This window comes from Triticum aestivum, chromosome 3D (assembly GCF_018294505.1).
Source record: "Triticum aestivum cultivar Chinese Spring chromosome 3D, IWGSC CS RefSeq v2.1, whole genome shotgun sequence".
NCBI classification, from domain to species: Eukaryota; Viridiplantae; Streptophyta; class Magnoliopsida; order Poales; family Poaceae; genus Triticum; species Triticum aestivum.
In genome coordinates, this window is record NC_057802.1 from 461984072 (window position 1) to 462056160 (window position 72089).

A 72089-nucleotide genomic window follows, 5' to 3' on the forward strand; every position below is an offset into this window, starting at 1 on the left:
AAGATCTATCTCGGAGATGCATACCAACGAGAGGGGGAGAGTGTGTCCACGTACCCTCGTAGACCGAAAGCGGAAGCATTAGTTTAACGCGATTGATGTAGTCGAACGTCTTCGCGATCCAACCGATCAAGTACCGAACGTACGGCACCTCTGAGTTCAGCGCACGTTCAGCTCGATGACGTCCCTCGAACTCTTGATCCAGCAGAGGGTCGAGGGAGAGTTTCGTCAGCACGACGGCGTGGTGACGGTGATGGTGATATGATCCGCGCAGGGCTTTGCCTAAGCACTACGATGCTATGACCGGAGGAGTAAACTGTGGAGGGGGGCACCGCAAACGGCTAAGAGAACAACTGATGTGCTATGGGATGCCCCCTGCCCCCATATATAAAGGAGGAGGGGAGGAGGCCGCCGGCCTAGGGGGCACGCCATGGGGGGAAACCGACTAGGACTCCTACTCCTAATCGGCCCCCCTTCCTTTCTTTCGAAGGGGGAAAAGGGAAGGAGAGGGAGAAGGAAAGGGGGGGCCGCGCCCCTTCCCCTTGTCCAATTCGGACATCCCATGGCCCCGGGTCTATTTTCCATTATACACTACTGGAATTAGCTTATTTGTCGTCTGCCATTTCTTTGTCGTCTGCTGGCTGACGGCAAAGAAGGTCTTTGTCGTCCGCTTACAGAAAACGGACGGCAAAGAACTGATGGCAAAGAAGGTCTTTGCCATCAGCCATTTCTCTGCCGTCTGCTAGCGGACGGCAAAGAATCTTTGCCGTCAGCTGGTGGACGGCAAAGAGAGAGGTGGGCCCCACTAACAAGCTGCTTAGAAAAAACCTAACGGCCCCCCTCTTTGCCGTCTGCTAGCAGACGGCAAAGAGCAGAAAAGCAGACGACAAAGGGGGCGGACGGCAAAGAGATAACCTAACTAACGGCCGGGTCCCCACCCCGCTCCCTCCCTCTCTCTCTCTCTCTTTCTGTCCTCCCCACCCCGACAAGACCACCGCCACCCGCCGCCGCCCCCGCCACCAGCCACCCGCCGCCACCCCCACCACCCGTCGCCGCCACCCGCCCACCCACCGCCTCTCACCCCGTTGCCCCGACCACCCGCCGCCCCTTGCCCCGTCGGCCCACCACCCGCCGCCGCCCCCTCGCCCCGTCGCCCCGCACCCCTCCCCTGCGGCACCCCTTCCACGCCGGCCCGCCACGCCGCGGCCGGCCAGCCGCCCCCTCCCCTCCCCTGCGTGGCCGTCCCCGCCCCGTCCCGCCGCGGCCTCCCCCTCCACCGAGCCGCCGCCGCCCCACCCACCGCGGCCTCCCCCTCCACCAGGCCGCCGCTGCCCCCACCCGCCGCGGACTCCCCTCCACCGGGCCGCCGCCGCCCCCACCCGCCGCGGCCTCCCCCTCCATCGGTCCGCCGCCTCCCCCTTCACCGGCGATCCCCTGCAGGTGAGTGATCTCCCCTCTTTTTTAGTTTAGTTTGTTTTAGTTTCTTTTAGTTAATTTAGTTTCTGTTTTAGTTATAGTTTTAGTTTAAGTTTAGTTTTAGTTTTATTTTTAGTTTAGTTTATTTTAGATTAGTTTTAGTTTTAGTTTAGAAGAATAAGAAGAGTAGAAGGAGGAGGAGGAGGAGGGAGGAAGAGGTGGAGGGAGAAGAAGAAAGAAAAGTAGAAGAAGAAAGAAGAAGAAGAAGAAGAAGAAGAAGAAGATGAAGAAGAAGAAGAAGAGGAAGAAAGAAGAGGAAGAGGAAGAGGAGGAGGGAGGAAGAGGAGGAGAAGAAGAAGAAGAAGAGGAAAAAGGAGAAGAGGAATGTTGGCACGCGAAATCGCCGCGCAACACCAGGATAACCGTCGTGCTTTCGTGACGATGAACGATTGCTTTACGAGCAAAGCAACAAAGATTTCCTCGCTTTTGTGGAGGAGAACCGGCCGCTTTCCAGCGCAAAACGGCAAAGATTGCCAAACCCTAGGGCTGCTAGGGCTCGGCAGGAAGTAGCGACAGAAAATAGACGTATGTGAAAAAGTAGTTTTTATTGATAGATCGATTGTTGGGGCTTTTTCCAATCGGCCGTGGCCTTATAAATAAGGTACGCTGGACTTTGCGTATACAAGGCAAGACCTGGTTATGTAGCATGCCTTGCCGTACAGGAATACAACTCCAAAACTAAAACCGAACAGGACTCGATTCGGTTACCATGTAATACATGCGTACAAAATCTGCATGCTATCTGTAGTACGTATCTAGGCCATATTCACGTACAAAGACTCTTGGATATATGAATAAAATATTCCGGCAAGGTCGCTATCACACTATATAATAAGGACTAATGACCCACCATCTGTGCTTGCTTTTGTTTAGGTGACTTCATTGCCCATGCTAAAATTCCTTCATCTTAGCAACCACGGTTTAGCCCAGCACATGAGAATTTGTCCATGTAGCCGCTAGTCCATACAGAATTCTATATACTTGTCTTGGGTAAAATAACTTCCTACGCCTGACAAGCCTGCATTTCAAAATAAACAGCAAGTCCAAAAACATATATGTCAACCACACATTTAAATTAATTTGGCCCATAGAATACCTAGCAGCCAAATTATACATTCAACACATGCCTCCCTATTTTTGTTACAATTGGATTTATCAAAAACACCATAACAATACCTTAGGGCGATGTTGATCAATCCACCGGCCATATTATTTCTTAGGGCGATGTTCAAAGAATACATCGGCCAAAATTTCTTAGGGCGATATCTCAAATAATATATCGGCCAAATTTGCTCAAGCCTCCTGCCACATGCTAGGATAGTACTTCTTCAAATATTTCCCATTGAGAGCTTTGGGCAACTTCTCTCCCTGCAAAGATTGTACAAAATATGAATTTCCAGGAACGATCTCTACAACCTTATACGGGCCTTCCCAACTCGGCGACCATTTGCCGAATTTCCTATCTTTAGTTCCAATAGGTAAAATCGTTTTCCACACTAAATCTCCTATTTGAAACGATTTTTCTCTCACCTTTTTATTATAAGCCTTGGCTACTCTTAACTTCTCCTTCTCAATTTCTCGCAAAGCTCTTAATCTATCTTCTGAAATGTCATCTATCTTATCCATCATCAGGTCATTATAATCTACAGCCGACAAATCATTTTGTCTGGCCACTCTAAGAGCTTGTAAATTAACCTCTACGGGTAACACCGCCTCCTGGCCATATACTAGATCATACGGTGCTACTTGAGTCGCTCCGTGCTTAGATATCCGATGAGCCCATAAAGCTTCCGAAAGTACCTCATGCCACCTTTTCGGATGTTCCTCAATTTTCTTCTTTATAAGTTTAATTAAAGTTTTATTGCTAGATTCGGCCTGTCCATTAGCTTGAGCATAATAAGGCGACGAATTTAACAACTTAATTCCTAAAGATTCGGCAAATTCACGAAATTGATGAGACATAAAAGAAGCACCTTGATCAGTAGTTAAAGTTTGAGGAATACCGAATCTGTGAATAATATGCTCTAAAACAAAACTAATAACCTCTTTATGAGTCATATTTTTCAAAGGAACTGCTTCAGTCCATTTAGTAAAATAATCTGTAGCAACTAGGACGAAGCGATGTCTTTTAGAAGACGAAGGATGTATCTCACCAATAAAATCTAAACCCCATCCTCTAAATGGCCATGGCCTAATTATGGGATTTAACATAGACGCGGGAGCTAACTATACATTACCAAATTTTTGACATGCCTCACAACCTTTATAATACCGAAAACAATCCTCTAACAAAGTCGGCCAATAAAACCCTGCTCGTTTTAATAACCATCGCATTTTGTGAGCCGACTGATGTGTTCCACATATTCCTTCGTGCACTTCACCCATAGCTATTCTAGACTGATCAGAATCCAAGCATTTTAAAAATAACCCATCTATTGTTCGGCGATACAACTCGTCATTAAACAAAGTATATTTTAAAGCTTGTCGCCGAATTTTCCTATCTCTTGTTTGACTTGGATCCTTTAAATGATTAACTAGAGGAACTCTCCAATCACTTAATTCTAATTTATTTGCTAATTCGGTCGTTTGTGACCCATGCACCGAATCTGTAGTACATTGTACAGCTAGTTGTTCAACTGTGTTAGGCCCAAGTGCACCCCGTGGCAAAGTATCCATCATTATAGACTCAGCATGCATCGGCTTGTCTATTATAAAAAACATTCCTTTACTAATGTGATAACCGGATGCTTGCTGTGCTAAACAATTAGCTCTAGAATTCTCTTCTCTAGGTATATGATGGATGGTGAACGTATCTAGAGACTTAATTATGTCTAAACATTGGTCCAAATAACTATTTAATAATCCATCAAAACATTAAAATTCGCCTTTAATTTGTTGTACTACCAGAAGCGAATCCCCAAAAGCATCTACATCCTTTACGCCCATATCAACTAAAGTTTGTAAACCAAACAGTAAAGCTTCATACTCAGCTTGGTTATTAGTGCAAGGATATTCCAAACGGACCGATGTATCATAAAAAACATTATTAGGTGAAACTAAAACATTACCGACGCCTTGCCCTTCCCTACAAACCGATCCATCAAAATAAAGCTTCCATGGGCATATACTAACATAATTAATATTTTCATCATCTTTAATCCTATGATCAACAATGAAATCGACCATAACTTGACCCTTCATAGCACGCAACGATTCATATGTTAAATCATATTCTATTAGTGCGTAAGCCCACTTTCCAATCCTACCACTAAGAATCGGTCGTTGCAACATATATTTAATGATGTCGGCCTGGCAAGCTACTACACACGTACTAGAAAGAAGATAAGGCCGAAACTTGGTACATGCATAGTATAAAGATAAGCATAACTTTTCAATAAACACGTACCGACTTTCAACGTCGAGCAAACGACGGCGTAAGTATGCAATGATGTATTCTTTCCCGCTGACCTCTTGCGCCAACACCGCACCGATCACCCTATCTTCTGCAGCAATGTACAGCCTGAACGGTGCACCGGACTTGGGCGCCCGCAATATTGGAGGATTCGACAAGCATCATTTTATATAATTAAAAGCATCTCGTTGCTCTGCCCCCAAAGTAAATTCGGCTTCATTCTTTAGCCGAAGTAAAGGAACAAACGATTCAATTTTCCTGCAAGGTTAGATATGGATCGTCTCAAGTAATTAATTTTTCCTAACAACTTTTGCACATCCTTTTTACACGTGGGTTCATCCAAATTTCTAATTGCCTCCACTTTCTTAGGGTCAATCTCTATGCCATTTTTCATGAATTATGAATCCTAAAAACTTACCAGCCGACACGCCAAAAGCACATTTGAGTGGGTTCATTTTTAATCCATACCGGCGCATCCTTTCAAAAGCTAATCTTAAATAGGCTAAATGATGATCAAACCCATCCGATTTAACAACTATGTCATCAATATATATTTCTAGTACAATGCCTAGAAGATCATGAAAAATTAAATTCATAGCTCGTTGGTATGTAGGGCCGGCATTTTTCAACCCAAATGTCATAACGACCCACTCAAATAAACCAACAAAACCCGGGCAACGAAAAGCAGTCTTAGACATATCTTGTTCGGCCATAAATATTTGATTATAACCTGCATTAGCATCTAAAAAGCTAATTACTTTATGTCACGAGGTATCATTAATAAGCATGTCGGCTATAGGCATAGGATATTCATCTTTTGGAGTAGCCTTATTCAAATCTCTAAAATCAACACAGATTCTAATATTACCAGTATTTTTCTTTTCCACGGGCACAATATTAGAAACCCAATCTGCATATCTACACGGCCGAATAAACTTAGCTTTTAACAACCGATCAACTTCTTCTTTGATGCGGTCATACAAATTAGGATTGAAACTTCTACGAGGTTGTTTATACGGCCTAAAACCAGATTTAATAGGTAATCTATGTTCTACCAAATCTCTACTCAAACCGGGCATCTCAGTATAATTCCAAGCAAAGCAATCAACGAATTCTTTAAGTAATGAACATACCTTACTTTTCTGATCGGCTTTCAAGCTAGCTTTGATAAATGTAGGCCTCGGAATACTTCCATCACCAATATCAATTTCTTCAAGTGGATCAGCCGATGAGAATCCCTGTCCAAGCTTTTCCATGTTATCAAAATCTTCAATAGTTTCATGCATATCGTTCTTTCCCGAACGATACTCCTCCGTGCGTCTCTGCAGCCACATAATACTGTCGTCTTTATTCATCATTTATATAGATAAATCATTAAGCCGAGCTACGTTAGCCGGCTGTGCATTTATAGGTACAAAACCATCTCTACCAATACTAATGTAATCATAGTCCGATAAATCCCTACCGGTCAAACAACGCATCTCACCGTGTTGCCAATCAACCGGCGCCTCCATCAAAGCAATACAAGAAGAATTGTCCGCCTCTATCACCTCAACATCATCATTAACCCACTGAATTAAGCATTGATGAAGAGTAGAAGGAATGCAGCAATTTGCATGAATCCAGTCGTGTCCCAAAAGAATGTTATACCGTCCTTTGACATCGACAACAAAAAACGCAGTCGGCAACGTTTTGCTTCCGACTCTGAGCTCCATAGAAATAACACCCTTAGCCTCGGACAATTCTCCTGAGAACCCACTAAGTCCCATGTTGGTCTTCATTAACTCGCTCTCTTTTCGGTTCAGTTTAGAAAATACCGAAAAGGGCATAATATTAACACCTGCATCGCCATCAACAAGCATGCGACCAATAGGCTTACCATCAATGTGACCTCTGATAAATAATGGCTTTAGGTGCTGTCCATGCTTCTCTGGTTTCTCAAATGTAACATTCTTTGGGCCAAGAACAAGTTCATCAATTTCAGCCTCGGGCGCGCAAAATTCAGCAGGCAATGCGAACACCATACTAACATCCATATCAGTTGGTACATCTTTATCATTCTCTGAATTTTCTGCCATAATAGTGTCATCCGTACTTTTATTTTCCTCAGCTGCGATGCGCTTCTCCTTCCAAGTTTTTGTGGTTATCATTGGTTTATCTTGATTGAACCATTTATCACGCTTCTTCTCAGCTATCTCTTCCTTTATTTCCAATGTCCGCAGTCGCTGTACACGCCGTTTCTGAGTGTGAGTAAGTCCCTTTGGGCACCACTGAGGTGCTGGTTTAGTCCCTGGCGCGACTGACTTAATTTTGCTGCCCCCCGGGTCCTTTGGCATGTACCGACATACTGTTCCTCCTGGGATGAATAGTCTGTCTTTAGCCGACAAACCTCGTTGCTGATTAGAATTATGTCCGCGTACATTGATGGAATCCCAACGTGTGCATGTGTTTCTGTTATACTTCAAACCCATTGGAGGCAAACTCTTGGACGTTCCTGGGCCACAATTTCTCATAACTAAATCAGCATACGAACTTGCCGATTTATACTGTTGACTAGTACGTGAGGATACAACATATTCCTTGTCTGACCGTGCATGCGCGTCATGCCCAGAATTAGTTTTCTCTTCAAATTGATTAGATTGGCCGGCTTGCCGCAACTTCACGTCATTACTTTTCTCCTCTGTACCAACAACTTTTGTTGAGACACTGCTTGTTTCTGTACAATTGACAACACCTTCATCTTACCGGTGTTCTGCTATTTTCAGACCATGAGCAGCATCTAAATCATCTACACTTTTTCCGGGTTTAGGATCGGCACGTTTCACCGGCATCCATACGTGCTTGTAGTCGCCCTTATAGTTGTTGCGCTCTGCACTGCGTACCGGTGATCGACCTCCTCGAATCTCGATGGCGTTATGTGATCTAGCCTCCTCATTGAAACGAGCCCTTTTTCTCATATACGTTTGGTCTGAACATAGGCATCGGCGGGATCCATCCCGGCTGAAAATAACCTGCTGGCCCTGTAGGATATGGCGCCCAAGGATTTAACCCCCATGGAGGAAACTGCGGATACATAGGAGGTGCACAACCCCAATATGTCGGCTCCATTGCAAAATACGGTTGTTGGTTATATGCACTTCCTTGCCATTGCTCATGACCGCGAGGTCCAGAAGGAGATCTTGGATGCTTATTACCTCCGAGCCGATTAAACACATTGCTGGTCTTGCGGGAGGTATATTTTTCCAACAACATGCTAACTGTTGGCTTTGGCCTTGGAGCTTGTCTCCTCCCTCCGTTGACTTTCCACACTCCTATTTCTGGATTTTTTGGTTTGATCATCCTTGGAGGAGCACTGTTATCAACAACGTTTTTCTCTCTTGCGGATTCGGTCTGATCCGACCGAATAAGCATTTTTTTACTCTCAAGCTCGACCACATTGATAGGAAAAGGGTCGCTGTCGAGCTTCATCTTAGAACCTTCTGTAAACGTCAATCGTCCTTCATTGATGGCCGATTGCACCTGTCGACGAAACACGTTACAATCATTAGTAGCATGAGAAAAAGAATTGTGCCACTTACAATAAGCTCTTCTACCCAATTCTTCTGGAGGTGGAATTACATGACCCTCTCTCACTCTAATTAATTTATTCTGCGGTAACATATCAAAAATTCTATCACACTTGCTAACATCAAAAGTGTGTTTAATTTCATCTCTTCTAGCAGGTGTAGGTTTCAAAGCAGAACATGCAAATGGTTTTGACTTTGGTGCTTGAACCCATTCGGCTACACATATGTTAACATCATCCTCACTAGCCGAATCACTATCATAATTTAAGGCATTAACCACATGGTTATCCTTCTCTTTATTTCTATTTTCTTTAAACCGATTGTATTGTTTAATTTCCTTAGCCCGGTTTTCCTGCGCCAAAGCCTTCTGCAAAACTTGATTAACATCTAAAAATGCTTGTACTTCTAGTTTATCCTTAATATGAGCGAGTAGACCCGAAAAGGCAAGATCGGCTAAATCCTTTTCGGCTATGGTCAAGCTGAAACATCGGTTTTTGACATCCCTAAACCTCCTAATATAATCATGAACATGCTCATTATATTTCTGCCTAACCATAGTTAAATCTGAAAGCCGAAGTTCTGTTTCACCGCTATAAAAATACTCATGTAATTTTTGCTCCAATTGTGCCCATGTTGAAATAGAACTAGGAGCAAGTGATGTAAACCAAGTAAATGCAGTACCAGACAAAGATAAAGGAAATAATTTTAATCTAAAAACATCCGATGTGCCGACCTCGCTGCATTGTGCTAAAAATTGTCCTACATGCTCAAAAGTAGATCTACCATCTTCCCCCGTAAATTTAACAAAATCTGGAATTCTAAAACCACGAGGATATGGTGTCGAGTCAAAGTAATCAGGGTATGGTTTTTGATATGCATGTGCTCTACCCTTAGGTTCTAAACCAAATTCTCTAAGTATACTAGCAAGCTGGTCCTTAAAATTATCATTGGGCTGTAGAGAACTTGTTTGTGGATCAGATGGAACACAAGAACGTGGTGGAAGCTCCGGCAACGAAATTTGAGCATGTGAAGTTTGCAACCGAGACCCACTAAAGTATGAATCGGGTACCGGTCCGTACGGAACCCCGGTACCGACAGGCGGCAGTGGTGGCGTACTATATGCCACTGTCCAATAACTAGGCTGCTGCATATTAGAATTAAACCCAAAACTTTGGTTATTGATATTGTGATTTTCTGGAACCGAAGTCGAAACAATAGGAGCACTAGTACTAGGAACAAAATTATTAGCCGAACTACCAACATAGTCCCGGCCATCCAGATTATTGTTTAAAGGGACGTGAGGCTGCATAGCATTAGCCGATGCACTAGGCATATGTATATTACTTGGCAAATTGTTAAATCTGCTACTGTCTGGTGGCACCGGTCTTTTTCCAGAATACTCACCATTGACTTGCAGCACTAATGAGCGTACATGACCAGGTAGACAATTTTCAAGATCTTTATTAAACTGCACCTTAAATTCTTCAAGTCTATTAGCTACTGCTCGAGTAATTGTACGTGTCGTATTTTCCATATCATAACCATATTTACTAGCTACGGACACATCAATTAGATGAGCAATTTCTTCAGTTGAGTTTTTTACCTGAGCATCGGAAGGGCTCGGAACTACCTTTTTGACAACACCGTTCCTCGTCTTCGCGTATCCAGCCAACTTCAGCTTCAACCTCTCAACCTTTTCTTCTCAAGCTCCTCTTCAAGCTCGCGCCGAACATCTTCCGACAGACCGTCGAGTGTGACGGCGATGACGTTCTCCAGGTCGATGTCGCTCCCGTTCTTGGACTCGGTACTCATCGTGTAGCTCTTCTCTTCTCGTCCCCGGCGGAGTCGCCAATTGTGTTGGCACGCGAAATCGCCGCGCAACACCAGGATAACCGTCGTGCTTTCATGACGACGAACGATTGCTTTACGAGCAAAGCAACAAAGATTTCCTCGCGTTCGTGGAGGAGAACCGGCCGCTTTCCAGCGCAAAACGGCAAAGATCGCCAAACTCTAGGGCTGCTAGGGCTCGGAAGGAAGTAGCGACAGAAAATAGACGTACGTGAAAAAGTAGTTTTTATTGATAGATCGATTGTTGGGGCTTTTTCCAATCGGTCGTGGCCTTATAAATAAGGTACGCTAGACTTTGTGTATACAAGGCAAGACCTAGTTACGTAGCATGTCTTGCCGTACAGGAATACAACTCCAAAACTAAAACCGAACAAGACTCGATTCGGTTACCATGTAATACATGCGTACAAAATCTGCATGCTATCTATAGTACATATCTAGGCCATATTCACGTACAAAGACTCTTGGATATATGAATAAAATATTCCGGCAAGGTCGCTATCACACTATATAATAAGGACTAATGACCCACCATCTGTGCTTGCTTTTGTTTAGGTGACTTCATTGCCCATGCTAAAATTCCTTCATCTTAGCAACCACGGTTTAGCCCAGCACATGAGAATTTGTCCATGTAGCCGCTAGTCCATACCGAATTCTATATACTTGTCTTGGGTAAAATAACTTCCTACGCCTGACAAGCCTGCATTTCAAAATAAACAGCAAGTCCAAAAACATATATGTCAACCACACATTTAAATTAATTTGGCCCGTAGAATACCTAGCAGCCAAATTATACATTCAACAAGGGAGAAGAAGAAGAAGAGAATAAGAAGAAAAGGAAAAAACAGGAAAAAAGAAGAAGAAGAAGAAGAAGAAGAAGAAGAAGAAGAAGAAAACGATACCCTGACACCCCGACACCCCGACCCCGACACCCTGGCACCCCGACCCCGACACCCCGACAGCCTGACACCACACCCCGACCCACACCCCGACCCCGACCCCGACACCCCGACCCCGACACGACACCCCGACACCCCGGCACGACACCCCGACCCCCGACACCCCGACCCCCGACACCACACCCTGACCCCGACCACCCCGACACCCCGACCCCGAAACAGCACCCCGACCCCGACACGGCACCCCGACCCCCGACACAACACCCACGACACCAGAGGCCGATGAGGTCATATATTTGTGAATTATGAGTTAGGTCATATATTTGATGCCACTGAACCCTATGAGCCCGTCACTGATTATAGTGATGATGATGATTATGCATTTATTGATGATAGTGATCGAGATTATTAGTAGTGTCAGGTATTCAATTTTTTTATGTTGTACTTGATGATGATACACTTAAGTGATATACATATTATTATTCATGTCGATATTTTTTATGTTGTACTAATTTCGTTTACTCTTTGTCATGGCAGGTGTTGAAAGATGGTGGGCGCTAGTTGGGAGTGCTCTGAGGCCCCTTCTTCGTCGGCGCGTGGTGGGAGGTCTTCCATTCCACACGCACCTCTCCGCCGAGCGTTGCTGGACAGTATGGCGACACCGTCGGGCCCTTCTTCGTCGACAGCGGTGCCCAGCAGGGGACAAGGTAAGGGAGGGAAGAAGAGAGGAGTTGGAGCACGTGGTCGCAGGAGAGGAGGTAGGGTGACTGCTAGGGCGCCTTCCTCGCCGCCACCCCCAGCTGTTTCACCCGAGCACGTGACTGCTAGGGTGGACTCGTCCGAGGAGGAGGCTACACGGACTCCAGTCCACGAGCCTTCGGCCCACGAGCCTCGGGTCGACGGGCCTTCGGCCCATGAGCCTTCGGCCCACGAGCCTTGGGTCGACGGGCCTTCGGCCCACGAGACCCCGGAGGAGCACACGTCTGGATGGGGTACCTGGCCGGATGAGCCTGAGGGGCCGAGTGGCCATGCTGATGATGGTGGGGAGCCGACTGATATTCAGGAGGAGGGGGCACCGTCTACCAGCGTGGTTGTACACGGCTCCCGTCCGTGCCGGCGACCCGCGAGCAGAGGTGGTTGATTTTCCCTGATGGGGAGAGGTAAGTGCATTTAATCTTTTTGTACCTTCTGCATTCACGTTTCTTCAAATATCTAATGCGTTGGCCTTGTCATGCTGTAGGGGTTGGGACCACCATCATAGTGTCCGCCAGCCCAACTCCGTCCTTGGAGTGCTTTGCCGGCAAAACTTCCCGGGGTTTGTCATGTTGCCTGGTGAGGGTCGGCTTCCAGAGCTTGGATTGAGTTGGGAGCACTACTTGGCTGCCCCGGCCCCGCCGGGTGAGATTATCGACGGTGTCTTGTGCGACACGATGGCAGACGTGGTGATCAGAAAGTTCTGGGTAATTTCTCCTTTACACATTTAAAAATCTTCAACTAGCTAGTTATTAATTGTACTAATCAATATTGTCTCATTTGATTGCAGACATTCTACAGGTGTGAGGAGGGATACGAGGAGGAGGCGGCAAATGTTATCGAGAACGTCTGCAAGTGCCTACTACAGAACTTACGGCACGAGGCTCGGGTGCAGGCTGTTCGAGACTACTATGCCTTGCGTGGTCTCAAGAAGCCCAAGCCGGCGTGCCGCGATAAGTTCCTGAGTAAGGAGCAGTACATGAAGGTAATTCTTAAGGCCTTGTACTTACTTCCTTCATTTAGTAATTCATAGCCGTAGCGCTCAAGTTTCTATTTGCTAACTTAGGCGCCTCCGAGATGGTGTGCGGATCGGATGGATTGTTGGGAGGTGTTGGTCAATGAGTGGTGCTCAAAAGAATGGCTAGCCGTCCACAACGCGGCCAAGGACAAACGTGCCCAAATGGAAGGTGTGCCACACCATCAAGGCAGCTCCAACTTATATCAGTTCGGGCGGAACTGGGTATGTGGTTTGCTTCATGATTCATGCAATTCATTCATCATGCTAGCTTGAGCCCTTTAATTACTAATTTACTTTGTTTCTCTCTTTCAGGCACGCTACAATAAGGCGGATAAGGTGCGAGAGGTGTACGACCTGTATGCCATGGCCCACACTGCCTCTTTCAAGAAAGTCAAGGCATTCTCTCCGTCTGACCTCGATGATACAAACAACTTCACCAACATCTCCTCCCACGACAAGCTCGTGAAATATAGAGATGAGGGGAAGGCGAGGAAAGGGGAGGACTTTAACCCGAGCCAGGGTCCCATTGATCTAGAGCTGGTGATGATATCTGGTGGCGGGAGGTCCCATGGCTCCATAGCCATTGGAGATGGACTTATCCGTTGTCCTAGCACTCTCCCGGAGATCAAGGCGTGCCAGTCGAGCTCCGCTCCTGAGATAAGGCCTCGTGAACGGCCGGTCCAACTCGCCATCAAGGTTAGTTATACGTACTCAGCTATCTTTCTCCATTACATTGTCTGTGCTTCCATCAATGATTACAAATGATAACGAGGAGTGGTGTTGCAGGCTGCTATACAGAGTGGGAGAGATAGAACGGAGAAACTTCTGGCGGAGGCGGCGGAGGCGGCGGAGAGGCAGCGGGAGTTGGAGGAGAGGACGACAACGATGTTGGAGGAGGAGAGGGCACGGAATGACATGCAGGCAAGGGCCATGTACGAGCTCCTTGTGGTAAGTTTCTTCTGTAGATTAGCCAAAACATTCATGTAGTGTTTGTCTCATTACTAACTACTTTGACTGAGTCGTCAAAACCAAATGTGCAGTCTGTGTGCGAGAAGACCGGTCAGACCGCTCCGCCGATGCCAGTGATTGCTCCTGGGACCACGGTGAGTTTAATTTGAATGGACATTACTTGCTAGTCTTAACATTTGAGTGTCATCATGCTAACGAGACATTGGAAATGATCTTTGGTGCAGCGTAACTCCAGACAAGCATCGCACGATCCTTCTCCAGCTACCGGCACGAGCCAGCCCGCTCCTACACCTCCATGATCATGGTAAGTTTCTCTAGTATTTTGCTTAACAAATGCATAAATACCTAGACTTATCCTTATTTCCTCCAATATGCTTACCACAATGACCTAGAGTTAGCTTCTTTTCCTCCAAAATGACTTAATAAGCTTACTGACCTCCAAAACCATCCATTTTACCTAAGTTAGCTCTAAAACGATCTATACTTAGCTTTGTTTCCTCCAAAATGACCTAAGTTAGCTCTAATATGCTTAGTTAACTAGGTTTGCTCAATAATGACATGTACTTAGCTTACTTATGTCAAAAATGGCATAACTAGCTTAGTTAGCTCATAAACAATCCATTTTACCTAAGTTATCTCTAAAATGACCCATTCTACCTTAGTTAGCTCATAAATGGTCCATTTTACCCAAGTTAGCTCTAAAATGACCATTTTACCTAGACTAGCTCCAAAATGATCCATTTTACCTATGTTAGCTCTAAAATGACCCATTTTACCTAGGTTAGCTCCAAAATGACCCATCTTACCTAGGTTAGCTCCAAAATGATGCATCTTACCTAGGTTAGCTCCAAAATGACCCATCTTACCTAGGTTAGCTCCAAAATGACCCATCTTACCTAGTTTAGCTCCAAAATGACCCATCACATCTAGGTTAGCTCTAAAATGATGCATTTTTACCTAAGTTAGCTCATAAACGATCTATTTCACCTAGGTTAGCTCATAAACGATCCATTTCACCTAACTTAGCTAAAAACGATCCATTTCACCTAGGTTAGCTCCAAAATGACCCATCTTACCTAGGTTAGCTCTAAAATGATGCATTATACCTAAGTTAGCTCATAAACGATCTATTTCACCTAGGTTAGCTCATAAACGATCCATTTCAACTAAGTTAGCTCATAAATGGCATATACTTCTTCTTCTAGTCACCTTTTTCTAACTTTCTTATTTGCCATTTTGCAGATTTCATTCACTTCACGGAAGCTACCTTGCTATGATGGAGTGCTTGTTTTTTCTTTCATTCTCCTCTAGTATTCTTCTAGCTTGCTATGATGGAACTTACTATCTTGATGAAACTTTGTATGGATGGAACAATGTGTATGTGCAATTTGCTATGTATGAATGGATGGAACTATATATGTATGCACGATGAAACTTATGTGCTGAATATGTCATATGTTTGCTGTTAAATAGCCCTGTGAAATATATGTATATATATATATGTGTGTGTCATATATTTGCTGTGAAAATTGCTGGATTAAAAAAACAGAAAAAGAGGCACCTTCGCCGTCTGCCATGGACGGCAAAGAAGCCACGCGACGGCCACCTGTGCTCCCTGGGAGCTGACCCATTTGGTCAGTTTGCCTAAAGCGGCGGACCGCAAAGGTCGGATGCTCTTTGCCGTTAGCGGCGGACCGCAAAGGTTGCCGTTAGCCGCCTAACGGACCAACAACGCATTTATTGCCGTCGGCTTTCTTTGCCGTCAGCTGCTGATAGCAAAGGCCCCTTTGCCATCCGCTTCAAAAAGCAGACGGCAAAGAAGCTCTTTACCGATGCCTACTTTGCCGGAGCCTTTTGCCGTCCGCGGCAGACGGCAAAGGCCTTTGCCGTCCGCCATCCTTGCCTTTGCCGTCTGCCGTGGCAGACGGCAAAGTAGCTGATTCCTGTAGTGATATATTTTCATATCTATAAACCAAAAAACCCAAAAAATACCTTGCTGCAATTTATTTATTTTTATTTTATTTTACGTTTTAGTAATCTTTTATATCTATCTCTATTAGATTTCACCATTGCAATTGACCGTGAAGGGATTGACAACCCCTTTATCGCGTTGGGTGCAAGTGTTTGACTGTTTGTGTAGGTTCATAGATTGGAGACTTGCTTGTGCCTCCTACTGGATTGATACCTTGGTTCTCTAACTAAGAGAAATACTTATCTCTACTTTGCTACATCACCCTTTCCTCTTCAAGGGAAAACCAACGCATGCTCAAGAAGTAGCACACGAACCCTAGCTCTTTTGGGGGATGGGACTGACCATAGCTGCCCGTAGATCTCAACTACTTCATCACCATCGAGCCGCGGAGGCGTTTTTTGAGAATAGCCTTTACTGGCAAAAGGCAGCCTACATAAATAGCTCGCTCTCCACCTATCTCTCGCAGGCTGACATGACGGGCCCGCCGGGTGTGCCCATCTCCAACGGTCCTTGCGGCCATGGTAGGTGCTCGCCGGTGAAACTGCGATCTCATTGGACCAACTCGGAAGGGAGAAGGGCGGTAGGGAGATCCGCTCAGTGAACTTCCCACAACCCTGCGGCCCAGAGGGATTTGGAAACTACCAATCACCACACCTCCTTGCCCTTCCTCCACCATCTTCGATCTCACCATGGATCTCGGCGAAATGGCCGCCATCTCGCTCGCTGCACGCGCGATGTAGACGAAGCTTCCCTCGCAACCCAATCCAGCACCTGCTCCGGTCCAGCTGCGAGCCCGGCTGAAACAGGCGGCGATCTCTTCATGCGTCGCACGCGCCATGATATGCTCAACGAGGACAAGCTTGGCTTCCTCCGCTTTCTCCGCCGCGCGTGTCACCGCCTTCTCCACGTTGTTCGCCGCCTTGAGCAGCGCCTCAAGTCTTTGGTCGATGATTTCCTCTCGCTTGACCCCTCGCTCATCTCGGAACGGATCTGGCGTGTGGCTATTGCCCAACACAATCCCCAGACCAACCCCGAGAACAGTGTGGTCAAGCGAGTGGAGCCGGGAGCTCAACGTCGCGCATGAAGGCTCGTCGCCGGAGTGGGTCAAGGGGAATCGGTGGTCGGTGGCCCGTGGGGTGGAAGGAGTCGCCGGGGAAGACGCGGTCCGGTGGTGTGATCGGTCACCATCAGTCATTTGAATTGTTTTTCTAAGGATTGCATTTGGATCAAAGGAATGACGACAGACAAATTCTTATTGAATGAATTCTTATGCCAGATCCATAGGAACTTGAACCTTCACTCAAACCTCTTTTTTAAAATAAAATCTCCATAGAAATTTGAACATCCATCCAATCCTGTAGTTTTCTTGTCTTCTATAATCCTATGTGTTTTTCAATCTAGACCAATTCGAAAGATCGTTTGGTGTCTTTTTATCATTTATTTTACTGTAGTTGAAATAATATAACTTGTTTGCTCAAGTAAGAAAAACTCAATTGTTATCTCTACTACTATTAAACAAGCAAACATATTCTTCCCAAAGCGCACTCGGAAACACGTAGTACACAAGATAATCAAGATAAAATACCACCACACGATCCAGCCCATCTAATTAGATATAACCGTCCACATAGAAATGAACTATCACCTATATATGTTTAGCAGTTTACCAGAACGGACAAAACTCTGCCATGTATCGAGCGAGCGAACGGAACATTTCGTTGCGCGACCAAAAAATAAATTGATTCCCGTGATTAGTGGCCTGCATGCAGCGACATAGCCCACAATTCAGCAATATAGCATTCACATGGATTGGTTCGGCCTGCTCAGGTATAATGGCGGATTAAAAGGGAGGATTAGTTACCACGGGAAAAAAGGGAGGATTAGTTGGAGATAAGAGATGAGGAACACGTGGGGCATCCACGAGCGATAGGGTTTCGCTGCCACCGTGGCGTGTGCTGCTCCGCCCGCTGCATATCCTCCCCGCGCGACTCTCTGGCCTCCAAGCTTCCAAGTCTACCTTTCTCCGCCCTTGCTCGTCGTATCCTAGGTCACGGTTCGTCCCTGATGTATCGATGTCGTTGGTCGTCGATTCTGCCGTTTCATTCCTGTTGTTCATGGGTAGGTGCACCTCTCCCCGCAGTCCTCCCCTCGCCGCCGCGCCTGTTGGTATGCTGCCAAGGACCAAGATGTGCTGGAATTACGCCAATGCCGGCGGGCGGCCTCCATCGTCAATCGTCTGCTGGTGCTGATGATGAGCTACATCCAATGGAGAAGGGACGGTGCAACCATCCATGTTCTGGAACACGCGGACCAATAGATCTACCCCAAAACCAGTCGAATACGAATGCAACATGTAGGTACATTTTCAGTCTCTCTTTAATACTATTTTTTTTCTCTCTCACAGTGACATATCTGCACCTTCAGTCCTTTCTTGCTACTAATCTTCTTTCCTAGGCAAGCGCCCACGCAGTACGAGCATCAGTTGAATGATGACAGTTGGCCAAAAGCGTTTGATTTTCATTGTACATTTTGGTGACTGGATACAAATTTGATATTATTACCAAACTCATTTCATTGTTTGCTTGCAGTTTATGTATTGGATTTGCCATGCAAGACATTTTATCTAGGCAACATCTTTTTGTTGAAGATGTACGTGGGTGTTTTCCACAGTTTCCACTGAAATATGATGCATACATCATACCTAGCATGCTTAGGCAGAGAGCAACGTATATCTCCACTGTGATTTTTGTATTATCTTGTTCTTTTGGGGACGATCAATAAAGGGTGCAACGGCCCAAGAATATTACCATTTCTTGAAACGCGGGTATCAACTCGTTCACCGCATCTTAATGTATTTTGTACATCCTCTTTCACTACTATCGAAATATTTAGATTGTCATTTTAACTAATACCCATACAATCATAAGCTATGAGCAGACAGGCGATTCTTTCCCCACTGCTCTTGCCTATTCATTCTATGTACTTTTGACAAATCCAAATTATTATTTTCTCTCACGCGGTAAGTTACACTAATGTACTATTCTGAATTGCATTTTCCAATTTAATATCCTTTTATGCACTGCAATGCCTGAATACTTTGCGGCATGCATGTTGTTGCAATTCTAGTACTTGCATTCCATTATCCTACTTCATTTTGGGAATCATGCTTTGTACGTGCTGCATTATCAAGCCCTTTTCAAGAGGCATCAATGCAAGATTTTGAAGAATAGGATTCGGTGAAATTTGAGTTCTCACCAAACGGGCAATTATCTTCCAGGTCGGGTACAAGTTTTGTTGCAGTTCTGGCTCCTGCCTTCCAACTCCATATTATAATGTGTGTCATGTTTCTGGTGAGACACACACCACTTTCCCGGTGTGCCAAGTGTCTCTCACCTGGTCGGGTACACCATTGTTTGCTTGCGATTACATCTTGAATTTATGTGTCATGTTTCTGGTGAGACACACACCACTTTTCCGGTGTGCCAAGTGTCTCTCTTTTCCATTTGGGGCTGCGTTCACTTTGAATATAATTTTTACACTTGTAAAATAATAAAGATCACATAATGTGTTTCCCCCAAAATATAGATTAATGTCTAGCTTACAGAGATAACAAATCGTCTTCATTTTACTGGTAAATATTGACGGCTCCTTTGATCCAACAAGCAAAGTTGAGGGTTGGGTGTGATTGTTAAAAGTATGGCGGGTTGATTATTGCTACTGTTGTTGGGTATGTGCAACAAGGAAGACGTTTTCGACTTGTTGAAGACAGTAGGTATAGCAGTTCTCAGCCTGATGTAGTATTGGCGTTTAATGGGGCATTAAAAAAGTTGTATACAAAATTAATTTGCTTTCTTGGTGGCGGCTCTGGGAGGGAAGGAGCACCATGTTGTGAACATGGTTCTCTTCAAAATATATTTCTTTGTTGGTTAGCTGTTTCCATAAAGAAATAGTCAATATTATTTCTCATGCATCAACTTAATTATTTTAGTGGAGCTGAGCATTATGAGGATTTGTAAAGGTTTTGGATTTGCTAATCTGAACAACCATTATGATAAAATGGAAGTTGTCTATTCATCTTTTTTTAGGAAACATGTGCTTTCATCATATCAAAGGTCTACAGTAAGCATCATTGCCCAGCGTAGAGTTATATCTGCTTGGGTTTGTCCCAACTAATTAATTGGACTATCCCCTTAATTAGTCCATGTATTTGTATCATCCAGTGCAGCTAAGTATATCTAAAAAACGAGTGTGAATGGGTTATTGAAGGCGGCCGAAGAAGCGCATCCACCTTACACCTCACCTCCGGCTGCCTTCGCTATCTTGTGAAGTTTGGGTTTGTATCCTTGTAAGACTTCTTTCTATGTTGCTTTTCTTGGTTCGATTTTTGCGATGTCCCTCCTCCATGATATCAGGTGCAGCTACGAAGAATAAATGTCGCTCCATGCATGAAAACGCTGGTGCCAAGAAGCTCAGTTAGGATATATCATGTGTTGCACGTACATGCTTACTACTCCCTCCGTTTCAAAATAGATGACCCAACTTCATCTATTTTGAAACGGAGGGAGTAGTTTCTAGATAAAATTGAATTCATAACTGACTCAGCATTTTTTTTGTCCACAAGCACTGCTATGCGAACGATAAAATTGCTGCTGCGGCCACCGTTGGATGCAGTTTGCCAGCACTTCCACCGCGGTCGATTCGAGTATCGTGTGCTTATCGGCAAGGAAGCGTCGTGCGCACGGCAAGTTTCGTTTTTTCACCCGATCCAAAGAGGCCCTTAGAAGCCATATTTTGACTTCTAAAAAAAGGAAAATAAGCCGGCCTCGCCGACCCGTGCGGTCTCCTGTCCTCACACCCCGTCCGCGCGGAGCTCTAACCCTAACCTAACCCTAGCGCGCCGCCGCCGCCACCCCGCCTCCTCCCGGCCCGTCGCGCCGCCAACCCACCCGGACCCCATCCGCCACAGCCAAACCCAAATTCCGCAACATCGCCGTTCTTCTCCTCCTCCGCCGCCGCCATGAGTCGCAAAAACGCCTCCTCGTCCACCTCAGCCGCCGCCACGAGCCGCAAGAACGCCCCCTCGTCCTCCTCGGCCGCGGGCGCCGCCAGCAAGAAGGAAAAACCTCTCTCCGTGTCGGCCATGCTAGCCTCGATGGACGGCACGGCGCCCAAATCCAAGCCCGCCAAGGCGGCGCCCAAGCCCAAGCCCTCCAAGGCGCCCGCGTCGTCGTACATGGGCGGCATCGACCTGCCCCCGTCGGACGACGAGGAGGACGAGGCCGACGTCGCCGCCGTCGCCGCCAAGCCCAAGCCGTCTCGCGCCACCGTCGACCTCAACGCCCTCGCGCCCTCGGACAAGGACTCGAAGAAGAAGGAGAAGCGCGAGATGATGGCGGCGGCCGTCGCCGAGGCTGCCAAGCGGGAGGCGCTCCGCGACGACCGCGACGCCTTCTCCGTCGTCATCGGAGCGCGCGTCCCCGGATCCGCTGCCGAGGGCGATGCCGCCGATGGAAACATCAAGGACATCGTGCTCGACAACTTCTCTGTCTCTGCGCGAGGAAAGGAGCTACTCAAGGGCGCCTCCCTCCGGATCTCGCATGGTCGCCGCTACGGTCTCGTGGGGCCCAATGGCATGGGCAAATCTACCCTCCTGAAGCTGCTCTCTTGGCGGCAGGTGCCCGTGCCCAAGAACATTGATGTCCTGCTTGTGGAGCAGGAGATTGTTGGTGATGACCGCTCGGCAACCGAGGCGGTGGTTGCAGCCAATGAGGAGCTTACGGCGCTCCGGGCTGAGCAGGCAAAGCTTGAGGCCTCTGATGATCCCGATGACAACGAGAAGCTTGCCGAGGTATACGAGAAGCTAAATCTATGCGATTCTGATGCTGCACGAGCGCGTGCGTCCAAAATCCTTGCGGGGCTGGGGTTTGATCAGGCAATGCAGGCAAGGTCCACAAAGTCCTTCAGTGGTGGCTGGAGGATGCGCATCTCGCTTGCCCGTGCTCTCTTCATGCAGCCAACATTGCTGCTCCTTGATGAGCCTACCAACCATTTGGACCTCCGAGCTGTGCTTTGGTTGGAGCAGTACTTGTGCTCACAGTGGAAGAAGACCCTAATTGTGGTTTCCCATGACCGGGACTTCTTGAACACAGTGTGCAATGATATCATTCATTTGCACGATAAGAGTCTGCATGTTTACCGTGGTAATTTTGATGACTTTGAGAGCGGGTATGAGCAGAAGAGGAAGGAGATGAACAAGAAGTTTGAGGTGTATGAAAAGCAGATGAAAGCAGCAAGGAAGACTGGGAGCAAGGCTGCACAAGATAAGGTTAAAGACCAAGCAATGTCAAAGGCCCACAAAGAAGTTGCCAAGGGGAAGGGGAAGGGAAAGAATGTGGCAACTGATGATGATAACGTGAAGCCAGCGGATCTGCCACAAAAGTGGCATGACTACAAAGTTGAGTTCCACTTCCCAGAACCCACTTTGCTCACACCACCACTCCTTCAGCTCATTGATGTGGGTTTTGGCTACCCCAACCGTCCGGACTTCAAGTTATCAGATGTTGATGTTGGCATTGACATGGGAACACGTGTTGCCATTGTTGGGCCAAATGGAGCAGGAAAGTCTACTATTCTAAATTTACTTGCTGGTGATCTTAACCCATCCGAAGGAGAGGCAAGAAGGAGCCAGAAGCTGAGGATTGGACGATACTCGCAGCATTTTGTTGACTTGTTGACGATGGAGGAAAATGCAGTTCAGTATTTGCTCAGGCTCCACCCAGACCAGGGGGGAATGAGCAAAGCGGAGGCTGTCCGTGGCAAGCTTGGAAAATTTGGCTTGCCAGGTCACAACCATCTTACTCCCATTGTTAAATTATCTGGTGGTCAGAAGGCCCGTGTTGTGTTCACTTCGATATCAATGTCGAATCCTCACATTCTCCTACTGGATGAGCCTACAAATCACTTGGATATGCAAAGTATTGATGCTTTGGCAGACGCTCTGGATGAATTCACTGGAGGTGTGGTCTTGGTTAGCCATGACTCACGGTTGATATCTCGAGTTTGTGACGATGAGGAGAAGAGCCAGATATGGGTTGTGGAGGATGGCACGGTGACTAAATATGATGGCTCGTTTGAGGATTACAAGGATGAACTAATGGCAGAAATAAAGAAGGAAGTCGAAGAGTAATGCTGCTCATATTGAGCTGCACATTGCTTATTCTTTGTAGAATGAGCTGGTTTGTTCTCCTGAAATTCCATGTATTATTAGCAGCTTTTGTTCGCTTTGGTTTGCAGAAGAATATACATATGGTTTGTCATATGCGTACTATCTATATGGCCAAGATGAGTTATTTGTTTGCCTTTTCTACATTACAAGATACTGGAAATCTGATGGTGTTTCTTTTGTGCAATTTTGCGCAACACTGTTGTACCAATGCATCTTGGGTGGTATATATACTTCCATATTGCATTTTCTCATGTTAACTTTAGTTACCATTATATGTTCTGAACTAATAGCTCCAGATTCTAACTATTGAAATGCTTGGTACTACCGATGAGAACGAGCCATTATTACAGGTGTGTTTTCAACCAGCTGTCTAAGAGTACTGGTTCTTTGTTGCGCATGCTCTGTGTAGAAAAAATAAATCAGTATGTACTGGCTACATGAATTTAGCTGTCATGTGTTATGGCTGCTGAATTTTGGAATCATTATTGGCACAAGCTATTTCTTGTTTTGTCTATGTTTTGAGGAACTTAAGTTGTTTGGCATGACAATGTAACTAACTCAGAGAAGTGGCTTAGCAATTAAGTTGGATGTTTCTTTCAGTAGACCTATAATTGGTATGACTCACGATACTAGTAGTCATGAGTAAGGATGTTTCCTTGGCGCTGTTGTGGTATATATTAGTGTTTGGGTGATTATCTTCCGAACATAAGATTCTTATAAGTTCAGGACAATCCATAAATCTGATTAAAATTGTCTTCTTCACAGCCAATATTTGACACCCTTCTGCCATTAATAAATCTGTAGATGATCTTTCCTATTATCGTTTACCTTGGACCTATGCCTATACCTGATTCTGTCTTACTGTATATTCTTCTGTTTCAATGTATTTAGGAATTATCTGTAGAATATCTTTCATGTAGAGTATTGTTCGAACCGTAGCTCTTTTGCACTCGTCCACCAGCAGTGTCAGATCCACAGCTGAACAGTGTCTATTGCAAATCTTATTACTATTCTTGTTGCTCTTGGTCCTGTAATTATTCTTATAGCTGTGGTTGCACACTTCCTTTGTACTAGGTAGAAGACATAAATTTAACATTCTATTGCATGTCTGATTTTGCTTGTTCCAAAGGAGTATGTTTTTACGGTTTCCCCTCTTTGAGTAAGAAACATTTACATAAGAAAGGGAAAAGCATGGAAGCAAGTTAGCTGAACTGTTTAGGTTTAGATTACGGGGAGTAAGGGACACCTGTAGATCCTTTTGACTTGGGTTTAATCAGTGTATAAGGTTTCCATCTCTGTAAAGATTTCTATTTTACTGATGTTTCGCAGAATCAAATGTTTTCTGTCTCTAATGTTTTAACCTTCCGCAGAAATCAAATGAACGTCTGTGTCTATGAAATGCCTGTATGCAGCTCTGGAAGTACCAACGTTTTTCTTGTGTTTTGCCATGTGTTACGCTTTGTTTTTCTTCTTTTCTTGTGATTGTGTACTATACTACTATTTGATCTACTATCTATGTTTCTAATTTGGTCTTTCGAGTTATCTTGCGAGTTCAGCACATTAATCTTCATAAGGATGCGTACAATATTTATTGTATCGGAGTTCATTTTCTGATGTAATTTTATAATTCCGTTCTCAGTTTCATCAATATATTGGATGAAAACAGCAAGTTATTGTACCGTGAGCTGACGGACAATTTTTTGGATTGCGCATTTCCAAATGCAATTTAAACTTTGCACATTTCCAAATGCTGATAGATTCCCGCAGACATTTTTTCCATAATAAGTTCTTGGTTTCATCACAGCACATTTGCATCCTCATAATAAGTTACAACAGAGGAATTAGCTGAATTTGTTGCACTGTCGCTAGGCTGGCTTAGCAACTGTTGCTAATAACTACAGCTCCTAGTTGCCTCCGCTTAGAAATATGAGACCAATTTGGCTGTTGCTAACAGTTACAAAATCACAACCATAAGATGATTTTAAAAAGGAATCCAGTGGGGCCAATTTGAGTGAAAATTGAAAACTTAATTAGATTTAACTGTTATTCAAAGCATGACCTTGTGCACATTTCAAAACGGAGGACCTCCTGCGCCTGTTTTCGGTGCCAAGAGATTCTTGCGCAATTACAGATGCAATTTCAACCTTCCATTATTTGAGTTTCATCGGCAAAGTACCAGATTCCTATAGTATATGTTAAGCTTGGACAAGCATCAGTATGTCTAACAGTGATAACCACCGACATAAACTCATATGAGTACAGCTGCCGGTGCAAACTCCTAACTGGAAGCGCCACCAGAGAGCACAGTGGCGCAGCGAACCGTGGCATTGTGGCAATGGTGTCTGATTCACAGGACACCGGGCTTTTCTTCCCATGGGTTGGTCTGGGTGGCAGCGTCACGCGCACGGCATCCGCGTGACAGCCATGTCCTTGGATATCGTGAATAGGTCCAGGTTGTGGTGGTACCTGCCCTCCACCACGGCATCATCACCGTCAGCTGCTCCGAGGATGCTCTCATCGAGGGGCGGCGAGCTCCTGTTGCCGAACCGCGCAGCTTGCTCGTCGTCATCGTCGGAGCAGTTACCGTTCTCCATCACGTCCTGCATGGCTAGGTCGTCGTATTCCTCATCAGACTTGGTGGAATGCTCGTCGACCGAGCCCGCTTCAATCTGAAGACATTGGTATGTTCAGAAAACATTTAGCTATCTAGAAAGCTCAGATTACTTGTGCACAAGCTTTGCAACGAGGCAAGCTATCAACTGGCATTCCTGGTTAGTCCAGGAAGCAACTGCAATCAAATGTTCGCTCCTAAAATAGAAATAAATCCCACTAGGAAAATTGCTGGATAACATAGTCGCTACCTCGTGAACATCTCTTTCTTCATCAGTTAGATCCTCATCAGTTTCAGCATCAGGTGGGTCGTCAGCTTCTTCTTCACTACCATAGACTGAATAATCCTCCATATGCTGGAAAGGGGAAAGAACGTTTGTTAGACTGGAATGTAAAACATCAGCAATCTACTACTCCCTCCGTTCACTTCTGTAAGACGTTTTAGACATTTATAAGACAACACCCAAAACAGTTCAATTTCAGCTGTCTAAAACGTCTTACAAAAGTGAACAGAGGGAGTAACAGAAATATGAAAATATTACTGTCATATTAATAACAGAAGTTCGTAGTACCTCTTTGGATGCGCAGTCTGATGTCTTTGGCGAGCTGCAGCATGAGGAGAAGTATCTACCGCCTGTCTCAATGCCATCAGCCCTCAGGTCATCTACGCTCCCAGTATGGCTGGTGCCACCTGTATCACTCAGCCACGCACTAATCCCAAAGGAACCAAATTGGAGATTAACTGACTCTACCTTACCAATTTGTGATGGGTTAACCTTTCCTACTGATTTATCACTGCTTCTACTGCCATTGGCATTGCCATCACATGAATCTACATGCCAAGCCTTGGTGACTGAACCATCAGGGTTAAGGAGAGCCATCAGATTCCTAGAAGACCCCTTCCTTTGAATGAACTGGAACATGCCCTTGGAACCCAAGGAGTTAGATGCACGCTGGTTCCTGTATTCCTCATCCACCACAGAAACAGTGTTTGTGTTGAGATCATACAACTGCTCCCCAACTTCTCGTCGACGAAGACAGCTGAAAACCGTGGCATGTATGGCTGCCACGCTCTGGTCAACATTAGTATTGTTAATCTTAGGCACCAGATGCTTGTCCGCTCGGTTGCAAAGGTATTCCTGGATAGCCCTGATATTCCGGATGTACTTGATATATCTGTTCTTTGCTGGGTCCAATGTCATGTACTTTGCACGTACAGCAAATCGCTCCATGTGCTTCTCCTCATTTGCAATGTATACCATAAATGGTATTATGGAAGGATGTTTCTTCATTAGCCCCATCTATTAGATATTCAAAATAAATAGCTTAGTCAATTCTTCAAAGTGCAACAAAATATAATAGGCAAACAATGCAAGTATGACATGAAGAACACTAATAAAGTATCCATCTTGTTTCTTGACTAGTACGCACCACAAAATTTAGGCTCAAATGAACTCCTTCAACAATAACAGATCGCTTCTGCTCTTCCCATGATGTAATTAATCTGTCCAGGCTGTCAATGACCATCTCGCTTTGCGCCTTGAACCCTTCTATTGCCATTTGTTTGTTGCCAATCAACTCGGTTCTAGGAGGTAAATCTGAGGAGCCATGATGAGATTTAACATCTGAAGTGCCATCTTTGCCTCCATTGGTATGAGAAACCGTTGAGAGCTTCTTTGCCTTTGACTTAGCAACTGCAACAGGGTCCAAGTATTCGCCTGCATGGTAGGTTGATGCATAGAGAAGAGGATTTTGCTTTTCATCTGCAAAGCTTCTCATCATATGGCGTATGGAATCAGTAGAAACTACTGTCGTAATGCCCAATCTACTACCCTGGGTAAAACAAACAGGCCGTATTAAACATTCAGCAAGAGTCAGCATCAGTTATTTCTCTGATTCATAATGCAATCTTCTAAAAGGAACAAGACATACAATGGATCAGAAAGCAGTCAAAGCGCTTTAAATTGATATTTGATTTGCAGATACTTATTATTAAATGCTTCTGCATGTAACAAACTATTGTGTCACTGGTGTACCATAGATAGTATAACCCATCCAGAAATGGCCGAGACTCTTAAGTTAGAAAACAACATACCAACAAAGATGATAGAGTGGACTTGCCACACCCGCTTGTCCCACACAAGAGTACTGTCACTGATTCCTTTTTCTCCTTAATTCTGATCAGAATAATTGGAAAAGGCACAATTGCAAAAATTAAATGCCGTTGAATTCATTGAGGTAGCTACCCAATGTTTGCAATGAAATGACTTGGAAATATATGCACATTTCATTGGGCATAATGCATGTACTGTGCTCATAAGAATAATTTAGGCCTTTTCAAGGGAATCATTTGAATTTAACAAAGCACGTTAAGCACACACATTTATCATAAGCCTGTTCTGTTGAGGAGATAATAGACGACTACTACTAGGAGCTGTAAATTAAATAGATGAAGCAATATGCTTGTTGGATTGCTTCTGTGAACTCAATAAGATAGAGATAGGGTAAAGTTACCTGCAAGCAAGAAGCAAGTCAGCCTTCTGGTTTGGTCCAACATACTTGTAAGAAGAGAGTGCATCACACACAATATTCAGAAACTTCTCTCTTGAAACAAGAATCGTTGTCTGTGTCTTGTACAATTCGAAGGGCATGCTGCTGCTACTTGCATCTGGAATTTCTGTGTTAAGCATATCAGCATCCTCCCCAATGCGACTAGGAGCATTTTCTTCTTTAACAGCCCTACCCGACCTCGATGCATCCAAGAATTCACTCCTCATCACACTGAACACTTTCTTGCTAATCTGACGGTGCCAACAAGGGGTGACAAAATGAACTTTGTTAAACTCCACACACCAATAAAAAGTTGTGCACATGAACGGTGTATTATTTCTTCCAGCTTATCGAAATGGACCACAAGGAACTAAGACACGACAAACTGTCATGACCAAATCAGAGCAAGGAAAATTACATCAAGTGAGAACCCGATACCAGAACTCAGGTCAGCTCCAAGATGAGGATAACCCGACACCGGAGCTCATGTCAATTCCAAGATACAGACTAGAAAGGTAGCCTGCCAAGCTACAGTTCCCGGGCAAAAAGATCATGCAAGGCAAAGCCTAAATGTCTACATCGCATAACATTGTGCTGTCACTCTCATCAGAGCATCACAAAGCGAAGAAAGGAATAGCGATTCACATTAATTGTAGCAAAGGGGCAACAGTTGCATGTGATGACAATGACCCGCAAGCAAAGTATCAGCAAAAGACAATTTCAGGATCTTGATACGTCTCCCAGGACGTATACTTACAAAAATAAGTCTGCAACAAGAACAATAACTGGGAAGAGAACGGTGTTTTTGGGCATTCAAAATACGGTGAATCGGATCCAATCCTTTTGCTGCAAAGAACGACCCTGGCCAAAAAGACCATGAAAAGGATATGAGAGATTTTCTGTCTGATTCAAGGGCAGTGAACTGATGCAGGGGAGTTTGGATCGAGCGACGAACTCGGTGTACTCATCAATTAGTATAGTATAGTTGTCACCTTCCCATGTGAAAATCGTCCTACCGCCAAACACTATGCTAGGCATGCCTAACTACATCATCTGAGCTAAGAACAAGCAATTCAAGAAAGAAAGAAAAGCACCAAGAACACTATGCTAGACATGTGCTGTCCATGAAAGATCTACGGCGTCTAGAACGAATCAGAAGCAGGCACGGCTTTGTCCTCCTCGGTTTTAATCGTGGTATAACGCGAGCATGTCGCACGAGAGGGGCCCCAATCGGAGGCTGGCGGCCCTCCATTTTCCGGGATCAAGATCGCGGACAGCGAGAGAGGTAGCAAAGAGGGGAGGGCAGAGGGGATGACCTTGAAGGCGTGGCGAGCCTTGCAGCCCATGAGCTGGAGGGTGCTCTGCAGGACGGGGCGCGTGTACCGGAACGCCCGCCGGCCACCGCCGTCGGCGACGGCAATGTAGAGCAGCTTCGGCGGCGCCGCCTCCGCCATGCCTGGGCCTGGATCAAGAAGCCTGCCGGGTCAGAGATCGGGGAGGGGAGCGGGGTGGGGTTTTGAGGCGCATTGCGGCGGCGCGGTCATGGGCGCGGGCGTGGGCGTGGGCGGCGGGGAGGGCCTGGAAGGCGGCAGGTGTCGTCACGACGTCCACGCCGCGCGCGCCCATGGCTTCCACATGGCCGCGCTCTCTCTCCGCTCCGCCCGAGTCGTCGCCTTCCTCCTCGATTTTTCTGGGATTTGTCTCCCTCCTTCCCCTGGTTTCCTCCTTTCTCCTCCCGCTTTTATTGTCTCTTGCCTACACTCCTTTCTTTTACCTTTTCATTCTTTTTGCTTTTGGCTCCCCGGCGCCATGGAGCCTGGATTTTGAAAAATGCAAAGATAAAATTTTAAGCTTCAAAAATTTCTGAAAAAATAGACATGTGCATGGGGATGTTTTCTACAAGTGTGTGAAATTTCATGATGAAATACGTTAACATTTGAGATGTAGTACAAAATATCATGTTCAACATGTGAGCTACGCAATAAAGCAAAATCATTTTCAGGATTTTTTAGCTCATATCAAGATGTACTTTATCATGAAAATTTACATACATGTAGTATAGTACGTCCCTATGGTTGTGTGTATTTTTTGGATTTGGTTGAAATTCAAAAGGCTCATTTTCAAAAAATTCAAAACTGGGGCACCGTAGAACTTTGAGCCAAAAAATCACCCTCATTTGTGAGTAATAATAACATGTATCTCCTATATCTAAATAACAACCGCCACTAATATATTTCTCTTAACATGCAAGTATGTCCTCTCATCATGCAACAAGCATGGGAAATGCATCACCTCAACATGTAATCATGCATGGGAAATAGCCCACCTCAGTATACAAACGTGCATGGTTTTTATATTTAACATGTAATTTTTTTTTGAAACGAGGCAAAAGACTTGCCATTTTCATTGATTAAGAGAGATTTAACATGTAATTACACTATTTATATTTAACACATATGTTGCAACTATACAATAGTCAAACACAATAAATCGTATGTATTTTTAGTTTTAGTTGCCATATTGTTACTCTAAATATTCATGTTCCATACCAAATATCATTAAAATATATTAGAATTTTTTCGCTACAACGTGCGGGGTATCATCTAGTAATGTAATAAAGCGGTACTACATACATAGGTTATTTGAAATACAAATATAATAATATCAATTATGCTATATATGTAAGTTACATATCAATGGAGTAATTGCCGGTCAAATTGTTATCCTAACAAAAGTTAAATGAGGGGATGAGGAGCAATGTTTGTAAACTAAAACTTTGTGTCGACCGTCAACATAATTTTTAGGTATAACCTTGGCGGCTACCATGAGATCTTGATACATTTTCATTTATATTGGATTTATTTCGCCGTCGTGCTCTTAAACCGACAGTGGACATTTCACAATCCATAAAAAGAAGTACATGGCCCTTCTCTCTTGTGTCAATCGTTTCTGGGTTGATCTTTTGTGTTGATGGATGCATCTCTTCTTTGTCGACGCGTGAGAACACTACTAAATTGCCTTGATCACACCGTGTTCCCATGTGAGGATTAATTAAGAGAACGATAGGATTAGGCAGCTAGCTGCATCCATCGACGCTAGGTGCCGACCACGTACACAACTACTCTTGTTTAATCCAACGCTATTTTTGGAGCATAAAAATCTATCCTTTTTGGAAGGAACCAGGACAAAAATACATCTGCTTTTTATACGCCTGGCTTGGTTTCTACTCCCTCCGTCCAATAATATAAAAGCGTTTTTGACACTGGTGTAGTGTAAAAACGCTCTTATATTATGAAATTAAGAGAGTAACTAATAAAGCATGACTGCACTAAGTGGTACTCTGTCGTGTAAAAGATGATGTTTTAGACATATCTTAAGTCAAACTTTGATTTTCTTTTTTTGCAGATGAAAAACTTGTATTAAACTTTGGAAATTTTGACATCAATATTGTTTTAAAATTTGAAATAGAAACTGAGAAGTTGTATTGTCTTGAGAAATACTATAAGAAAGTTATAATTTGTTTGTCATCATACATGAATCGTAAGGAAACTAGCGGCCTCGTCAAAATAGATTGTTTTCTCCTTTTGCTTTCTTAATCTGAAATTTATTTTTAAATAAATTTTAAGATGGTTTCAAATCTATTTTTTTTAATTTTCTTTCAAAACATAGTTGTTTTCTTTTCGTATTTTGCGGACCCTCTTCGATGTATTCTTTTCCTATCAATGGATGCTGGAGGAAGAAGACTTTGGCACCCCAAAAGCTTGGATGTAATTCCTCTATAAAAGGCGTGTTTATAAGGATATGCAATGCAGGCATGAATTTTTGGAACATGGTTCCATGCATGCCCGTGAGAACAATGAAGCATTTTTTTTTAAAGTGCTTTCTCAAAAATCTGTTTTTTTTTGTAACATACATAGTCGACCGGTATACGCCATGTGAAGTTTCACAAACAAATGACACCTGTGATAATCTGGGAAAAAATGTCAAAATTGAAGCTATATTAGAAAACACTATTTGGTGAATACTAAGGTCTCAATTGCAATTTCTTCACTAAGAATACCACGGGTGTCAATACTTCACAAAACTTCACACGTGAGTAGAATAGTATGCCAAGTTTGATACCCCCAAGCGAACCAACCTTTGGTTGGATGGTTAGAGGAACTGTGGTATCCCCAGCCCACTAGGGTTCAAGTCCTGATGCTTTCGTCTTGATGATATGCCGGCTCAGTCTTTCGGAGGTGCTCATAGGAGTAGGGTGTGCGTGTGTGCGTTCATAGGAGTGGGTGTATACGTGTGTATATGAGCGCTTGCGTCTGTACTATTTTCAAAAAAAAATTTAATATCCCCAAAAAGCAATTTTTTAAAACTTTTCATTTTTTTCTTTCAAATTTACTATTCATGTGGGTGCGCATACAACCATGTTCACTTTGGTATTTTCGCATGTGATATTTAACATATAGCTGTACGCCTTTCCGGAAAAAACCACACACTAAAAAATTGTAGGAATAGCCCAAGACGTTTTTAAGGACGAATGAGGCCCGGCCCACCACAGAGAGGTCTCACATGGGCCATCCGAGCTGGGGTTCCACAAAAAGGCCGTATTTGTAGGGCCCATATGACAGCACGGGAGGGACTGGTGTCATTCTAGGGCAAACCACCTCGAAGCAAACGACCACCGTCAGATCCAGATCCAACTGCAGGCACGCCATCCTTCCACCCCTTTTAAGCTGCCAAACCCTCTCGCGGAACTCCCCCTTGCGCCGTCGCCTTCCTGCTTGCCGCTCTCGCTCCGCAGACGCCGCCGCCGCCGCCGCCACGGCCAGAGCTCGACTCGCTCCCTAGGAGGTATCACTCGCGGGAGCATGTCGCCCCGATCCCTCCCTCCCCCCTCTCCCTTCTGTTTGTTCCCTAGATCGGCGCGTAGCTATTCCGGATCTCTAGTTTTACGGCGGGCGGTGTATCGATGACCTGTTCCCCGGCGAGCTGCAAGCTTCTAGTTTCTCCCAGTGTGGCTTATGTGTTGTGAGTATGGGATGCATTGGTTTGATCTGGGAGCGATGTAGGATCAAGAGCAACTCTAGTTGTAGAGAGCCCTTGTTAACTATTGATGTCGTGTAGGTGTTTTCCTGCCTGTGTATCCTGTTCATGAGGCTGTAGATTTATCATTGTTTGGTGCGTTAGAATCTCTAGTTTGCTAGAGAGCACTCTGCTGAATTTTGTCCGGCCTGTGATTGGTGCCGATGTAATGCGAGAAATGAAATTAATTTTATTTTGCTTCATAGTATCCTTGAGATTAGCCAAGGAGATGCACCTGTTTTTGAACGCCATGAAATGTTTTGGCTTGTTAAATCTTTAGAACATGAACCTTGCTTGGGTGGTCATTTTTCCATGCTCTGTGTGTAATCTGTTCAGGAATCATGAACTTCGTTTCTGTCAGTTCACGTGTTTATATGCTTAATTGTGTATCTACCTAGTTGATTTGTTAAATGCTTCGCAGTCCAGTGCATTATTCATTTTGGAACGTGATTCACTTTTTGCTGGAGTAGCTGTTACCAATCATCCTACCTGCTTGTGTCTGTGCAACTTGACTTCCATGGAGTATGTCAATTGAAACAGTTGAATAAACTCATATCATAGCTAGTGTTCGGTAATTGGTAGCTTGCATATACAGGACCTACCTGCTTGTGTCCTGTAGAACTTGCTTTGACTTGCATAGAAGATGTCATCGAAGTTGAACTACTTGAATAAGCTCATATCTTAGCCAATTTATGACAATTGGAAGCACTTGCATATATAGAATTATGTTCCTTTAACTGTATGGAATAGTTGTAATAGTTTGGCATTCTTGTGGCAAGTAGACCTTGCTAGAGTGAAATATCCGAAGTGTTAAAATTTATAAACTGTTCCATTACTACTTGCATACAAGGCTTGCTTGTCTTTTTTTCCACTTCCATTTGGTTTCTAAAAGGCTGTTGTTATTCTGCAGGTAAGGATGGTGAGAGTCAGTGTGCTGAACGATGCTCTCAAGAGCATGTACAACGCTGAGAAGCGTGGGAAGAGGCAGGTCATGATCAGGCCTTCTTCCAAGGTCATTATCAAGTTCCTTATCGTCATGCAGAAGCACGGTTAGTTCTAAACTGAATACGCTGTGTCTTTGTTGCTCTCTGAGAATCTGTAGCTGACTCTGTTCTCTTTATTGTAGGATACATTGGCGAGTTTGAGTACGTTGATGATCACAGGTCTGGCAAGATCGTGGTTGAATTGAATGGCAGGCTGAACAAGTGTGGTGTCATCAGTCCTCGCTTTGATGTTGGTGTCAAGGAGATTGAGGGATGGACTGCAAGGCTCCTTCCTTCTCGTCAGGTCAGTTGCCTCAACTTACTACTGCTCATTGTATTGTGTATGTAACTTGATGCACAAACTCTTAGTGTTCTGTACGTGTCGGATCTTGGATCATTAACTTGATGTACATCCTCCCACCTGATTTGCAGTTTGGTTACATTGTGCTGACAACTTCTGCTGGGATCATGGACCATGAGGAGGCAAGGCGTAAGAATGTTGGTGGCAAAGTGCTAGGCTTTTTCTACTGAAAATGGAAAATGGAAAATTCGATGGAAGTACCTGAGATGTGTTAGTAGGATATTTCCCAAGGAACACCTAAGTTGTCTTTTTTTGTCTGACTAGCTGCCGCTGCTTGTTGAGTTATTCTGGAATCTGTTATGCACTTTGGAATTGGGTGCCTTTGTTTGAAAACTATGAGCTGTGCCTGTCGTTAATTCTTAAAAATCTATATGCAATATTATGTTGTTCCGTTGAGGTAGATGCTGAAGAGGTTTAAATCTAGTATTCTGCCCGGCTCACTGTAGTTTCAATCTTGTCTGTGAGCTCATGCTTAATTGTTGATCTTTGAGCTTATAATTAAAGTCTTTATCGTATTGCATTCTGATGTTCTGCTGGTGATTTGCATAGATAGCCGGTTGAAAATTTTAAAGTTCAGAAAATAAGCTGCCTTCTTAACCGTCGGATTACACCTCCCAGCCGTTTGATTTCAGATGGCCAACTTTTTCACCTGGCACACTTCCTCCTACGGCCTTGGCATTGGCGATGTTCTTGAAGCACCAACGCCGCTCCCTGCAAGTGGGCACAACACTGGGAGGTTGCTGCACTGGGGCCTTCCCATATAAGTGGTGATGTTGTTTCCCCATCCCAGACCGCAGATCTTTGCATGGTACCGGCGTCGCAGCTGCAGAAGCACGGTGGTCGTTGCTGATGCATTTGCGACAGAGATGGCTACATTGGCGGTGCTACCCAAGCACCGGTGCCCTGACTGAGGGAGCGCCACGCCGTGCAGGCCGAGCGGCAATACTAGGAAAAACGTTTAGAAACAACCGGCTGATCACAGCGTCGGCGTTGATCACTTCAAACCTGTAGACACGAAAGACCGGATCTACCACTCGAGTTTCCCGTATTCAAGACATAGACGCATAGTGGAGCACTCGGGAGTGCTACACAACACAACTTTTCCAGTCCTGAAAAATCAGCCGCAAAAGTTGACATGACAAAAACACCAGCTCGCCACAAACAGGAATACAGCAGCCTCCACAACAAGAGCACTAGTATATTTCTTTTCAACGAAGCAACACAGCACTAGTATTGGTCGTAGAAATGCAAGACGGCGAATTTCCACGAACGAGAGCCCAGCCCAGGGGATGCACGCACAGTTTACACACTCCATTACAATCCTCCCATGGAGGAGGAAGAAGAAGACATTGCCAAAGATGTATAGTTGCCCTACACGGCCTGACACCCGCCTAGCTAGCTAGATACCTCCGCCGCGCACCGCCGCCGCCAGTCGTCACCGGCAGGAAGTAAAACGCTGCACGAGCTACATACCAGCAGAAGCTAGCGTCAGGCCATTGTTGGGGGGTATATACCTGGGAGGAACCCGGCCACCCAGGTGAAGGGACTCCTCCATGGGAGGTGCCGGGTCAGGCTTCATATATAGAACCGCACAAGCGCACGAGGTTTCCATCAGCGAGTGGAAGCTCCGGTGGCCCGGTGACCTAAGTGAGGCATCTTCCCTGGCATATTCTTGAGCATATGGGAACTTCTCCCTTTCTTGCCCACATGCTTTGCTTCCCTTTGGAGTATTCAAAGTATATTCTATGCTTTTTCGCGTGGCTTTTGGAGCCCTCTGTGATTGTGGAATAATTTGGGCGATTGCGAACGGTCTCTGCCTGTTTTAGAGTGGCTTGACGCAGCATGGGCTGGAAAGGTTATTTGTTTGGTGCGTGGTCGTCTAGATCAAATCTTGCGTGGACCTACTGAACAGCTGACAACACTATGGCTCTGCCTTTGCATTGTCTGCTACCCCTACCTGTACTATACTCCTGATGGTGTTTTTCAGGAACAAATCTCAGCGGGCAAGTAAATCATATTATCTCCAATGTATTCCTCTTGTTTTTTTCAAACAAAAGATAGATCTTATTGACTCAAAATGGATCATCAAGAGAATGCGAACATAATGAACATATACCTAATCGCTGCATAACAAAAATGCATATAGCCAACACCAACACTCTCTAAGAAACACGCCGACAAACAACAAAATCATATAAACCCAAAGCTATGCACAGACGAAGAAAACAAAAAGGAAAAACTGAAGCAATCAAAACAAAGATCACCATACTATGATAACTATCATATTTGCACCAACCATCTCTTGACATCACAAGGACCATGAGGAAGGTTCTTCAACAACATCACTTTAGAAAGAGAACGTCGCTTAGGCCCCACCGTCGCCTGATCCAACCACCGAAGACCACATACTAAGTTTTCATCCTGAAGATCAAGTTTGAGTAAACCCGAGCAATGCCTTCAACATGCCAATAACGAAAAAACATCAACATTTCCGGGTCAATAACCAACTAGGGTCTGACCCATGGTTTTCATACTGGAGCTCGAGACCTGTACTAGAGAAGCACGACCTAATCAAAGTGATCAAGTGTTGTCGCCACCACTTTCACGATCCTAGCAGCTACATACGTAGCACGGTCTTGATGTGAGATGTCACGCAAGTGAATACTGTGAACGCACGCGCAGGCAACCGAGCCGTGATAAGAGCCGGTCGCCAACAAAGGCTCTAACGATGAAGTTCGCCATCGCACACGTGGCGGAGACTAATGTGGGAGGAAGGTCACTAGCACCGCCAAAATCCCAATTCGGGAAGCTTCGGCAATCCCGCACCGTCCTCATGATCCGCAGTTCTCGCCTGTGGTGACAGAATCGGTCAGAAAAGCGTACTCGTCGTTGCTGCAAGGTCTAAAGATCGAAGACCATCTGGCCCGTCACAATAATCACCTAGCAGTGCATGGCATAGATGCCACACCCTGCGCCCAAGAAGAGGACCGGCATGTTGGGACACAACAGGCCGCTACTATTGATACGTCCATTTTGCATCATGCTTTTATATTGATATTTATTGCATTATGGGTTGTTACTACATATTATATCACAATACTTATACATTTTCTCTCTTATTTTATAAAGTTTACATGGAGAGGGAGAATGCCGACAGCTGGAATTCTGGACTAGAAAAGGAGCAAATATTAGAGACCTATTCTGCGCAACTCCAAAAGTCCTGAAACTTCACGGAGAATATTTTTGGAATATATAAAAAATATTGGGCGAAGAAAGCACCAGAGGGGGGCCACCTACCATCCACAAGGGTGGAGGGCGCGCCCTCCGGTCTTATGGGCCCCCTGGCAGGCCCCCAACGCCCATCTTCTACTATATGGTGTGTTTTGACCTGGAAAAAAATTAGAAGGAAGCTTTCGGGACGAAGCGCCGTCGTCTCGAGGCGGAACTTGGGCAGAACCAATCAAGGGCTCCGGCGGAGCTGTTCTGTCGGGGAAACATCCCTCCTGGAGGGGGAAATCATCGCCATCGTCATCACCAACGATCCTCTCATCAAGAGGGGTCAATCTTCATCAACATCTTCACCAGCAACATCTCCTCTCAAACCCTAGTTCATCTCTTGTATCCGATCTTTGTCTCAAAATCTCAGATTGGTAACTGTGGGTTGCTAGTAGTGTTGATTACTCCTTGTAGTTGATGCTACTTGGTTTATTCGGTGGAAGATCATATGTTCAGATCCTTAATGATAATTAATACTCCTCTGATTATGAACATGAATATGCTTTGTGAGTAGTTACGTTTGTTCCTGAGGACATGGGAGAAGTCTTGTTATAAGTAATCATGTGAATTGGTATTCGTTCGATATTTTGATGAGATGTATGTTGTCTTTCCTCTAGTGGTGTTATGTGAACGTCGACTACATGACACTTCACCATTATTTGGGCCTAGGGGAAGGCATTGGGAAGTAATAAGTAGATGATGGGTTGCTAGAGTGACAGAAGCTTAAACCCTAGTTTATGCGTTGCTTCGTAAGGGGCTGATTTGGATCCATATGTTTCATGCTATGGTTAGATTTATCTTAATTCTTCTTTCGTAGTTGCGGATGCTTGCGAGAGGGGTTAATCATAAGTGGGAGGCTTGTCCAAGGAAGGGCAGCACCCAAGCACCGGTCCACCCACATATCAAATTATCAAAGTAACGAACGCGAATCATATGAGCATGATGAAAACTAACTTGACAACAATTCCCATGTGTCCTCGGTAACGCTTTGCTTTATATAAGAGTTCGTCCAGGCTTGTCCTTTGCTACAAAAAGGATTGGGCCACCTTGCTGCACCTTGTTTACTTTTGTTACTTGTTACCCGTTACGAATTATCTCATCATACAACTATCTATCACCGATAATTTCAGTGCTTGCAGAGAATACCTTGCTGAAAACTGCTTGTCATTTCCTTCTGCTCCTCGTTGGGTTCGACACTCTTACTTATCGAAAGGACTACGATAGATCCCCTATACTTGCGGGTCATCAAAACTTTTCTGGCGCCATTGCCGGGGAGTGAAGCGCCTTTGGTAAGGAAACATTTATATAGTGTGTTGAAATTTACTGTCACTTGTTACTATGGAGAATGATTCTTTGAGGGGCTTGTTCGGGGTATCTTCACCTCGACCGAAAGAGCAAAGAGTTGCTCCTCAACCTACTGCACCTACTGAAAATATTTATTATGAAATTCCTTTGGGTATGATAGAGAAACTGCTAGCTAATCCTTATGCAGGAAATGGAACATTACATCCCGATATGCACCTAATCTATGTGGATGAAGTTTGTGGATTATTTAAGCTTGCAGGTATGCCCGAGGATGTTGTCAAGAAGAAGGTCTTCCCTTTATCTTTGAAGGGAAAGGCATTGACATGGTATAGGCTATGTGATGATATTGGATCATGGAACTACAACCGATTGAAACTGGAATTTCATCAGAAGTTTTATCCTATGCATCTGGTTCATCGTGATCGGAATTATATATAATTTTTGGCCTCATAAAGGAGAAAGTATCGCTCAAGCTTGGGGGAGGCTTAAGTCAATGTTATATTCATGGCCCAATCATGAGCTCTCAAGAGAAATTATTATTCAAAACTTTATGCTCAGCTTTCTCATAATGATCGCTCCATGCTCGATACTTCTTGTACTGGTTCTTATATGAAGAAGGATATTGAATTCAAATGGGATTTATTGGAAAGAATTAAACGCAACTCTGAAGATTGGGAACTCGACGAAGGTAAGGAGTCAGGTATAAACCTTAAGTTTGATTGTGTTAAATCTTTTATGGGTACCGATGCTTTTCGTGATTTTAGCACTAAATATGGACTTGACTCTGAGATAGTAGCTTCTTTCTGTGAATCATTTGCTACTCATGTTGATCTCCCTAAGGAGAAGTGGTTTAAATATCATCCTCCCATTGAAGTTAAAGTTGTAGAACCTATTAAAGTTGAAGAAGAAATTATTACTTATAATGTTGATCCTATTGTTCCTACTGCTTATATTGAGAAACCACCTTTTCCTGTTAGAATAAAGGATCATGCTAAAGCTTCAACTATGGGTCGTAAGAGTTATACTAGAACACCTACACCCCCTGACAAAATTAAAGTTGAACCTACTATTGCTATGGTTAAGGATCTCTTGATCGATAATATTGATGGGCATGTTATTTATTTCTGTGATGAAGCTGTTAGAATTGCTGAACCCAATCTTAAAGATAAACATAGACCTGTTGTTGGCATGCCTGTTGTTTCCATTAAAATTGGGGATCATTGTTATCATAGTCTATGTGATGTGGGTGCCAGTGTGAGTGCAATTCCTTATACCTTGTACCAAGAAATTATGATTGATATTGCACCTGCTGAGATAGAAGATATTGATTTTACTATTAAGCTTGCCAATAGAGATACTATTTCACCAATTGGGATTGTTAGAGATGTTGAAGTCTTGTGTGGGAAAATAAAATACCCTACTGATTTTCTTGTTCTTGCTTCCCCACAAGATGATTTTTGTCCCATTATATTTGGTAGACCTTTTTCGAATACTGTTGATGCTAAGATAGACTGCGAGAAAGATATTGTTACTGTAGGTCTAGGGGATATGTCTCATGATTTTAATTTCTCTAAATTTCGTAGACAACCCCATGATAAAGAATTGCCTAGTAAGGATGAAATCATTGGTCTTGCTTCTATTGCTGTGCTTCCTACTGATCCGTTAGAACAATATTCGCTAGACCATGAAAATGATATGTTTATGAATGAAAGAAGTGAAATAGATGAAATATTCTTTAATCAAGGGCCTATTTTGAAACACAATTTTCCTGTTTGAATCCTTGGGGGTCCTCCTCCACCCAAGGGTGATCCCGTGTTTGAGCTTAAACAATTACCTGATACTTTGAAATATGCTTACCTTGATGAAAAGAAGATATATCCTATTATTATTAGTGCTAACCTTTGAGAGCATGAAGAAAATAAATTATTGAAAACTCTGAAGAAGCACCATGCTGCCATTGGATATACTCTTGATGACCTTAAGGGCATTAGTCCCACTCTTTGTCAGCACAAAATTAATTTGGAGCAAGATGCTAAACCAGTTGTTGATCACCAATGACGGTTAAATCCCAAAATGAAAGAAGTGGTAAGAAATGAAATACTAAAGCTTCTGGAGGCAGGTATAATTTATCCTATTGCTGATAGTAGCTGGGTAAGTCCAGTTCATTGTGTCCCTAAGAAGGGAGGTATTACTGTTGTTCCTAATGATAAGAATGAATTGATTCCACAAAGAATTGTTACAGGTTATAGAATGGTAATTAATTTTCGCAAATTGAATAAAGCTACTAGAAAAGATCATTACGCCCTACCTTTTATTGATCAAATGCTATCCAAACATACACATTTTTTGCTTTCTAGATGGTTATTCTGGTATTTCTCAAATACTTGTGTCAAAAGATGATCAGGAGAAGACCACTTTTACTTGCCCTTTCGGTACCTTTGCTTATAGACGTATGCCTTTTGGTTTATGCAATGCACCTGCTCCCTTTCAAAGATGTATGACTGCTACATTCTCTTATTTTTGTGAAAAGATTGTTTTGATTTTCATGGATGATTTCTCCGTTTACGAAACTTCTTTTGATGATTGCTTAAGCAACCTTGATCGAGTTTTGTAGAGATGTCAAGAAACTAATCTTGTCTTGAATTGGGAGAAGTGCCACTTTATGGTTAATGAAGGCATTGCCTTGGGGCATAAAATTTCTGAAAGATGTATTGAAGTTGATAAAGCTAAAGTAGATGCTAAAAAGATGTTGTGTCCTAAAGATATCAAAGGTGTAAGAAGTTTCCTTGGTCATGCTAGTTTCTATAGGAGGTTTATTAAAGACTTCTCTAAAATTTCTAGGCCTCTCACTAATCTCTTGCAAAAAGATGTTCCTTTTGTTTTTGATGATGATTGTGTAGAAGCATTTGAAATACTTAAGAAAGCCTTGATTTCTGCTCCTATTGTTCAGCCACCTGATTGGAATTTACCCTTTGAAATTATGTGCGATGCAAGTGATTATGCTGTTGGTGTTGTTCTAGGACAAAGAGTTGATAAGAACTTAAATGTTATTCGTTATGCTAGTAAAACTCTAGACAGTGCCCAGAGAAATTATGCTACTACTGAAAAGGAATTTTTAGCAGTTGTATTTTCTTGTGATAAGTTCAGATCTTATATTGTTGATTCCAAAGTAATTGTTCACATTGATCATGCTACTATTAAACATCTTATGGAAAAGAAAGATGCTAAACCTAGAATTATTAGATGGGTTCTCTTGCTACAAGAATTTGATTTGCATATTATTGATAGAAAGGGAGCCGAGAACCCCGTTGCTGACAACTTATCTAGGTTAGAAAATGTTCTTGATGACCCACTGCCTATTGATGATAGCTTTCCTGATGAACAATTAGTTGTCATAAATGCTTCTCGTAATACTCCATGGTATGCTGATTATGCTAATTACATTGTTGCTAAATTTATACCGCCTAGTTTCACATACCAGCAAAAGAAAAAGTTTTTCTATGATTTAAGACCTTACTTTTGGGATGACCCACACCTTTATAAATAAGGAGTAGATGGTGTTATTAGAAGTTGTGTACCTGAGCATGAACAGGGACAGATCTTACGCAAGTGCCACTCAGAGTCTTACGGAGGACACCACGCTGGAGATAAAACTGCGCACATGGTATTGCAATCTGGTTTTTATTGGCCTACTCTCTTCAAGGATGCTCGTAAGTTTGTCTTGTGACGAATGCCAAAGAATTGGTAATATTAGTAGACGTCAGGAAATGCCTATGAATTATTTAGTTGTTATTGAACCATTTGATGTTTGGGGCTTTGATTATATGGGACCTTTTCCTTCCTCTAATGGGTATACACATATTTTAATTGATGTTGATTACGTTACTAAGTGGGTAGAAGCTATTGCAACTAGTAGTGTTGATTATAACACTTCTATTAAGATGCATAAAGAAGTTATTTTTCTGAGGTTTGGAGTCCCTAGATATTTAATGAATGATGGCGGTTCACATTTTATTCATGGTGCTTTCCATAAAATGCTTGCTAAATATGATGTTAACCATAGAATCGCATCTTGGTCAAGTAGAATTAAGCAATAGAGAGATTAAATTGATCTTGCAAAAGACTGTTAATAGATCTAGAAAGAATTAGTCTAAGAAACTTGATGATGCATTATGGGCTTATAGACCTGCTTATAAGAATCCTATGGGTATGTCTCCGTATAAACTGGTTTATGGAAAAGCATGTCACTTACCTGTTGAACTAGAACATAGGGCATATTGGGTTATTAAAGAGCTCAAATGTGATTTCAAACTTGCCGGTGAGAAGAGGTTATTTGACATTAGCTCACTTGATGAATGGAGAACCCAAGCCTATGAGAATGCCAAGTTGTTTAAAGAAAAAGTTAAAAGATGGCATGATAAAAGGATACAAAAGCGCGAGTTTAATGTAGGTGATCATGTTTTGCTATACAACTCTCGTTTAAGATTTTTTGCAGGAAAACTTCTCTCTAAATGGGAAGGTCCTTACATTATCGAGGAGGTCTATCGTTCCGGTGCCATCAAGATCAACAATGCCGAAGGTACAAATCTGAAGGTGGTAAACGGTCAAAGTATCAAACATTATATCTCAGGTACTCCCATAAATGTTGAGACCAATATTATTGACACCGTAACACTGGAGGAGTACATAAGGGACACTTTCCAGAACGTTTCAGACTCCGAAAAAGAATAGGTATGTGGTACGGTAAGTAAACCGACTCCAAGACGTTTCCAATGGCAATTTTTCTCTGTTTTGGAATATTTAAAAATTTAGGAAAATTAAAAGTAGTCCGAAAGAGACACGAGACGACCACAAGGGTGGAGGGCGCGCCCTACCCCCCTGGGCGTGCCCCCTGCCTTGTGGCTACCTCGTGTGCCCTCCGGACTCCGTTTTCTTGCACAACACTACTTTTGGTCGGTAAAAAATCATTATATAATCTCCCGAAGGTTTTGACCACCGTACCACGGCAATATCCCCTATTTTCGTTTTGAACTATTTTCTGCCAAAGTTTTCAAGGCCAGGCATCATGTCGTCCTCCTCCTCCAACAACGCGGACGGCGATGCTTGGTTGATGCAGATGGAACTTAGAAGGGAGGATACCGAAGGAGCCACGATGGAGGAGGATGAAGGAGATTCGCTTGAGGAACAACCTCTGGCATCAGAGAGGGGTACTCTGGCAGGCATCTCCACCATTCCAAATCCCCATCAAGCAATAGGAGCTACAAACAACCATGAAGACCAAGATGTTCGAGAAGGGCTTCCCCCTAGGAGGCCCTTGCACAGGGAAGAGCTCATGGGGGCCTGAAAATAAGCATCTTATGGAGGTAATTCAGAAGAATGCAAATATGCTCCAACATGTGCTCCAAGAACTGCAAGTTCTGAAAGGTGCATTAATGAAGCTAATGGATTCATCAACAACTCCATCATCACCACCTTCGAAGAAAGAGACATAAATACATGGATATGGGCACTCCCTTTGGCAACTGCCAAGCTTGGGGAAGGTGCCCCGGTATCGTATCACCATCACATATTTATCGTTTTTCTTAGTTCGATCCTTTTGGTTATATCTTGGTCTAGTAGAATAATGTTTTTAGTATGATCTAGCTTTGAGTTTCGCTTTATGTTCCCTCTATGTAATCGAGTCCGTGAGTTATATATAATAGAGTAGTTTTGAGTTGAGGGCTTTGCTTTCTTGATATGATCTTGAGGGAATTAAATAAAATAAAGAATAAAAATAAATAAAAAGATCATATATTGATCTTATGGAGAGTAATGACTTCACATAAAGAGTATGATGAATACAAGTTGTTGAGAGTTGACAAACATAGTTTTGGTCATTGTTGCAAAATAGGAAGTAATAAAGAAAGAGAGGCTTCACATATAAATATACTATCTTGGACATCTTTTGTAATTGTGAGCACTCATTAAAATATGACATGCTAAAAAGTTGATGTTGGACAAGGAAGACAACATAACGGGTTATGTTTTCTTATATCCGAATAGAAGTTATATTGTCATGGATCATCCAACATGTTGAGCTTGCCTTTCCCTCTCATGCTAGCCAAATTCTTTGCACCAAGTAGAGTTACTACTTGTGCTTCCAAACATCCCTTAAACCAGTTTTGCCATGAGAGTCCACCATACCTACCTATGGATTGAGTAAGATCCTTCAAGTAAGTTGTCATCGGTGCGAGCAATAAAAATTGCTCTCTAAATATGTATGATCTATTACTGTGAAGAAAATAAGATTTATATGAACTTGTGATATGGAGGAAATAAAAGCGACAGATTGCATAATAAAGGTCTTTATCACAAGCGGCAATATAAAGTGACGTTCTTTTGCATTAAGATTTTGTGCATCCAACCATAAAAGCGCATGAAAACCTCTGCTTCCCTCTGCGAAGGGCCTATCTTTTACTTTTATCTTCTACCCTTATACAAGAATCATGGTGATCTTCACCTTTCCGATATATATATCTATATATATATATATATATATATATATAAAATATACCCACTCGGATGTAGGTTATCATAAAGTATTATTGTTGACATTACCCTTGAGGTAAAAGGTTGGGAGGCGAAACTATAAGCCCCTATCTTTCTCTGTGTCCGATTGAAGCTTTGAACCCATAAGTATCGCGTGAGTGTTAGCAATTGTGAAAGATTAAATGATAGTTGAGTATGTGGACTTGCTGAAAAGCTCTTGAAGTGACTCTTTCCGATGTTATGATAAATTGCAATTGCTTCAGTGTCTGAGATCATAGTTTGTTAGTTTTCAATGAAGTTTCTGATTCATACTTTATTTTGCGAACGAATTGTTACTTTAGCATAAGAAATTATATGGCATTATATGTTGCTGTTCTAAACATGATCATGATGCCCTCACGTCCATATTTTATTTTATCGACACCTCTATCTCTAAACATGTGGACATATTTTTCGATTTCGGCTTTCGCTTAAGGACAAGCGAGGTCTAAGCTTGGGGGAGTTGATACGTCCTTTTTGCATCATGCTTTTATATTGATATTTATTGCATTATGGGTTGTTACTACATATTATATCACAATACTTATGCCTTTTCTCTCTTATTTTATAAGGTTTACATGAAGAGGGAGAATGCCGGCAGCTGGAATTCTGGACGGGAAAAGGAACAAATATTAGAGACCTATTCTGCGCAACTCCAAAAGTCCTGAAACTTCACGGAGAATATTTTTGGAATAATATAAAAAATATTGGGCGAAGAAAGCACCAGAGGGGGCCACCTGCCGTCCACTAGGGTGGAGGGGCGCGTCCTACCCCCTGGGCGCGCCCTCCGGTCTTGTGGGCCCCCTGGCAGGCTCCCGACGCCCATCTTCTGATATATGGTGTGTTTTGACCTGAAAAAAATCAGAAGGAAGCTTTCGGGATGAAGTGTCGCCATCTCGAGGCGGAACTTGGGCAGAACCAATCTAGCGCTCCGGCGGAGCTGTTCTGTCGGGGAAACATCCCTCCCGGAGGGGGAAATCATCGCCATCGTCATCACCAACGATCCTCTCATCAAGAGGGGGTCAATCTCCATCAACATCTTCACCAGCACCATCTCCTCTCAAACCCTAGTTCATCTCTTTGTCTCAAAACCTCAGATTGGTACCTGTGGGTTGCTAGTAGTGTTGATTACTCCTTGTAGTTGATGCTAGTTGGTTTATTCGATGGAAGATCATATGTTCAGATCCTTAATGATAATTAATACTCCTCTGATTATGAACATGAATATGCTTTGTGAGTAGTTATGTTTGTTCCTGGGGACATGCATGGGAGAAGTCTTGTTATAGGTAATCATGTGAATTTGGTATTCGTTCGATATTTCGATGAGATGTATGTTGTCTTTCCTCTAGCGGTGTTATGTGAATGTCGACTACATGACACTTCACCATTATTTGGGACTAGGGGAAGGCATTAGGAAGTAATAAGTAGATGATGGGTTGCTAGAGTGACAGAAGCTTAAACCCTAGTTTATTCGTTGCTTCATAAGGGGCTGATTTGGATCCATATGTTTCATGCTATGGTTAGATTTATCTTAATTCTTCTTTCGTAGTTGCAAATGCTTGCGAGAGGGGTTAATCATAAGTGGGAGGCGTGTCCAAGGAAGGGCAGCACCCAAGCACCGGTCCCCCCACATATCAGATTATCAAAGTAACGAACGCGAATCATATGAGCATGATGAAAACTAACTTGACAACAATTCCCATGTGTCCTCGGGAGCGCTTTGCTTTATATAAGAGTTCGTCCAGGCTTGTCCTGTGCTACAAAAAGGATTGGGCCACCTTGCTGCGCCTTGTTTACTTTTGTTACTTGTTACCGTTATGAATTATCTCATCATACAACTATATGTCACCGATAATTTCAGTGCTTGCAGAGATTACCTTACTAAAAACCGCTTGTCATTTCCTTCTGCTCCTCGTTGGGTTCGACACTCTTACTTATCGAAAGGACTATGATAGATCCCCTATACTTGTGGGTCATCAACTATTGCCCGCGTATCTATAGACAGGATCATGACCATCAATGTCACACCACCACAGACTACCGGCTTGACCACATTTGCCATGGCCGCCGTTACGCAATCACTCCCTCTGCCTCATACCGCAATAGCATCTCACCGCCGAAAACTACCGGAGCGGAGACCTCCCCGCCGCCACCTTCATTGCCCTGTGTCGGGGTTGAGTACAACAACTATCCTCTAGCAGCGGCAAGGGGAAGGGAGGATAGGAAGGTACGAGGCGGCAATGACCGGGAAGGGGGATCGGGGATGAAGGCGGCGACGGCAGGCAAGGGAGATCCAATCAAAATATCTATTAGAAAAGGACGTGACATAAAAAATACTAAAACAGACATGATCATTAAAGATCTCAACTGGTAGTTTGAAGTCATTGTCCGTACAACAGGTAAACTAACCTCAAAGATTTCAAGAGTTGCATTACTTGTTGCTTCCTCTCTCTTAGGAAGGTGTTGGCCCCACAAGTGCAAAAGTTCATGGAAAGCAGCAACTTCCTCTTAACTGGATTTAAAGTTTATCAAACCATAAGAAGTACTTGGACTGCAACTAATGATCAGTAAATGCACATAATAATAAAATGTGTCTTGGTCCCTAATGGAACCAGTGAGACTGCCAATCTCACTAACCTTGCTAGTTGCAATGATTAATACATTGTGTGGAAGGAATTGATGATTGCAAAAAAAAGTGGCTTGATGAGTGTTATTTTTACGCTCATCAAACTTGAGTTTAAATCAAGTTATTTCATAAATCGAGATATCAGCTCGGATATTGCTACTAATGACTAATGAATGCAAAGGATTCCAAATACCCGATCTTTATTTTATTGTCACAAAATGAACTATTTATGAACGAAATCAAGCCAATAAATGGAAAGGGGTAAAGAGGAGATATAGAGTAGATCAAGTGGTAGGCACAGCAAGAAGAACAGAGCGCAAGACGACATTACATAAGGCCACACATGCTCGTATGTGCGGTCGTATGGACTGCCAATGGCGTCCCTTGATCCAACCAGATAAACTTTACAAAAGGCTCCATGCTAGAGAGCTCCAAAACATCGCAGAAATAACTGAAACCTTCATCTTCGTCATCATCAACCCTAGCTGTCGCCATTTCCATCTCCATGTCCATAGCCACCTCTATCTTCATCACCGTAGCACTCATCCAACCAGCCATACGTTTGTAATCGTGTATCACATCCAACAACTATTGTAAGACACACTATCAATCAATTTTCATGATGTGTTCTGCAATGGTTTCTTCTTGTGATCTGATCTCCATATGTGAGTAGTTCGTTAAAGTCATGGGTTGAGGCATGACCCTAGAACCCTATGTATTTGTTGGAGGGATCAGTGGAAGTACTTTGAATTAGCGTCCCATATGTGTAACATAAAATTGCTTCATAGTTGTCTTTTGTCTCGTCTATGTTCTTTGTCCCTGCAAGTACATAAGATCATTGAGAGTGAACCACGGAGAGGCTAATGGCAGGGAGACCATGAAGTGTTATTTTGGACAGTAGTGACAGAAAGGTTCAGCATGGTAACATGAATCCGATCTCCGAGGATATGATTTTTTTGGAATGAACACATCATTCAATTTAACATACAGAGTACTAAAGATTTCATCAAAAACTTACAATAGTTTGCCAAACAAAGGCTAATAGAAAAAAGAATAGAGGTATAGACATAATATCCATAATTGGATTGAAAATAGCATAAGCTTCAGGCAATTTGGCAAAGAAAAAACTACTTTTACCAAAAGTTTATTGTGATCTTTTTGTTTGAATAACAATTAAAGTGAAGTAGGCTCAGGAATAATGAATCTCTTTATGATAAACAAATCCATTTTGCAAGGTGTAGTCATTAAATGCCCAATGGTTTTGTTTGATTCTATCTTAATTATCGTGGCAACCCCGCATGACGGATAGGGCCTTTCGGTTGGACAACTGACTCCTGATGCAGGTCACACATTGGTAAGACGTAATTTGGACACATCCCCCACTTTGATACATTGCAAGCACATCTCGATGGATGACTTTCAAAGAAAAAATTAATATCATGATGACCCTGTTCGCAAATATATGTTTGCAAGAAAAGTCCTCATACACATGCCTATATTTAGGTTCTCCCTCCGTACCACGACATGTGATAATTGTATTGACAAATAAGAGAGTGATTATCATCTAATCCACCCGTTCCATAATTCTTGTCGTTATTTAAGTTCTTCCTCCGTACCATGAAAAGAATTATGGAATGGGGGGGGGGAGTAACTACTATTATGGACCCATTGTCCAAGGAAGGACTACTCACACATAGGCATGGTGGTACCAAGGATGATGCAGATTTCTTCGGTGATGGATTTCCCCTCCCACATGGTACTGGAACATTGATACGCCTCCAACGTATCTATAATTTTTGATTGTTCCATGCTATTATATTATCTGCTTTGGATGTTTTATATGCATTAATATGCTATTTTATATTATTTTTGGGACTAACCTATTAACCTAGAGCCCAGTGCCAGTTTCTGTTTTTTTCCCTTGTTTTAGAGTTTCGCAGAAAAGGAATACCAAACGGAGTCCAACCGGAATAAAACTTTTGCGATGATTTTTCTTGGACCAGAAGACATCTAGAGGACTTGGAGTGCAAGTCAGAGAAGCCACGAGGCGGCCACAAGGACGGAGGGCGCTCCCAGGGGGGTAGGGCGTGCCCCACCCTTGTGGGCCCCTCATGACTCCACCGACCTAGTTTCTTCGCCTATATATTCTCATATATCCCAAAACCAACAGAGGGAGCCACGAAAACACTTTTCCACCGCCGCAACCTTCTGTACCCGTGAGATCCCATCTAGGGGCCTTTTCCGGCATCCTGCCGGAGGGGGATTAGATCACGGAGGGCTTCTACATCAACACCATTGCCCTTCTGATGATGCGTGAGTAGTTTACCACGGACCTACGGGTCCATAGCTAGTAGCTAGATGGCTTCTTCTCTCTCTTTGATTCTCAATACCATGTTCTCCTCGATGTTCTTGGAGATCTATTTGATGTAATACTTTTTTGCGGTGTGTTTGTCGAGTTCCGATGAATTGTGGATTTATGATCAACTTATCTATGAATATTATTTGAATCTTCTCTGAATTCTTATATGCATGATTTAATATCTTTGCAAGTCTCTTCAAACTATCGATTTGGTTTAGCCAACTAGATTGATTTTTCTTGCAATGGGAGAAGTGCTTAGCTTTGGGTTCAATCTTGCGGTGTCCTTTCCCAGTGACAGCAGGGGCAACAAGGCACGTACTGTATTGTTGCCATCGAGGATAAAAAGATGGGGTTTACACCATATTGCGTGAGTTTATTCCTCTACATCATGTCATCTTATTTAGTGCGTTACTCTGTTCTTCATGAACTTAATACTCTAGATGCAGGCAGGAGTCGGTTGATGTGTGGAGTAATAGTAGTAGATGCAAGCAGGAGTCAGTCTACTTGACACGGATGTGATGCCTATATTCATGATCATTGCCTTAGATATCGTCATAACTTTGCGCTTTTCTATCAATTGCTCGGCAGTAATTTGTTTACCCACCGTAATATTTTCTATCTTGAGAGAAGCCTCTAGTGAAACCTATGGCCCCGGGGTCTATTTTCCATCATATAAGTTTCCGATCTACAATTTTAGTTTCCAATTTACTTCCTTTGCAATCTTTTATTTTTTGTTCTATAAACCAAAAATACCAAAAGTATTTACTTTACCGTTTATCTATCTCTATCAGATCTCACTTTGCAAATAACTGTGAAGGGATTGACAACTCCTTTATCGCGTTGGGTGCAAGTTGGTGTTTGTTTGTGCAGGTATTGTTGGGGAACGCGGTAATTTCAAAAAAATTCCTACACACATGCAAGATCTATCATGGTGATGCATAGCAACGAGAGGGGAGAGTGCAGTCCATGTACCCTCGTAGACCGTAAGCGAAAGCATTATGACAACGCGGTTGATGTAGTCGTACATCTTCACGATCCGACCAATCCTAGTATTGAAAGTACGGCACCTCCGCGATCTGCACACGTTCAGCTCGATAACGTCCCACGAACTCTCGATCCAGCTGAGTGTCGAGGGAGAGCTTCGTCAGCACGACGGCGTGATGACGGTGATGATGAAGCTACCGGCGCACGGCTTCGCCTAAGCACTACGACAATATGACCGAGGTGGATTATGGTGGAGGGGGGGCACCACACACGGCTAAGACAATGATCAACTTGTGTGTCTATGGGGTGCCCCCTCCCCCATATATAAAGGAGTGGAGGAGGGGGAGGGCCAGCCCTCTCTATGGCGTGCCCTAGGGGAGTCCTACTCCCACTGGGAGTAGGATTCCCCCCTTCCAAGTAGGAGTAGGAGAGGAAGGAAGGAGGAGAGAGGGAGGAAGGAAAGGGGGCCCGGCCCCCTCCCAATTCGGATGATGTGATCCCGTTAATCAAATGACAACTCATGTCTATGGCTAAGAAACTTAACCATCTTTGATTCAACGAGCTAGTTAAGTAGAGGCATACTAGTGACACTCTGTTTGTCTATGTATTCACACATGTACTAAGTTTCCGGTTAATACAGTTCTAGCATGAATAATAAACATTTATCATGATATAAGGAAATATAAATAACAACTATTATTGCCTCTAGGGCATATTTCATTCAGTCTCCCACTTGCACTAGAGTCAATAATCTAGATTACACAGTAATGATTCTAACACCCATAGAGTCTTGGTGCTGATCATGTTTTGCTCATGAGAGAGGCTTAGTTAACGGGTCTGCAACATTCAGATCGGTATGTAGCTTGCAAATCTCTATGTCGCCCTCCTTGACTTGATCGCGAATGGAATTGAAGCGTCTCTTGATGTGCTTGGTTCTCTTATGAAATCTAGATTCCTTTGCCAAGGTAATTGCACCAGTATTGTCATAATAGATTTTCATTGGACTCGATGCATTAGGTATGGCACCTAGATCGGATATGAACTCCTTCATCCAGACTCCTTCATTTGCTGCTTCTGAAGCTGCTATGTACTCCGCTTCACACGTAGATCCCGCCACGACGCTTTGCTTAGAACTGCACCAACTGACAGCTCCACCGTTCAATATAAACACATATCCGGTTTGTGACTTAGATTCATCCGGATCAGTGTCAAAGCTTGCATCGACGTAACCATTTACGACGAGCTCTTTGTCACCTCCATAAACAAGAAACATATCCTTAGTCCTTTTCAGGTATTTCAGGATGTTCTTGACCGCTGTCCAGTGATCCACTCCTGGATTACTTTGGTACCTCCCTGCTAAACTAATAGCTAGGCATACATCAGGTCTGGTACACAACATTGCATACTTAGAACCTATGGCTGAAGCATAGGGAATGACTTTCATTTTCTCTCTGTCTTCTGCAGTGGTCGGGCATTGAGTCTGACTCAACTTACTCCTTGTAACATAGGCAAGAACCCTTTCTTTGCTTGATCCATTTTGAACTTCTTAAAAACTTTATCAAGGTATGTGCTTTGTGAAAGTCCAATTAAGCGTCTTGATCTATCTCTATAGATCTTGATGCCCAATATATAAGCAGCTTCACCGAGGTCTTTCATTGAAAAACTCTTGTTCAAGTATCCTTTTATGCTATCCAGAAATTCTATATCATTTCCAATCAACAATATGTCATCCACATATAATATTAGAAATGCTACAGAGCTCCCACTCACTTTCTTGTAAATACAGGCTTCTCCGAAAGTCTGTATAAAACCATATGCTTTGATCACACTATCAAAACGTTTATTCCAACTCCGAGATGCTTGCACCATTCCATAAATGGATCGCTGGAGCTTGCACACTTTGTCAGCATCCTTTGGATTGATAAAACCTTCAGGTTGCATCATATACAACTCTTCTTCCAGAAATCCATTTAGGAATGCAGTCTTTACATCCATTTGCCAAATTTCATAATCATAAAATGCAACAATTGCTAACATGATTCGGACGAACTTAAGCATAGCTATCGGTGAGAAAGTCTCATCGTAGTCAACTCCTTGAACTTGTCGAAAACCTTTCGCAACAAGTCGAGCTTTGTAGACAATAACATTACCGTCAACGTCAGTCTTCTTCTTGAAGATCCATTTATTCTCGATGGCTTGCCGATCATTGGGCAAGTCAACCAAAGTCCACACTTTGTTCTCATACATGGATCCCATCTCAGATTTCATGGCCTCAAGCCATTTTGCGGAATTTGGGCTCATCATCGCTTCCTCATAGTTCGTAGGTTCGTCATGGTCAAGTAACATGACCTCCAGAACTGGATTACCGTACCACTCTGGTGCGGATCTTACTCTGGTTGACCTACAAGGTTTAGTAGTAACTTGATCTGAAGTTATGTGATCATCATCATTAGCTTCCTCACTAATTGGTGTAGGAGTCACAGGAACTAATTTCTGTGATGAACTACTTTCCAATAAGGGAGCAGATACAGTTACCCCATCAAGTTCTACTTTCCTCCCACTCACTTCTTTCGAGAGAAACTCCTTCTCTAGAAAGGATCCATTCTTAGCAATGAATGTCTTGCCTTCGGATCTGTGATAGAAGGTGTACCCAACAGTCTCCTTTGGGTATCCTATGAAGACACATTTCTCCGATTTGGGTTCGAGCTTATCAGGTTGAAGCTTTTTCACATAAGCATCGCAGCTCCAAACTTTAAGAAGCGACAACTTGGGTTTATTGCCGAACCACGGTTCATAAGGTGTCGTCTCAACGGATTTAGATGGTGCCCTATTTAACGTGAATGCAGCCGTCTCTAAAGCATAACCCCAAAACAATAGCGGTAAATCAGTAAGAGACATCATAGATCGCACCATATCTAATAAAGTGCGGTTACGATGTTCGGACACACCATTACGTTGTGGTGTTCCGGGTGGCGTGAGTTGTGAAACTATTCCGCATTGTTTCAAATGAAGACCAAACTCGTAACTCAAATATTCTCCTCCATGATCAGATCGTAGAAACTTTATTTTCTTGTTACGATGAATTCCACTTCTCTCTGAAATTCTTTGAACTTTTCAAATGTTTCAGACTTATGTTTCATCAAGTAGATATACCCATATCTGCTCAAATCATCTGTGAAGGTGAGAAAATAATGATACCCGCCGCGAGCCTCAATATTCATCGGACCACATACATCAGTATGTATGATTTCCAACAAATCTGTTGCTCGCTCCATTGTTCCAGAGAACGGAGTTTTAGTCATCTTGCCCATGAGGCATGGTTCGCAAGTACCAAGTGATTCCAAAAGTCCATCAGTATGGAATTTCTTCATGCGCTTTACACCAATATGACCCAAACGGCAGTGCCACAAATAAGTTGCACTATCATTATCAACTCTGCATCTTTTGGCTTCAATATTATGAATATGTGTGTCACTACTATCAAGATTCAACAAAAATAGACCACTCTTCAAGGGTGCATGACCATAAAAGATATTACTCATATAACTAGAACAACCATTATTCTCAGATTTAAATGAATAACTGTCTCGCATCAAACAAGATCCAGATATAATGTTCATGCTCAACGCCAGCACCAATAACAATTATTCAGGTCTAAAACTAATCCCGAAGGTAGACGTAGAGGTAGCGTGCCGACGGCGATCACATCGACTTTGGAACCATTTCGCACGCGCATCGTCACCTCGTCCTTAGCCAATCTTCGCTTAATCCGAGTCCCTGTTTCGAGTTGCAAATATTAGCAACAGAACCAATATCAAATACCCAGGCACTACTGCGAGCATTAGTAAGGTACACATCAATAACATGTATATCACATATACCTTTATTCACCTTGCCATCCTTCTTATCCGCCAAATACTTGGGGCAGTTCCGCTTCCAGTGACCAGTCCCTTTGCAGTAGAAGCACTCAGTCTCAGGCTTAGGTCCAGAGTTGGGCTTCTTCACTTGAGCAGCAACTTGCTTGCCGTTCTTCTTAAAGTTCCCCTTCTTCCCTTTACCCTTTTTCTTGAAACTGGTGGTCTTGTTGACCATCAACACTTGATGCTCTTTCTTGATTTCTACCTCCGCAGCCTTTAGCATTGCGAAGAGCTCGGGAATTGTCTTATCCATCCCTTGCATATTATAGTTCATCACGAAGCTCTGGTAGCTTGGTGGCAGTGATTGAAGAATTCTGTCAATGACACTATCATCAGGAAGATTAACTCCCAGTTGAATCAAGTGATTGTTATACCCAGACATTTTGAGTATATGCTCACTGACAGAACTATTCTCCTCCATTTTGCAGCTGTAGAACTTATTGGAGACTTCATATCTCTCAAACCGGGCATTTGCTTGAAATATTAACTTCAACTCCTGGAACATCTCATATGCTCCATGACGTTCAAAACGTCGTTGAAGTCCCGGTTCTAAGCCGTAAATCATGGCACACTTAACTATGGAGTAGTCATCAGCTTTGCTCTGCCAGACGTTCATAACATCTGGCGTTGCTCCTGCAGTGGGTTTGGCACCTGGCGGTGCTTCCAGGACGTAATTCTTCTATGCAGCAATGAGGATAATTCTCAAGTTATGGACCTAGTCCGTGTAGTTGCTACCATCATCTTACAACTTGCTTTCTCTAGGAACGAATTAAAATTCAACGGAACAACAGCACGGGCCATCTATCTACAACAACATATACATGCAAAAAAACTATCAGGTACTAAGTTCATGATAAATTAAAGTTCAATTAATCATATTACTAAAGAACTCCCACTTAGATAGACATCCCTCTAATCATCTAAGTGATCATGTGATCCATATCAACTAAACCATATCCGATCATCACGTGAGATGGAGTAGTTTTCAATGGTGAACATCACTATGTTGATCATATCTACTATATGATTCACGCTCGACCTTTCGGTCTCAGTGTTCCGAGGCCATATCTGCATATGCTAGGCTCGTCAAGTTTAACCCGAGTATTCTGCTTGTGCAAAACTGGCTTGCACCCGTTGTATGTGAACGTAGAGCTTATCACACCCGATCATCACGTGGTGTCTCGGCAGGACGAACTTTCGCAACGGTGCATACTCAGGGAGAACACTTGTACCTTGAAATTTAGTGAGAGATCATCTTATAATGCTACCGCTGAACTAAGAAAAATAAGATGCAGAAAGGATAAACATCACATGCAATCAATATAAGTGATATGATATGGCCATCATCATCTTGTGCCTTTGATCTCCATCTCCAAAGCACCGTCATTATCACCATCGTCACCGGCGCGACACCTTGATCTCCATCGTAGCATCGTTGTCGTCTCGCCAACTATTGCTTCTACGACTATCGCTACCGCTTAGTGATAAAGTAAAGCAATTACATGGTGATTGCATTTCATACAATAAAGCGACAACCATATGGCTCCTGCTAGTTGCCGATAACTTTTTTACAAAACATGATCATCTCATACAATAAAATTTAGCATCATGTCTTGACCATATCACATCACAACATGCCGTGCAAAAATAAGTTAGACGTCCTCTACTTTGTTGATGCAAGTTTTTACGTGGCTGCTACGGGCTGAGCAAGAACCCTTCTTACCTACGCATCAAAACCACAACGATTTTTCATCAAGTGTGCTATTTTAACCTTCAACAAGGATCAGGCGTAGCCACACTCGATTCAACTAAAGTTGGAGAAACTGACACCCGCCAGCCACCTGTGTGCGAAGCACGTTGGTAGAACCAGTCTCGCGTAAGCGTACGCGTAATGTCGGTCCGGGCCGCTTCATCCAACAATACTGCCGAATCAAAGTATGACATGCTGGTAAGCAGTATGACTATTATCGCCCACAACTCATTTGTGTTCTACTCGTGCATATAACATCTACGCATAAACCTGGCTCTGATACCACTGTTGGGGAACGCAGTAATTTCAAAAAAATTCCTACGCACATGCCAGATCTATCATGGTGATGCATAGCAACAAGAGGGGAGAGTGTAGTCCACGTACCCTCGTAGACCGTAAGCGGAAGCGTTATGACAACGCGGTTGATGTAGTCGTACGTCTTCACGATCCGACCGATCCTAGTACCGAAAGTACGGCACCTCCGCGATCTGCACACGTTTAGCTCGGTGACGTCCCACGAACTCTCGATCCAGCTAAGTGTTGAGGGAGAGCTTCGCCAGCACGACGGCGTGATGATGGTGATGATGAAGCTACCGGCGCAGGGCTTTGCCTAAGCACTACAATGATATGACCGAGGTGGATTATGGTGGAGGGGCGCACCGCACACGGCTAAGACAATGATCAACTTGTGTGTCTATGGGGTGCCCCCTCCCCCGTATATAAAGGAGTGGAGGAGGGGGGGCGGTCCTCTCTATGGCGCGCCCCAGGGGAGTCCTACTCCCACCGGGAGTAGGATCCTCCCTTCCAAGTAGGAGTAGGAGAGGAAGGAAGGAGGAGAGAGGGAGGAAGGAAAGGGGGACCGGCCCCCCTCCCAATTCGGATTGGGCTTGGGGGGGCCCTCCTAGGCCGCCTCCTCCTCTCTCCCACTAAGGCCCAATAAGGCCCATACACTCCCCGGGGGGTTCCGGTAACCTCCCGGAACTCTGGTAAATGCCCGAACTCACCCGGAACCATTCTGATGTCCAAACATAGCCATCCAATATATCGATCTTTATGTCTCAACCATTTCAAGACCCCTCGTCATGTCCATGATCACATCCGGGACACTGAACAACCTTCGGTACATCAAAACACATAAACTCATAATACCGATCATCACAGAACGTTAAGCGTGCGGACCCTACGGGTTCGAGAACTATGTAGACATGACCGAGACTCATTTTCGGTCAATAACCAATAGTGGACCTGGATGCTCATATTGGTTCCTACATATTCTACGAAGATCTTTATCGGTCAAACCGCATAACAACATACGTTGTTCCCTTTGTCATCGGTATGTTACTTGCCCGAGATTCGATCATCGGTATCTCAATATCTAGTTCAATCTCGTTACCGGCAAGTATCTTCACTCGTTCCGTAATGCATCACCCCACAACTAACTCATTAGTCACATTGCTTGCAAGGCTTATAGTGATGTGCATTATCGAGAGGGCCCAGAGATACCTCTCCGACAACACTACAAAAATAAGACACATCCGTGACATTTTGGGCCGAACGAATTTTTTTTCTGTCATACATATGACACTTCTATGACGATAATTGTGACAGAACCCGGTATCATCATAGATGTGGTGGGCTCCTACTTCTATGACAAAAAATCATGACAGAAAATGGGCTTTTCGTCCTAGGCGGGCCGGAGACGCAGCTGCATGACATTCTTTGGGCCGTCCATGATGGAAAAAACCGTGGTAGAAGCGAGGGCGAGGAAAATTTCGGGGAGTTCCCGGTTAGGTTGGGAGGTCGGGGGCCGAGCGATGCGCGTTTCTCTCGTACACGTACGCGCGTGTGTGCGAGGCGTTGGCTCTAACTGAACCCGAGCGAGGCGTTGGGCTCTAACTGAACCCGAGCGATCGACCGATGGCTGTTAGCTGAACCCGATCGAGCGATTCCTTCGCTACTGCTGCTAACTGAAGCCGATCGATACTGCCTCTGGATGAACAGTGAGCGTTGCTGGGGGGGGGGGGTTGGGATGAACAGTTCCCGGTGGGGGTGGATGAACAGGACCCCGTGGTGTTGCCTCTGGATGAACAGGACCCCGATCGATCGAGCCGGTTGGGGCTGGATGAACAGGACCCCGTGGAGGGCAAGATGAACAGGACCACCCCGTGGAGGGCAGGATGAACAGTAGACGGTGGAGGTCTGGATGAACAGTAGCCCGTGGAGGGGTGGTTGAACAGGAGCCCGTGGAGAGGGCTGGTTGAACAGTAGCCGGTGGAGTAGCGCGTGGTGGAGGCTGGATGAACAGGAGCCCGTGGATGAACAGTCGCAGGTGGAGGCTGGAGGAGGTCGACGGTGGATGAACAGTAGCCCTTGGAGGCTGGAGGGGGTCGACGGTGGAGATGAACAGTGTCCCGTGGAGTCCCGTTTTGCGGTACGCCACACCCCTCCCGATGAACAGGACCCCCGTTTCGACCGTAGGAGGTCCGTTTCATCCGTTTTGCGGTACGCCACACCCCTCCTGATCAACAGGACCCCCGTTTCGATCGTAGGAGGTCCGTTTCCTCCGTTTTGCGGTACGCCAGACCCCTCCCGATGAACAGGATCCCGTTTCAAACGTGGCCGGTCGAACACAAGGCCGTTTCCTCCTTTCTGCGGTACGCTAGGCCTTGTTTCCATCGGCTGTTCCGTCCAAGCCCTCCCGATGAACACGACGACGCATTCCGTTCCGACCCAGCCGGTTGGCTCCCCATGAACACGACGACGACGCTGTTTCTCCGTTCCGACCCAGCCATGTACACGAGCCCTGGCCGTACGTATGCGCGAGTAGGCGTTCGAGACCCTGCCCGTATGTACATACGTGGCCGTATTTTCTTTCTTGCACACTGGCCACTGTACGTACGTGTACATGCTACGTGCGCACCTCTACTACGACACGTGCGCGCCTCTACATCGACAGTATGTACGTACACGTTCGCGACCAGAATGACAATGCTACGTATGCTTTGACAAGGTGGGTCCCGACTGTCAGGCACTTCCTTGCCTGCGAAGATGTAGCTGGTGGGTCCCAGCAGTCAGGGGCGAATTGTTTTTTTTTGCCCGGACGCACTTCCTTGCGTGCGAAGATGTAGCTGGTGGGTTCCAGCAGTCAGGGGGAAATGTTTTTTCGCGAAATACAGTGGCCCGTCTGGTGGGTCCCAGCTGTCAGGTGGAGGAATCATTATTTTCTGCGTAATAAGGAGGCACTTCCTTGCTGCGGCCGTGGACCCAGCTGTCAGCCTCTCCACGTACAGTCCATGTCCGATGGAAGTCGTTCCTTGACCACGTTGACCACGCCGCACCGAGAGCACCAGGGCGGTGGACGACGGCGAGGCCTAGGAAGGGGACGACGGGGAGCCGGGGAAGACGCGGCAGAGGAAGCCCGCGCGAAGAGGAGTACGAGGGTTCACTGGTTCGGCTGCGGTGTGAGGCTGCCGTCGCCGCAGGGCCTGGCCAGCGGTGGGAATAGTAGGGGGCGGTGAGGCCTCCGCGGCAGCACAGCCGGCCATGGGAGGCAGGAGCATGCGGCACGACCGGCGCTGCTTTGGGCGGCTGGAGCAAGAAGACCAGAGGTTGAAGAAGCACTACGGCCGTTGGATGGACATCGTACGGTCACTGGAGCTAGAATCGTTCATATTGACTAAAGTTGACAAAGGCCCCCGTCCCAGTCAACTTAGTAGGCCCACAAGTCAGCCTCCCACCATGGTGGGTCCCAGCTAGCAGGGGGAGTATTCATTTTTTGTGTGCGTAATAAGGAGGCACTTCCTTGCGTGCGAAGATATAGCTGGTGGGTCCGAGCTGTCAGCGGCGGTAATGTTTTTTCGCGAAATACAGAGGCCCTTTCGGTGGGTCCCTGATGTCAGGTGGAGGAATCATTATTTTGCGCATAATAAGGAGGCATTTCCTTGCGTGCGGCCGTGGACCCAGCTGTCGGCCTCTCCACGTACAGTCCACTTCAGATGCATGTCGGTCGTTGACCACGTTGACCAGGCCGCGCCGAGAGCACCAGGGCGGTGGACCACGGCGAGGCCTAGGAAGGGAACGACACGGAGGCAGGGAAGACTCGACAGTTGTTTCCCACGCGGAGGGGAGTACGACTGTACGAGGGTTTACTGGTTCGTCTGCCGTCGCCGGAGAATAACAGCAGGTGTGGGTGAGTAGAGGGATGGCTAGGCCAGAGATGGGAGTACGGTGGGGTGGTGAGGCCTGCGTGGTAGCACAGCCGGCCGCGGGGAGGAGGGAGCAGGCAGTCCCGCCGGCGCTTGTTTGAGCGGCTGGAGCAGGAAGAGCAGAGATTGAAGAAGCACGACGGCCGTTGGATGGACATCCAACAGTCAGTGCTTGTGCGTCAACCTTTTTTTAAGGAAGCCTCAAATATGTGGAAAAAGCATACAACCCATCTGCCATTATTTCTAATAATTTACAGCCCATTTGCTAATTCTTAAGGGTTTTTTTGGAGCCCATATTCTTTTTGTTAGCATTACAGCCCATATTGTGGCCACGGTTAAAAAATTATACGAAATTTTGCATATTTCGGTGCGGTCGAACTGTTTTTAATCCAGAAATTTCGACTCACATTCAAACTGATTTTAAAAATAAATGTATATCAATATAAAATCCAACAAATTCTCCACGCATAAAAATTAATGTAATTTAAAATCTTGAAATGAAAAAAAAAGATATTTGAAACTAATTGCCAGTTTGATGTGTTTTAAAAATGTACAGCCCATTTCTCATTACTGATGGGCCATTTTCTCGGCCAGCCGAATGAAAGCTCTCCTCGTCTTGAAAGATTTGCAGCCCAACAGGCCTGACAAAGTGACTTACTTGGCAAATCACAAAAAAACTGGGCTGTGGCCGTGGACCCAGCTGTCAGCCTCTCCACATACAGTACTCTTCCAATGGAAGTCGTTCCTTGACCACGTTGATCACGCCGCGCGGAGAGCACCACGGCGGTGGACGACGGCAAGGCCTAGGAAGGGGACTACGCGGAGCCGGGGAAGACGCGGCAGTGGAAGCCCGCGCGGAGAGGAGTACGAGGGTTCACTGGTTCGGCTGCGGTGTGAGGCTGCCATCGCCATAGGGCTTGGCCAGCGGTGGGAATTGTAGGGGGCGGTGAGGCCTCTGCGGCAGCACAGCTGGCCACGTGAGGCAGGAGCATGCGGCACGACCGGCGCTGCTTTGGGCGGCTGGAGCAAGAAGACCAGAGGTTGAAGAAGCACTACGGCCGTTGGATGGACATCGTACGGTCACTGGAGCTAGAATCGTTCATATTGACTAAGTTGACAAAGCCCTTCGTCCCCGTCAACTTAGTAGGCCCACAAGTCAGCCTCCCACCAAGGTGGGTCCCAGCTAGCCGGGGGAGTATTCATTTTTGTGTGCGTAATAAGGAGGCACTTCCGGTGGGTCCGAGCTGACAGCGGGGGGAACGTTTTTTTGCAAAATACGGTGGCCCGTCCGGTGGGTCCCAACAGTCAGGGGGAAACGATTTTTATCACAAAATACTGGTGGCCCGTCCAGTGGGTCCCCGCTGTCAGGTGGAGGAATAATTATTTTCCGCGTAATAAGGAGGCACTTCCTTGCGGCTGCCGCGGACCCAGCTGTCAGCCTCTCCACGTACAGTACTCTTCCGATGGAAGTCGGTCGTTGACCACATTGACCACGCCGCGCCGAGAGCACCACGGCGGTGGACGACGGCGAGGCCTAGGAAGGGGACGACGCGGAGCTGGGCAAGACGCGGCAGTGGATGCCCACGCGGAGAGGAGTACGAGCGTTCACTGGTTCGGCTGTGGTGTGAGGCTGCCGTCGCCGCAGAATAACAGGGGGTGTGGGTGAGTGGAGGGATGGCCTGGCCAGTGGTGGGAGTAGTATGGGGGCGGTGAGGCCTCCGCGGTAGCACAGCCGGCCACGGGAGGCAGGAGCAGGCGGCACGACCGGCGCTGCTTTGGGCAGCTGGAGCAAGAAGACCAGAGGTTGAAGAAGCACTATGGCCGTTGGATGGACATCATATGGTCACTGGAGTATTGACTAAGTTGACAAAGCCCTCCGTCCCCATCAACTTAGTAGGCCCACAAGTCAGCCCAACAATATGGTGGGTCCCAGCTAGCAGGGGGTATTCATTTTTTTGGGCGTAATAAGGAGGCACTTCCTTGCGTGCGAAGATATAGCTGGTGGGTCCGACCTGTCAGCGGGGGAACGTTTTTTTCGCGAAATACAGAGGCCCTTCCTGTGGGTCCTAGCTGTCAGGTGGAGGAATCATTATTTTGCGCATAATAAGGAGGCATTTCCTTTCGTGCGGCCATGGACCCAGCTGTCAGCCTCTCCACGTACAATCCACTTTCGATGGATGTTGTTCATTGACCACGTTGACCAGGCCGCGCCGAGAGCACCAGGGCGGTAGACGACGGCGAGGCCTAGGAAGGGAATGACACAGAGCCAGGGAATACTCGGCAGTTGTTTCCCACGCGGAGGAGTACGAGGGTTTACTGGTTCGTCTGCCGTCGCCGGAGAATAACAACATGTGTGGGTGAGTAGAGGGATGGCTAGGCCAGCGATGGGAGTACGGTGGGGCCGTGAGGCCTACGCGGCAGCATAGCCGGCCGCGGGAGGAGGGAGCAGGCAGTCCCGCCAGCGCTTGTTTGAGCGGCTGGAGCATGAAGAGCAGAGATTGAAGAAGCACGACAGCCGTTGGATGGACATCCAACAGTCAATGCTCTCGTGTGTTGACTAAGTTGACAGGGCGTTGCGTGTGCGTCAACCTTTTTTTTATGAAAGCATACACGTCAACCTGTAGTAGGCGCACAAGTCAGCCTCAAATATGTGGAAAACAGCATACAACCCATCTGCCATTATTTCTAATAATGTACAGCCCATTTGCTAATTCTTAAGAATTTTTTGGAGCCCATCTTCTTTTTGTTAGCATTACACCCCATATTGTGGCCACAGTTAAAAAGTATACGAAATTTTGCATATTTTGGTGCGGTCAACTGTTTTTAATCCAGAAATATCGATTCACATTCAAACTATTTTGAAAAATAATTTATATAAATATAAAATCCAAATAATTGTCCACGCATAAAAATCAATGGAATTTAAGATCTTGTAATGAAAAAAAATTGAAACTAATTCCCGGTTTGATGTGTTTTAATAATGTAAAACCCATTTCTGGGCAAACCGAATGAAACTTTCCTCGTCTTGAAAGATTTGCAGCCCAGCAGGGCCGATAAAGCAAGTAGGCCTTGTTTGGGTATTTCTTAAAAAAAATAGAACTGGGCTAGCCATTTTCAGCAAGAAAAAAACACAACTGGGCTCATGATGTGGTAAACATAAATAAAACCCTGGCTAGACGGGCCACAGCCCCCGCACAGCCCCGTTGTTACCCTGATCCGTCGCTAAAACTAGTATAAATAACAACTGCTTGTTCCTCAAAAAAAAAACTGCGCGACTTGCTGGGTCCCTGGTGTCAGCCGCTCGTAGTGTAATTCTCTCGTTTATTGACTACGTTGACAATGGCGTGAGCCCCAGATGTCCAACCATTAGGAGGAACCATATTTTTGGGCTTGTACTATAGAGGCACTTGCTTGCGTACTGCCATGACGCTGGTGGGTCCCTACTGTCATCCTCTCCACGCACAGTCATCTCCTTGTTCCTGTCGGTTGTTGACGACGTTGACAACGCAAGAGGGCGGCGCACCGCGAACGGCGAGCGAACCAAGGCCGCAAGGCGGAGGACGACGGCGAGGCCTCGGAAGGAACGAACAGGAGCCGTTGAAGATGCGCCGGTCCAGCCGCAGGCGGAGGGGAGTATGAGGGTTGACTGGTTCGGGCGCGGGTGTGTGTTGGGGCTGACGTCGCCGGAGAATAACAGGACATGTGGGGGAATAGAGGGAGGGATTGGCCAACGTTGGAGGGTACATACGGTAGGGCGGCGGAGGCGGGAGCAGGCGGAGCCGACGGGGTGGTTTGGTTTGGGCGACTGGAGGAAGAAGAAGACAAGAGATAGAAGATACACGACAGATGTTGGATGTCAATCCAATGGCTGGTAGGCAGAATCGTTTGTTGACTGGCTAGTAAGTCGACACCACCTTGGATAGGCTATTTCCTCGCGGGTCCCAAATGTCAGAATCCAAATCTGTCACGGTCATGCAGCCTTTCCTATGAAAATTTACAGCCCATTTGATGTGCTAGTTCGAAATAAGTTTGTGGGTGCTGGTGGGGGCTAATCACTTGGCTTCTGTAATGCACAGTGAGCTCAAGCAGCCGACGAGAGTGATGTCATTTCCCTTGGTTGGGATTTGTTACAATATTTCACTCTAAATTAAACGAATGGCAAGCCATTTGCCTTGTTTCAAAGAAAATATGACAGTCACAGCCGAGTTGAAAAGGGCAGGAACATCTAACTCCAGCTTACAAACTGTACAAAAGTACGAGGGTTAATTGTTCATCAGGTTTACAAAAAAACCAGATTGAAAAGGGCAACAACATCTAACTCCAGCACTGTTTTCGGCAGTCACAGTCAAATGGATCGGTCAGGTCCATAGAATGAACATCCTGGGTCGTAAAATTTACTGGATTATGACCACAATATGTTGTAAATAGAAGCCCGACACGTTCAGAAGCTCTTTTGCCCACCTGAAACTCCTTTTTTTGCTCTTCGACATACCCATCCGTCAAAACCATGCTGCTGATAAACTTAAGCCTGATGGACAATAGTAACCTCGCATTTAGCAGGAAGAATGTGACAAATCTTGTGTTTGCACGGTTGGCTACATATCGTTCTAGCGTTATTGTCTTCAATCGAATCTCATGAGAAGTGAGAAAATCCCGATGCTTACGAATCCACCGATTGGCTATAACTTTCTTACCCCGTCCTGTTGCCTAAATAGACATGAAGATTGAAAACAGTTAAGGTCTAAAAGAAGAGAGATAGCTGACGACAGTCGAGATTAAGGGGCACGGCGCACCATAGAGGGCGCCACCGAATTGAGAGGACCTGGGTGTGGCAGCAATCCTTGGTGGGGAGAAGCGAGATGATTTCCCCAAGGACGGCGTCTGGGAGATCGCTGATGCGGTCCACCCTAGATTCTACGGGTTCCTGGGATCCGGTGGGGGCGGGGTCGCCGCTTCTCCCCGCGTTGCCGGGTGCGGGATCTACAACAGGCGTCGCCGCTGGCGGGAGCCTCATCTTCTTGGCGCTGGGGTCAGCCGACACCATTTTTCTCGAGGGCGTCGCGTCGCGCTCACGGATTTGAGCAGAGTAACGAATGAAGAGCCTAGTTGTAGTGCGAGCGAAGAAGAAGGGGAGCTGGGGGTTTTCTGTAGGAGTGAGGAAGAAGGGGAGCTGGGGTTTTCTGTAGGAGTGAGGTGAGGAATTTGGGGGTACGAGTGGAGCGAGCTGACGTGAGGTGGGTGGGAGCGAGGAGGAAGAAGAGCACCCAGTGTGGATGGGATTTTGAATTGATTTTACTATTTACTAGTGTGGATGAGCTGTTTTGTCTTGGGCCCAGAGAAACAATTACTACTAGTACAGTGGAGACACTCTACAGCTACCCAGAAAAACAATTACTACTAGTACAGTGGAGACACTCTACCGCTTCTGGCTCCTCCTAGGTCATTGAAACGTCTCTCTCTACTGAATGCCGTTATACTTTTGTTCACTGACATGCGGGCCATGCAGCGCATGGGCCCAAATGCCATCCACCAAATTAGAAGGCAGTATGTAGGCGGAGAGTCACCCCGGTCGTAGCGCGGCAGTAATGAGCCGTCGTATCACAAAACCCCACCTCCCCGCTGTCTAAGTTTGACGGACGAAGCAACCATCATTTCACTCTTCGCCGAATCCCCTTCTCCCTCACCGTCTTCAAGAAAGGCAACACGCGCATCTGCCACTGTTCTTCTCTCCGAACGAAGGGAAGGTAAGCGGATCCGTGATGTTGGTATATTTTCGTTCAGAGAAAAAAGGAACTTTTGCAAAGCAGTAACCGATCCTCACTCTCTTTTTTGTTTCATTGTCATTGCGATTGTGTTTTCCTTTCAGTGGTCTCCTAGTATTCGTCAGTTCATGATGGACCAAGGAGAACCAGGCAAAGATCTGCCGATATTGGAGCAGACGCGGGAGGCTGATCCCCACGAGATAGAGAGCTCCAAGAAGATGGAGGCAACCACCGAGCTGACCCCAGATACGCTCACGGCCACTACTGAGATGGTCAACGCCCCGTTTGAGGTTACAGCCCCCGTGGCACTGCAGGAGCAGTTTTCCCCCTTTGAGGATGTGCCCCCCCCCCCGCTGAGCTGCCCAAGGTGATTTCCTTCTTTGCCGATCTCGATTGTGGTTTTTCATCTAAGTATGTGGTGATTTCTTTTAGAAAAGGAAGTATGTGGTGATTAATAATGCAAAATTTTATTAGCTTCGATGCCATGCTATACATAGTGGTTTAAATAACTTGTGTTTCTTATACTGAAAAGTAATTCAGAATTTGTTTCTGTTTCAATTAGAGCCCTGATGCAGACAAGGATTGTGTGGTTGTACATGTCACTCGCTATGAGGCGGACGACCTGAATATACGCACTGGAAAAACAGAGTTCTTAGGCTGTTGGATCCTGGAAGCCATTTGCGGTTATACCAACGAAGAGTTGTATTCCAGCCTCACTGTTGTCAGGCGTGTTGTCCAGGGTGTATTGAAGCACAAGAAGTTCAAAGCTACTCCTTCGTTTGTGAGGCATACTGTTCTTGTCAAGCTTACGCAGGAAGATGACGTGGCATGCCTCCACAAACAAGTTTATCAGTGGCAAGGCCACAAGGTTGTCTTCATGAAGCTTCACAGGATTGAGCTGCTGCGGGACGTCCTCGATGATGTTCATGGCAAGGTCCGTCTTGTGTCCAGCCCAAATTAGATCGAGGCATGAAATAGTTGCCCCAGCTAGTGTTTAATAGTAGTTTGGATTGTGTCTAATTATCCGAACCTTGCCTGTTATCGACCCCTCTGGGGCTAGTACTCTGTATGAATCCGTCTATGGGAACTGTTGCTACTTTTGTGTGCCCGTGAATCATGTGAGAACCATCGTAATTGTTGCCGAAACAGATGCATCCTCACTAGTTTTTTCATGAATATGGCATGGTAAGACATAAGTTGTCACGGTTTATCATACGAGCAGTGTGTGTTTTGATGAAATAGAGCACTCGTTCGAGAACCGTGCGCCGACGTATACATAAGTACTTGTAAACACTGTTGGTGCTACCCCACTTGTAAGCAGTTGTGCAAAACACGGCACATTGGCTCAGCTCGCTTCAACACTAGGCTATCGACCAGCTAACAATCAACAATCTGCTGTCTGACATATAATCAACTATGTATCTTGTTACAGTGGTTCATGAAGTTAATTGAGGCCACAATGTAATAAATTCCAAACGTTCACACGCTAGTCCAGCGCTCATGTGGAACACTCACATTAAACTCGTCTTCATAAAAAACTTGAAAAGCATAAGTTAAGCAATTTTATACATCTCAATGATTCATAGAACATAACAAACATATACTAGTTCACAGCAAAAGACAAAGTTGTGAGAAGGTTTACAAATCAGGAAAAAACAAGCAAGGCTTCTCTGAGCAAAGGGCCTCCCGGCAGGCTTAAATTTCCTGGAGTTCACTCTGGTTTTTTCTTGTTGCCACCATTTAGGGTTAGGTTCTCTCATTCCAGAATAACAAATTATAATTGTGGTCTCAGCTGGAATGCTGAACTAAACCATGCAGTGTACTGACCAGCTGAAATGCTTGTGCATTCCACTAAATTTAAGCACCGCTATTTGCAGAAATAAGCAGACCACAATGCCTCTTGTCCGCGCACCTGTCCAAAAAACTGCCGTGCAGCCATGCCACCTAGTCCTCGGTCCATAGATGAAATGGTAGAAAGTGCATTCCGGACTAGGATGCAGTTGTTTTCGCTCGTCCCTGCACTGCAATCAGGAAGTAAAACGTACGAATCAGCTTCTTTTAGATTGCATTGGTCATTCTACCTTAGTTACTAGTACCAATGTAGGGATACCTTGAAGACGGGAGGTTAAACGACGGCAACGAGGGATAGCCATCTCATTTTGCGCAGTTGTACTAAAACTAAGGTGTGTGCTTTTGATTGCGCGGATAGAAACGATACAGAGACAGACATCCCTGTTTGCGCAAATACGAAATACGGTTATTTAAACAGTGACAGATATTACTACTTTCCCCCGTTTCCTCTTAGAACCAAGTCCTAGATTCATGCTACAACTTTCCCACTTTCTTCCCTGTTTGAACCAACACTTTGAGTCGACTGTATGAACTAGCTTTACTTCTAATAATAGTAGAAGTCTAGGTGGCTTTGGAACAGCGGACGGAAGTAGAAAAGGATCCACACGAAGGGAGCTGGGGCAGTAGAGCAAGGCAGGTTTCGAAGGAATATATACTTGAGGGTCGTCGGCATGTGACAAAGACAGCGTCGGGAGGCCGCATCTTGGCCACAATACCGTAGGGAGGAAGAAGGGGTCGGAGGCCCTCCCGAGCCGGCGCTCTCTCGGAGACAACGGCACGGCCGCCGATCGGGACGCGCGGGCAGCCGTTGGTCTCCTCCCTCGCCGCCGACGACAGCGTGAACGATGCACCAACACCCCTGCCCCGGTCGAGGTTGTCCGGCTGGATTTGTGACCAGCCGTGAGCTGAGAGAGAGTGTGGCCGCCTATGTGTTGCTTAGATCTGGAGAGCATGAGAGAGTGAACGAGAGGAACCCTAGTAAAGCAAGCGCTAAGGCTCCTGCTTTTATATATAGTGGAGTGATTTTGTTGTACCAGCATCAAAAAAATGCGCTCCTACGTGTACCCGTGAGTGGGTGTGAGAGAAATAGTGCGTGCGTGCACCGTTTCTCTTCGTGAGAGTACAATATACTATGCCCAAAGAACGTTCGCCACAAGAGTAATAGTATAAGTGTGTGACGTGTGAGCTAAAATAAAATGTGCGCGCCGTCTTTTGTTTTTTAGAAGTTCTGAGGGTAGGGTGTGAAGAGCACATATGTGCGTGACGTCTACCTGCAGATAGACGATGGGTGCGACGTGCGAGTCTGCGAGAGGACTCGGGAGAGTCGTGACTCGTGAGGGTGCGTGTGCGTGAGAGAGAGGGGGGCACGTATTAATGCAATGCATGTGTCCGTAAATCATTATCCGACAAATGTTCGCCACAAGCCTTTTCCTGACGAACGCCGTAAGAACCGATAGATCGGCATCCGACAGTGTCAGTTTTGCCATGTCAGTTAACAGAACAGCCACTCCTCCTACACACAAATCTTCCACGTGAGTGCTAGCAACTGCCGTATGCTCCCTCTGTTCCGAAATGCAGTGCATATAGCTTTATTGAAAATTCGAGCCTCGCAAACTTTTACCGAGTTTTCGTGTACCAAATTGCACATGTAGAATACCATGTATATATCATTTCATTCATCTTCGAGAGGTAACTATAAAGATGGGTGAGGAGTCTACAAAGAAAGACCATCGTATCACCCGCAGCAATTTCAAGCATCCTTTAGTGTCGAGGAATATCATAGGAACTCTATATGATATGATTTTTATAGGATTTTTTCCTTTAGAGCCAATTGGTTCATAGGAATAGATTCATATACTCCACATTTCAAAGGAAATAAACATGGTATCATTTCTATAGCTTTAGAGCCACTTGGTTCATATGAATGGATTCCTATACTCCCTTAATTTCAAAGGAAAATAAACATTAGCGTATATTCAATAGAAAAGTTCCTATGATATGAACCAAATTACATCCCTTTTCTAATCCCTCCTCATAGGAATTGAGATACATGTCATCTCTAGATTCAATAGAAAAGTTCCTATGATGTGAACCAAATGACATCTCTTTTCCAATCCCTACTCATAGGAATTGAGATGCTCCATGTCATCAATTTCCCTACAACTTCCATGTATACATCTTCTATTCCTAAATAGATAGTACAACCCACTAGTAGCTTTTTTCCAAAACATGCAACTATGGCACAAGAACTATATAGTGTGCCAATAACTTTGAAAGATGGTCGTTGGATGAAGATAACCGGACAGTGCAGAGATAGGCAAATCCGAGCACTACAGGCCGTTGGATATCATCAACATTCTACCAGATCTGCCACATGTACAATTTAGAAGACTCCATGGTTGAACTTAAGCATAATGCACAAACCTCAAAACACAAGCACCTCTCCTTTGTTCTAGAATCTTCTGTATCATAATTGATTATTTTTTTCTAAATGAATTGCCATTATTTGTTTTTTACTTTATGATTTACAATGCACAACCCCATGAATCTTAACATTTTTATAAAACTAATTGATTTTGAATGAGATGAACTATAAGAACTAAACGAACATCTACATCATGCATATATGACTCAAAGCTTTACATGCTATAGTGTGTATTTATTTGTAATTTGGTTTTGAAATCTCATGCGTTCAATACATGTGTACCTTACTAGTTTTGAGTAGAGTAGCAAATTTCACGCGGCCCCGGGTATATCAAAATGCAGGGCCCA

At 44.7% G+C, this 72089-nt stretch overlaps 3 protein-coding genes across 3 annotated transcripts; 2 read left to right on the forward strand and 1 right to left on the reverse strand.

The window, feature by feature from the left end:
- The first annotated feature begins 20717 nt into the window (after positions 1-20717).
- LOC123079679 (ABC transporter F family member 4) lies at positions 20718-23276 on the forward strand. Its single transcript, XM_044502479.1, has one exon. The coding sequence runs from the start codon at positions 20928-20930 to the stop codon at positions 23094-23096; it is 2169 nt and encodes a 722-aa protein (XP_044358414.1). The 5' UTR covers positions 20718-20927; the 3' UTR covers positions 23097-23276.
- Positions 23277-25141: 1865 nt separating this feature from the next.
- Positions 25142-30022, reverse strand: LOC123079680 (P-loop NTPase domain-containing protein LPA1). The gene is made up of 7 exons (XM_044502480.1): positions 29612-30022; positions 28260-28546; positions 27841-27922; positions 27177-27578; positions 26318-27046; positions 25997-26101; positions 25142-25804 (listed from the first exon to the last, which is right to left on the reverse strand). Exons 1-7 carry the CDS (start codon positions 29747-29749, stop codon positions 25532-25534), a joined length of 2016 nt encoding a protein of 671 aa, XP_044358415.1. The 5' UTR covers positions 29750-30022; the 3' UTR covers positions 25142-25531.
- Positions 30023-32987: 2965 nt separating this feature from the next.
- Positions 32988-35115, forward strand: LOC123079681 (40S ribosomal protein S15a-1). Its single transcript, XM_044502481.1, has 4 exons — positions 32988-33140; positions 34282-34420; positions 34498-34658; positions 34787-35115. The coding sequence occupies exons 2-4, from the start codon at positions 34288-34290 to the stop codon at positions 34883-34885; spliced, it is 393 nt and encodes a 130-aa protein (XP_044358416.1). The 5' UTR covers positions 32988-33140; positions 34282-34287; the 3' UTR covers positions 34886-35115.
- Positions 35116-72089: the final 36974 nt, after the last annotated feature.

Bases quoted from the DNA above. Each gene is read 5' to 3' on its own strand.
- LOC123079680 (XM_044502480.1), bottom strand. From the start codon at position 29,749: ATGGCGGAGGCGGCGCCGCCGAAGCTGCTCTACATTGCCGTCGCCGAC. The intron at 27,923-28,259 runs GTAACTTTACCC...TATTCTGATCAG, and splicing joins GACTTGCTTCTTGCTTGCAG to AATTAAGGAGAAAAAGGAAT. The intron at 25,805-25,996 runs GTAGCGACTATG...CAATGTCTTCAG, and splicing joins AAGAAAGAGATGTTCACGAG to ATTGAAGCGGGCTCGGTCGA.
- LOC123079679 (XM_044502479.1), top strand. From the start codon at position 20,928: ATGAGTCGCAAAAACGCCTCCTCGTCCACCTCAGCCGCCGCCACGAGC.
- LOC123079681 (XM_044502481.1), top strand. From the start codon at position 34,288: ATGGTGAGAGTCAGTGTGCTGAACGATGCTCTCAAGAGCATGTACAAC. The intron at 34,421-34,497 runs GTTAGTTCTAAA...TCTTTATTGTAG, and splicing joins TATCGTCATGCAGAAGCACG to GATACATTGGCGAGTTTGAG. The intron at 34,659-34,786 runs GTCAGTTGCCTC...CCTGATTTGCAG, and splicing joins GGCTCCTTCCTTCTCGTCAG to TTTGGTTACATTGTGCTGAC.